At 39.4% G+C, this 72089-nt stretch overlaps 1 protein-coding gene across 1 annotated transcript; it reads right to left on the minus strand.

Annotated features, from left to right (window-relative positions):
- Positions 1–24865: 24865 nt before the first annotated feature.
- Positions 24866–54394, minus strand: MTPAP (mitochondrial poly(A) polymerase). Its single transcript, XM_060095507.1, has 9 exons — positions 54217–54394; positions 48541–48713; positions 47783–48016; positions 46260–46484; positions 40032–40243; positions 36342–36568; positions 27633–27725; positions 27479–27552; positions 24866–25780 (listed from the first exon to the last, which is right to left on the minus strand). Exons 1-9 carry the CDS (start codon positions 54371–54373, stop codon positions 25433–25435), a joined length of 1743 nt encoding a protein of 580 aa, XP_059951490.1. The 5' UTR covers positions 54374–54394; the 3' UTR covers positions 24866–25432.
- Between the last annotated feature and the right edge of the window lie 17695 nt (positions 54395–72089).

Consider the following 72089-nt stretch of genomic DNA (forward strand, 5'->3'; position numbering starts at 1 on the left):
GCGCTGCCTCCTGGACCTCTGCTTGGTGCTGGCCCATCTCCACCAGCTTCATCCTGGCCCTTTCTGAAAGCAAAGCGAATCTGACCCTGGGAGTACTTTCCTCACCAGAGTCAAGTAAACACATGTCCAGCAATTCAAGAGGATGCCACAGGCAGGGCTGTGAGTTCAGCAAGAGAAATGGGGTTGGTGACCCCAAAATGAGCTGCTGGTGGAGGGTCCACTCCCAGAAAACGAGAAGGTCTTTGCTAATCTGCCACCAGATCCAGAGGTTGTTTTCTTCCCAAGTGGATGTTAACTGCAGATACACTGGCTATCAGAAGAGGACACGCACTTTTGGAAAAACAAAAGGACGCCCACTTTGAAAGTTAAACACAAGACCGTTCAGGGCAGAAGCTGGCCCTTCGGTGTTAGATGGCCAGATCACATGCAGCTCCAAGTCACAAACTCGGGACTGGTCTGGGTTGAGGGTGAAGAAATGCAGTGGGGCCTGGGCCTGAGAACTACTCCCACCTTCATGAAAAGTGGGGGGAGGAGGTTCCTGAGGTCACAGGCTGCATGGGAGCCTGGCCCTTTCCAGGGTTCAGCTGGGAGACTCACATTATAGCCTACTTCGTAGTTTGTAAGCTTGGGTGGTAAATTTATCTTTTTTTTTTTTTTTTTTTTCAGTGGGGAGGAGAGGGGATGGGAAGAGAAGGGAGGCCAAGAACAAACCATCTGACAACCTTTGAATTAGGTGTCTTCCCTGTATTGGAAGAAAATATTTGGCTACTGGATTAAAACCTAAAACCCTGAGAATAACAATAAATAAATAAATCACAGTGGATGAGCACCCAGGGGAGGGCTGAGTACTTGATCCAGAACTGTAAATGCAAACTTGAACTCTCTTTGAAGTCTTAGGCTTGGTCTTTGAAATTCATCCACTTTTGCATTCTGCCCATTAATGTTTATTTTAATAGGAAATAATATTCTTTCTCCTCCAAAATCTTCAAACAAAGCCCAGTGCTCCAGGAAGGTGCGGCAGGGGAACGCACAGCCCAGTTTCATGTGTCCGGGGGTTTGAATAAGCATGTATCCAAAATCTCTGTGCATTTAGAACAACTGCTGGTCGACGATCTGGCTGCGGTGGGTGAGAGAGATAGGAGTGCAGACCCTGGGCGCTGGGTGACAAAGGGATGCAGAGGACCTCTTTCCAGGGGAGGATGGCCAGAGACACTGCTGAGCACCTTGCGTAAGTCACACTAGGAACAAGCATTCCATCTTGGGGCAGGCACACAGGGGTTGCACAGGCTGCCAACACCCTGGTGTCCTTGTTAGGGTCTGTGTTCGTTCAGTTTGGCAAGGCTGTAATAAAAGAACAGACACAAGCATGCAATGCTTCAGCACAAGGGAACGGGCACCATCCACGGAGGTCCAGGGAAGCACTCTGCTCCACGCAGACATACAAGAACCCAGGCTGAAGGTGGCGTGCCATCTTTAACGTGAGGCTTCCAGGGTCGCCTGGGGGTTGCCACCCCAATCACTGGGAGAAGGAAAAGGGCATATCGGAGAGTGGGTGTAAAGTTTTCGGGCCTGGGAGTGATGCACACGTTCTCCTGCTCACGTCCCACTCACTGTCAGTCATGTGATCACACCGAATTGCAAGGGAGTCTGGGAAAGGGACTCTATCTGTATGTTCAGGAGGAAAAGGGAAACAGATTACGTAGAATAGTACTTTTCGCCACAACACCTAAGGCCAGGAAATCCCACAAAGCTGTGCATATTAATTTCAGACAGATTAAATAATGAGATAGTTGCTACACGGGGCACAAACATATTCCTAGGTGATTCTAGGCCCTCTTCAATATTCCAGGTACGTTACAGAGGTTCAGCCCCAAATCAATGAGCTGTTGGAAAGTTTACCGGAGCTTTTTCTGAACATGCATTTTTCTAAAAGTTTGATCTGATTCAGTTAATTCCAGGCCCTCTGTGATGCAATTAATAAAAAAATACTTGTCACTCTAAGACCTACATTTTCTTCCTAAAACTCCCTCTTTATTCCTAAAACTGTCTTCCATTTCAACCTTTTAAATTTAAGTTCTAACAAGTGTTTCTCTGGAGCTCAGAGAGTTCCAGTGAGACTAATTCAAAAGAGCAAATGATCCAATGGTCCTTCCCATAGATTGTCTCCCGTAGTAAGTTCGCTTCCTGGCTTCATTGGTTGGGCTGGTGCAGACATGGTTTGTAGTTCTGTGAGTCAGAATGACCATTACCAGCGTGCCACCTGTGACTGTTCTTCCTCTGAACTGGAACCCTTTGTACTCAGATTCAGAGCCAGGGCTACTGTGAACTGCTTTTCTGGCAGCGAGAAGGTGATATCTGCATCTCTCAGCCAGTGTTCTCCACCATGCAGATTATGTGAGCTCCCCTGTCCGAGGCCAAGAGACACCTTGGATTTGTTCCGTTTCCTCACCGGACTCTTGTTTCCAGAAGGATGGAGCTCATTTCAAGGCACTGGGGCTCAGGCACGTCTCACTGCCCTTGCTTTCTCCTTCCTCTTGGGGATGTAGCTGCATCACATTGTCCCGTGTGCAGTATGCCCTGAGTTGTGCCTTCCACCTTCATCCCAGAGCGCGTTGCCCCACTCCAGAGCACACAGCTGTGCTCCCTGTGCCTCATGAAGGCCTCCCTCCATCGTAAGAATCAGGAAGACTGCATCTGAAGGGGGGCTTTCGTGTCTCCGGGGAGCCAGCACAGGTGGCTCCTCAAGTCCCCGTTAGAGCCTTCGGGAAAAATTACATCAGCTGCAATTGAACAAAGAGCGGGGACTTCCATTTTTAGAGATATGGTTTGGAAACCAAACCATTAAAAGTATTTGGTACTGCAAGATAAAATAGGACAAATATGACATTAAGTACAGCTTGAAGGAAAGTAAAGGAAACCCCAGAGTAAGGAATAAAGAGTAAGCTAAAGACCAAAGTAGTGAGCATGTGAGCTGATACGGTGATTGTCCCAGAGGTAGGGCTGTCAGCCTATGTAATCTTGAGGCTTGAACTTTAATACTCCTGACAAGACGGAAGGAAGAGTTTTGGTCCCATATGAGTAAAAGGGAGATCAAGACGCCCACAGCAAGTGGGGGCCCTTAAAGAACACACCCTCAATGAAAGGTTAGACTAGATAAATATCCACGTAAGATCACAGAGACATGACAAGAAAGCTTGTGTACTGCTTATCACACTGGGAGTCAGAAAAAAAAAATCCTTCCTGGGAATTGGTAACTACTCTTCATGCAGATTTTGGTTCAATTTCACACTAACAGCATGGTTCAGGAAAACCCAATTTAAGAAAAGAATATGAAATTTGTTCCAGCCAATGAAAATCCCCAGGGTGCTAAACTCAGGCTACACAATATTTTTACAGAGGATGAGCTCACAAACAAAACTCTTGTTTGTGAAATGCCTGAGGGAATAATCTGCTATGATTAAGAGCCCTCAGACATAAAAAAAGAGTATTAGAACCTGACAACTTCAGATAACTGGTTAATCTTATAGACTATAAAATGAAAATATGTGACATGATTAATGTCAAAAAGGAAGGAATTCCAAAAGTAAGAAAAGAATAAATCATTATCAAAAATGAAACCAGGCAAAAATGAAGAGTAACCAAATACAAGTTTTAGAAATAAAAATCTAGTAATTGAAGTTAAAAACTGAGCAGATAGGTTTTATCTGATTAGATACAGCTGATCAGAGACTCAGTGAACAGGAAAGAAAATATGAGGGAATTATACAACATGCAATACCCAGATCAAGAGGTAGAAAATATGAAAGAGAAGTTAAGAGATATTCAAATTGAATGAAAACATCCAAATATATCTAATTAAAGTTGCAGGAAGAAAGAATCAAGAGACTGAGGAGGGTCAGTATTCATAAAGAGAATGGCTGAATATTTTCTGGAGTTTATAAAAAATATGAATCTGTGGATCCAGGATGTGCAACACATTGTAAGCAAAATAAATAAAACACGACTATACCTGAACACATGTTGGTAAAACTGCAAATCAGAAGCAAAGAGAAAAAGCTTAAAAGCAACCAGCAGGAGCATTCTTTCTGTATCTGTACACATACTATAGCAGCAGCCATAAAAGCCAGAATACAGTGGAATAATATCTTCAAAGTGCTGGAAGAATATAACTCACAATTTAGATTTTTATATCCACTGATTCAAAAGTGAGGAAAAATTTTAAATATTTTCAGACAAACCAAGACTGAGAGCACTTAGCCCATTAACTCTCACTGAAGGAACTACTAAAGGATTTTCTTCAAGAAGAAGTAATCAAATTCAAAAGAAACAAATAAAATGTAAGCAGCAATGAAATAGGTAAGCATTCAGATAAATCTAAATAAGAATCAGTTGTACAAAAATCAGTGACAGTGTATATATGTCCACTCTACCAAATGTAAAATAGGTAGCTAGTGGGAAGCAGCGCATAGCACAGGGAGATCAGCTCGGTGCTCTGTGACCACCTAGAGGGGTGGGATAGGGTGGGTGGGAGGGAGACGCAAGAGGGAGGGGATATGGGAACATATGTATATGTATTCAGAGCACTGTGGAGCACATGTGAGTAAAACCCTCTGTGCACTGACCCCCACTCCCAGGGTGGAGATCCATGACATAGCAGAGCAGTAGGGAAAGGAAAAGCTAACTTGACTCTCTAATACTATATAGTCCATAAGTCACTCCCCTACATTAACCAATGGGCCAGATGTGCATTGGAGAAAAAGAAAACCACAGAGCTCCCTCTGCAGGCCAATGACAGTATTAACTGACCCCGTCTCCACCCTTGGCTTCCTTGGAAGAATCCAAGCCCCTGTCAACCAGGATGTGGTTATTTTAAAATGAAATGAAATGTGCTGACATCGAAAAAAAAAAAAAAAACCTTTCTCCTGTGCATTCTAGGGTGGCAGAGCAAAACCGTATTTTAAACACGTATAGAAAGTAGAAGCAGCCCTTATAACTGCAGTTCTGTGAAAAAATTCAGCAGGGGGTGATGAAAATAACATTACCCGCTTGAAAGCCAAAACCAAGGCTGCAAGGCAGTACTTCCAGCTGTAATGGACAAAGTCTGCCCTCATGTCCTCAAGCTGCTTCACGGAACAGGAATTGGTAAAACAAAGGTGACAGGACCAGATGGGATCTCTTTTTCCTTCTTTCCCCTGTAAATGCTGGACAGCTTCTTGATAGCCCTGTCCCATTCTCCCCATCAGTAAAATGAGAGTGGGCTGGGTCATGTCTCAATATTCCTTTAAGTTCCAAAAGAAAAGAAATAAATACACGATAGTAATGATACACATTTTTCACCAAGGTATATATTAAACAGTGGATGGTTTGTATCCACAAGTTGGTATCGGGGCAGAATCACATCTGAGGCCAAGTTCCATCTCGGCTGCCTGCCACTGGTGAGACTTTGGAAGGTCACTTCTCTTAGTGTCAGTTTTCTCACTGCTAAGAGTGGGAAGAGTAACAACAACAGTCAGTTGTAAGACGCAATGAAAGAAAAGTCCCCCTTTTCATAGTAGCAGTAATAAGGATAAACTAGCTAGGAATACACCCAACAAGAAATGGGCATGATTTATGTGAAGAAAACTTGAAGCACACTCCTGAGCGAAACGAAGGAAAAGCTACACAAATGAAAAAGTTACCCTGTTCTTGGGAGGGAGACTCAACATCATGTAGCTGTTAACTCTTCCTAAGTTAATCTACTAATTTAATACGATCCCAATTTTAAAAACCAACCAGATGTTTTTTGGAACTTGGCAAGCTGATTCTAAAGTTCATATAGAAAGGTAAATAGACAAAAAAGTAATGGGAGGGATATAAGCCCTTCAGATGCTGAAACAAATTATAAAGCTATAATTTAAACATTTTGGTTAAACAGTTTGTTAAAACCATTTGGAATGGACACATAAATAGACAAATCAATAGAAGAACACAGAAGGTCAGAAAGAGACCCCAGTACAAACTGGAATTTATTATATAATAAAAGTAGGATTTAAAATCCAGGAGAGAAACATGTATTATTTGATAAATAGTATTGGGACAATTAGGTAGCCATCTAAAAAATAATGGATACCTATTTCACATGTCATAGTAGGATAAATTCTAGCTACATCTAACATTGCAAGCACATTGTAATTGCAAAAACATTAGATGAAACCATGAGATAATTTTTTAAATACTCCTGAAATGGAAAAGGCTTTCTTAACTCTAAACGAAAAATGGATACACTTTTACCATGTAAAAATAAAACATTTCTACATGGCAAAAACCACAATAGTAAAGTCAAGAGACAAATGGCAAGCAAGAGAAAAATACAACCACTTCATGGTCAAGGAGCCAATTTCCCTAATATATAAAATGTTCTTACAAAACAATAAAAAAGACAATAAAATTTTTTATGCAGTAAATAGTTTGCAGAATAGCAAATTCAAAAAACTTACTCATAATAAAGAAAATGCGAAGTAAAAGCATGACACCATTTTTGAACTGATATTAGTAAAGATTAAAAAAACTGATACACTCTTGGTGAGGGTATAAATAGGCACTATCATACATTGGTGGGAAGGCAGTTTGGAGTACTCTCAAAATTACAAATTCATGAAACTCTTGACCCAAAAACACCACTTCTAGGAATTCATCCTACAGAGACATTAATACATAAAACAAATGATAATATAAAATGTTATTAGCAGCATTGTTTGTAATTGCAAAAAATTGGGAAAAAATGTCTGAAAATAGGAGACTGGTTAAACAAATTCTAATTTATCCATTCAATGGAAATTTATGCAGCATAAAAATGGATGAGGAAACACTTGCTATCTGATATAGAATAGTTACTAAGAACTAATGACAAATGGAAGGAGGGAGGTAAAAAAGTGGAAAAGAAAATACAGGCAAACGTTTTTGCTTAAGCATAAAACTGGGTGGCAGTGGCATGAAAACCTGGGTGGAGTGGGGCAAGGTAAGAGGAAGGCTTTTCACTATGTTTCATGGTATGTCCTTTTGTAAATTCTGAATTTTGAACAATGCAAAAGTTTTACCTCCAAAGAAATAAATTATAGTATAAGGGGTATGTCTTCAAGCTCGTTTCAGAGGGAGGGTTATAGGTGATAGATGATCTATATAAACTCCACAGCACATAGTAGGTACTCAACAAGTGGCTCCTGAAGAATGAGTGAGCACTGCCATCTAGGGTGGGAACTGTGTCTTGTCACAGTGGCTGGTCCCAACGCCACTGGTCCACTCTCTCCGTGGAAGAGTCCTTCAGGCATTCAAGGAAGCCTCTGACTGGCCTTCCCCACGATTCTTTCAGTATATTTGAATCCCACATGAAACATGACTGGCTCAAACTCTAAGTCCCAGCTATCACTTTTTTCTAGAGAGAGAAAATTGAAACCCTACTCTCATGGAGTTCATGCAAAGAAGATTGAGAAGGGAAACTGCCTTCGCAAGACTATCTTTAAGGTTTGGAGAACAAAAGCAAAAACAGAATAGATTAACCTAGACTCTGAGAGGCACTGCAGATGGTGCAGACAGAATTTGTGGTGCGCATGCAAGGATTTGTTTACTGGAACAAGTGATGACAGCACGGCTCCATTATTTTCAGGCGGAAGCAATGCTAAAGCCTAGCTGGGCATTCTTAGTATCAAATCGTCAGAAGCATACTATCTTGTGAGTCAGTGAAAAACGAGGCATTTCCCTTTACATTGACACGATTGGTGGGGAGACAACAGAGCCCCACCATAGTTTAGTCCAGGGTTCCTGCAGACTGGCCTCGGCCTGTGAACCGTGTACGATTGGTCCCGAGTGAGATAAGCACAGAAACTGAAAGAGAGCGCCTAGAATAGTATGTCTACTGAATCGGATATTTAAAAATTAAGTTTGCATTTTACTTTTCACTTTCTATTTCATTTTTATTTTTTTCCATTAATTTTTTTAAAATTTCATTTTACAAAAACGTCAGTCCAAAATAGATTGAACATTTAAAAAACACAAGCACCAGTCCTACACCAGAGCTAGTTTGAGATGCAATGTTCTGGTCTACATGTTCTTCCAGCAAGAATGACTTCGAAGTTCCTGTAGAAACTGTGGTGTCCTACATGGCAGCCACTGACCACACATAGCTATTGAGCACTTGAAATGTGGCTGGTCTAAATTGGGATATGCTGTACGGGTAAAACACACACTGGATTTCAAATTCTGGTGCAAAAAAAATGTATATTATGTCAATGTTCTAATAGAGGTTAAGTGTTGAAATGACTATTTTTGATATATTGTGCTAACCAAACTATATTATTAAGATTAATTTAATAGTTTTCTTTTTACATTTTAACATGGCTTCTAAAAATTTTAAATTACATGTGTGGCGTATATCTGTGGCTCATATTATACTTCTACTGCATAGTGCTGCTTTAGACTTTTCCTGCTACATCTGAAACAGTTTTGTGGTGCCCAGTCTTTTCACTACATATTCAGCCCAAATATCACCTCTTCAGTTAAATTTCATGAACCATGATTATAAATAAAGCTGCTTTTTATGTGACTCTTTAAACATTCATATAAAGATTTTTGTGTGAACATAGTTTATATTTCTCTTGGGTAACTACATAGGAATGGAATTGCTGGCAAGTATATGATTAACTTTATAAGAAACTACCAAATTGATTTTCAAAGTCGTTGTACCATTTTGCATTCCCACCAGCAATGTACGAGAGTTCCACTTCCTCCTACCTTGGCCAGCACTGGGTACTGTCTGATTTTTAAAAATAAGTCATTTAATCAATGAGTAGTGGTATCTCATTTATATTTTCTTTTGCATTTCCCTAAAGACTAACGATGTTGAGCATCTTATCTGGCAACTGTATATCTTCTTTCATGAAGTGCCCATTCAAATCTTTTGTCGATTTGGTTTTTATTGAGTTGTTTTCTTATGGTTGAGTTTTGAGAATTTTTCATATATTCTGGATACAATTCTTCCACCAGATATGTGATTTGCAAATATTTTCTCCTAGTCTGTGGCTTGTCTTTTTATCCTCTTAATACTGTCATTGCAGATCAAAAAGTTTTCAATTTTGATAAAATCTGATTTATCTATTTTTTTAATGGAGCATGTTTTTTGTGACATATCTAAGAATTCTTTGCCTAACTCAAGGTCATAAAGGTTTTCTAACATGCTTTCTTCTAGAACTCTTATACTTCTATGTTTTACATTTAGATCGATAATTCATCCTGAGTTAATTTTCATATGAGGTATGCATTATGGGTCAAGACGCATTTGTTTGTATATGAACCTTCAATTTTCTGAGAATCATTTGTTGAAAAGACTATACTTTATTTAACTGCCTTTGCACTTTTTCAAAGATGGATCTATATCTAGGCTCTCTATTCTGTTCCATTGATCCTGTTTTTCTATTCTTTCACCAATTCAACACTGTTTAAATGACAGTAGTTTTAAATGTCTTGAAATTAAGTAATGTGAATCCTCCAACTTTTCCTTCTATTTCAGAACTGTTTTGACTCCTCTAGCTCCTTTGTCTTTCTATATAAACTAAATGTCAGTTTGTCAATATCTATAAAAAAATTCCTGTTGGGATTTTGACTGGGATTGCCTTGGATTTACAGATCAATTTGAGGAGAATGGACAATGTAACTCTATTGATTCTTTCAATCCATGAACAAGGTATATGACTCCATTTACTTGTTTTCCTTGGTTTCTTTCATCAGTGATTGTAGTTTTCAGCACACATACCCTGCACATACTTTGTTGGATTTATACCTAAATGTGTGTGTGTGTGTGTGTGTGTGTGAGCACATGCACACTTTTTAAATTGTTGAATTCCCATTGCTAGGGTAGAGAAATCCAATTGATTTTTATATATTAACCTTGTATCCTGTGTTCTTGGTAAACTCACTTATTAGTTCTAGGAATTTTTTTTAAATAGATTTTTTGGTATTTTGCTTATAGACAGTCATGTTGTCTGTGAATAGAGAGTTGTATTACTTTCTTTTTAATCTGTATGCCTTTTATTTCCTTTTCTTGCCTTATTGTACTGGAGAGGACTTCCAGTTAATGGTGAAAGGGGATATCCTTGCCTCATTCCAGGTCTTATGAAGAAAGCATTCAGTCCTTGACAATCAAGTGTTATATTAGCTATAAGACTTTGTAGATGCCCTTCATCAGGTTAAGGAAATTCCATGCTATTTCTGATTTACTAGGAGTTTTTATTATAAATCAATGTTGAATTTTGGCAAATGCTTTTTCTGCATCTACTGAGATGATCATATGGTTTTCTTCTTTAGTCTGTTAATAACAATGAATAATACTGATCGATTTTTAAAAACATTGAACCAACCCTGGCATTCCAAGGACAAACCCCACCTTGGTCATACTGTGTTCTTTTTTGTTGAGTGATTTTACATCTCTGTTCATAAAAGATGTTGGTCTGTAACTTTCTTTACTTATAATGACTTTGATTTTGGTATCAGGGTAATGCTGGTTGTATAAAATGAATGTGAAGTGTTCTCTTTTCTGGAATAGGATGCATAGAAATGGTATTATTTCTTAAATGTTTGAAAGAATTCATCAGTTAAGCCATTTTGACCTGGAATTTTCTTTGTTGGGAGGTTTTAAACTATGAATTCAACTTCTTTGATAGGATATTCAGGTTATCTATTTCTTCTTCAGTAAGTTTTATTAGATCATGTCTTTCAAGGAATTGGTCCATTTCATCTAAATTGTCAAAATTGTGGGCATAAAGTTGTCAGTAGAATTCCCTTATTAGGATGCAAATGTCTCTTCTTTCATTCATGATATTGGTGATTTGTTTCTTCTTTCCTTCTTTCATGGTTTATATGTTTATCAATTTTAATGATCTTTTTAAGGAATCACATTTTTTAAAAGTGTTTTATGAGGTATATGACTTTGAGTTAGCAGGCTTTTTCTTCTTTCAGCACTTTAAAAATACCACTCAATTGTCTTCTAGCTTAGGTGATGATAAGTCCTGTGATTCATAGCCTTGGTTCTCTGTACTATTGCATTTTGTTTTCTCTAGCTGCCTTCAAGATTTTATCTTTGTCTCTGGTTTTCAACAGTTTGAATAGGAAATCAGTTGGGGGCTGTGTGTGTTTTGGTTTTATCCTGCTTGATGTTCTCTGAGCTTCTCGATCTGGTATTTGTGTCTATCATTAATTTTAGAAAATTCTCAACCAAGTATTTCTTCTGCCCTATTCTTTCTCTTCTCTTTCTTGGGTTCCAATTACACATATGTTACACTATTTGTTATTGTGCCACAGCTCTTGAATGCTTTATTTCCCACTCTTTTTGCTTTAGTTTGAATAATTTCTATTTTTTATTGAAGTATAGTTGATTTACAATATTATTAGTTTCAGGTGTATGGCATAGTGACTTAGAATTTTGCAGATTATACTCCATTATAGGTTATTACAAAATAATAGCTATAGTTTGGAAAATTTCTATCAACCTATCTTCAAGTTCACTAATTCCTTCCCTAGCTACGTTGTCTATTGATGAGCCCATTGAATAATGTTTTCTTCATCTCTGTTACTGTGGTTTTTTTACCTTTAGCATTTTCACTTGATTCTTTTTTTATTGTATCCATCTGCTGAAATTGTCCATCTGATCTTGCATGGTGCTAATCTTTTCCTATGAACCATTAACATATTAATTATGGTTATTTTAAATGATCTGTCTGCTGATGCCAACATCTGTGTCATATCTGAATCTGGTCTATTGCTTGCTTTTTTTTTTATTGACAGTGTGTTGTTTTTCTTGTTTTTTCATATGCCTTGTAGTTTTTTCTAGCATTAGTCAGTAGTGACTCAGGTAAATTGTTTTTATGCCTGGAGGTGGACATGCCTTTCCTTCTACTAGAATTTTAGTATGGGGCTTTGAGTCAATCAGTAGGGTTGAGCTGGGTTTAGGATTTGTTGTACACCCGTCTTCAAATTCTTCTATAAATACTTGTGTTTAGGGTGGGGCTCATTTACCAGAGGATTTTTCTCAGTTTCTGCTCCTCCTTCAACTTTAGGCTATCCTTTTGTGCTATACCTCTTGATTCACGTTCTTACAATTCTTGCAGCAATATTCCACTGTTACTTGTTACTTGACACAGTCACGTGGCAGAGGTCTAGGGGAAGCACCCACTGTCGTTCTGATTAAGCGTCAGTCTAAAGCAGGCCTTGTGTCCCTGCGTCTAGGGATGTGGTCCTCTTAGTGTTTCTGTTCCCACAGTTCTGGGCCCTCCATGTATTGCTATCCTTCCTCAGGGAAGAGGTTTTTTTTCCTTTTCCCTTTCTTCAGCTGCAGTGGTGTTTTATCAGTGCCCTAAGAGTGAGCATTTGTTACCCTTTCCTCTGCAGTTTAAGGTTTTTAAGGGGGAAAGGATCTGGGTAGGGTTTCATACCTTTCCCTCCAGGCTGGCACAATGAGAGACCATTTCTCAGAATTTTCATGTATCATTTCTGTGAACACCTGGTGAGGTTTGTGAAGAAAAGTATACACCTGGATGTAATTTTCCCTTGTATCTGCAGTCCCCACAGGCTCCAAATTCTGTCACCAATCCAACTTGGCTTTTACCTATTTTCTAAGAATCCTAGCTAAATTCTTCTTACTGATGTTTAGCTGCATCTTTCCCAGGTAAGCTTGCATCTTGTCTCTCCCTGCATGTGCTTGCCTCTCCTTAGATTTGGGGCTAGCTTGTAGCACTTCAACCTCCGCTCTCTCATGAGTTCAAGAAAGTTGTGAACTTGAGGTTTGCTCAAGTTTCTTCTTCTTGTGGTTGTAATGGTGAGAGTGATGATCATTCCAGCTCACTGCATCCTCAGTGGAAGCTGGTCCTAGATTAAGCATGTTTAGCCTTAGTAAATACTAACTAGATTCCCAAAATGGCTACAGTATATCATTTTACATCCAAACCAACAAAGTATGAGAATTTTAGTTGCTCTACCTCCTTGAAAACACATGGTAGTATCAATCATTTTTAGGCAGCATCTGATAACCTCTGATTTCTGTCTCTATAAATTTGCCTATTTTAGATACCTCATATACGTGGAATCATACAATATTTGATTTTTTGTGTCTGGTCTATATCACTTAGCATGTTTTTTAAGACTCATCCACATTGTAGCATGGATCAGAATTTCCTTCCTTTTTAAGGCTGAATAATACTTCATTTTATTTATAAACCATATTTGGCTTATTCATTTAGCTATTCACCTGGATCATTTCCACCTTTGTACTATTGTGAATAATGCTTCTATGAACATTGGTATACAAGTATCTGTTTGAGTCTCTGCTTTCAATTCTTTTGTGTATTTCCCAAAGAATGGAATTGCTGATCATATGGTGTGATCATTCTATGTTTACTTTTTGAGGGACCACTAAATGTTTTCCACAGTGCTGATCCTTTTTACATTCCCACCAACACTGTATCAGGGTTCCCATTTCTCCACATTTTTGCCAATGTGTGTTATTTTCCATTGTTTTAATATAATAGCCATCTTAATGAGGGTTTGATGTGGGTATCTTACTGTGGTTTTGATTTGCATTTCCCTAATGACTAATGATGTTGAGCATCTTTTTAGGTACCTATTGGCCATTTGTATAGCTTCTTTGGAGGAATGTCTATTCAAATCTTTTGCCTATTATATTAACTGGGTTGTCTTTTTGTTGTTGAGCTGTAGGAGTTCTTTACACATTCTACATATTAATTCTTTATGGGATATATGGTTGGCAAATATTTTCTCCCGTTTTGTGAGTTGCCTTTTTACTGATACTGTCCTATGATGCATAAAAGTTTTTTAAAATTTTTATGAAGTCCAATTTATCTATTGTTTCTGTTTTTTGTCTATTCTTTTGGTGTCTTCCCTGAGATCATTAGTAAATCTAGAGTTATGAAGTTTTCACCTATGTTTTCTTCTCAGAGATTTATAATTGTGGTCTTACATTTAGGTCTTTATTCACTTTGAGTTAATGTTTATTCTAAGGGTTCAACTTAATTCTTTTGCATGAAAAGACTGTCCTTTTATTGTTGACTAGTCTTGGCACTCTTGTCAAAAATAGACAATATTTATGTGAGGATTTATTTTCAGATTCTTTATTTTATTCCATTGCTGTATATGTCTGTCTTTATGCCACTGTTTTGAGTACTGTAGCTTTGTAATAAGTTTTTGAAATCAGAAGGTGTGAATTCCCCAGTTTTGTTCTTCTTTTTAAAGATGTTTTGTCTACTCAGGGTCACTTGAGATTTCCTATGATATTGAAGACCTCACCCTCAGGGTGACAATATTTGGAGATAGGGTCTTTAGGCAGGTAACTAAGGTTAAATGATGGCATAAGGGTGGGACCCTAATCTGAAAGGATTGTTTTGGTTTTTTGTTTGTTTGCTTGTTTTTTTGGCCATGCTGCACAGCTTGCAGAATCTTAGTTTCCTGACCAGAGATTGAACCTGGGCCCCCTGCAGTGGAAGTGCCGAGTCCTAACCATTGGACTGCCAGGGAATTCCCAGTACTGTTGTCCTTAAAAGAAGAGGAAGAAACACCAGCGATCTCTCTCTTCACAATGTGAGGACCCAGTGAGAAAGCAGCCTTCTACAAGCTAGGAAGTGAACTCTCACCAGAGACCAGCCCTGGTGGCAACTTGATCTTGGACTTCAGAACTGTGAGAAAATAGACTTCTGTTGTCTAAGCCACTTGGTATGTGGTATTTTCTTATGGCAGCCCTCGCACACCACTACCCAACTAGTGTGTGTAAATGGAGGGGGGAAAATCAATACTGGAAGTGAGAACAGTTAGGAGTGACAGCAGCTTGAGCTAGGGCGTTTAGAGTGGAGATGGTGGAAAGCAGACACAGCTGGGCTATGCTCTGGAGAGTAGCCCACAGGACATGCCAATGGACTGGAACCTGAGGATGTGGGAAACAAAGGTATCAAATTCCAGATATATAGGGAGGTAAATAAATCAGGCCAACTTTCCATTTTTAGTTTGGACTTTAAGAAGAACCATTTAACTAAAAATGAGAAATAAGCTTGAAGATGAATCAGAAGATATTTTCAGACAGAAAGAACAGTGAAGATGTATAGGTACTAATTATCATTTTATACTATGGTGCAATGTATGTTTTTTTCACATAACAGCCTCCTGCAATCTGAGTAAATGGAGGCAACAGCATCTGAAAGAGACATAAGCCACTTCCCCCAACTCATCTACATTTCTTCCACACAGTAACGAATGACTCCTTCCCTCAGTGGAGGAAGAATGTACATTATGACAAAGGTCTATATTGCTCCCAAATCATTTAGGCACATATGAGAATAAATATCTTTTTTTTTTTTTTTTTTTTGCGGTACGCGGGCCTCTCACTGTTGTGGCCTCTCCCGTTGCAGAGCACAGGCTCCGGACGCGCAGGCTCAACAGCCATGGCTCACGGGCCCAGCCGCTCCGCGGCATGTGGGATCTTCCCAGACCGGGGCACGAACCCGTGTCCCCTGCATCGGCAGGCGGACTCTCAACCACTGCGCCACCAGGGAAGCCCTCTTAGGGCTTTTAAGTACAGATAAGAAAATCAGACAATCATAACAAATGCCATTAAATTGATAAGCTAAAACTAGTATTTCAAAATTTTCTTAAATATGTGACCGGGTATGCTTTTGATGGTCTTGGATAACAAATACTCCGCATTTTCCAGTGCAATGAACTTTTTATTTTTAAAGCAAAACAGATTTCATTGCATGGAATTTAAAACATACTGTAGCTTATGTAACTAAATTTAATGGCCTAAAATATTTTCTCCTAAATCACGCTGCACATATTTTATTAATCTATGAATAAAATTTATTCCAGGATGGTACTGTACATATTTAATCATAGTCAAATCTTTCTTCATCTAGAAGATCAAATATAGCTAATATTGCTTAGAAAACGGAAACTACAGAGGGCTTTAGAATTAAGAAACATTTTAAACCACATTTAAATTCAAATACTACTTAACACAATTTTCACCCTGAAGCGTCGAGAAGGTTGAAGTACTGGCTTTGTTCAGAGCAACCAAGATAAAAACACCAAATAATTTCAGTTTTCAAAATGATTTTATTAAATATTTAGAGACTTGAATTAAGGTTTCTGGCAATATGGCAATGCTAGGATACATGTAGCAAATTATAAGTTGAAAATGAATTCAAAATTATGATAGCTATTTTTAATTGTTACCTCTCTGTTACCTAAACAAATATAGGCTGATAATATAGCCGAAAAACTACAAATATGAAATAGTTAAATATTAGAAAAATAACTTATAGAAAAAAAAACACGAGTTATTTCACCGACGTAAAAATGCACTAAAATCCTGCGTTCATAAATAAGATACTCTAACAACATATGCCTAAAATTCAAAAGGGAACTCTATTATAAATCATAAAATTTCCAAGGAGCTTTTTGGCCTAAAATGCTTTCATTCTTGGTCTCAGCCCAGATAAATATTTTGGAAAACTGGAAGAAAAATTGTATTTCACAGTTGTTTGAGGTGTCTGAACATGGTTGGAAAAAGAAGATATTTTTCCCATTCTTATTTGGGCGCTTTGCCACTCATTCACACATGGCATAAATTTAAACTTTCAATTGGCATGGACAAAATCCTCTATGAGGAAATCACAATCCAGAAATAAAAGCTAGAAACTTCTGATTTCTGAAGCCAAGCACAGAACACCACCTGCAGAACCTTGTTTCCTCAAGGGTGAACTAGGCTTTCACTCCAGCCAGGTGTCCGCACTGCTAGGTAAAGCCCAACTCAAGGCTTCTCGGCAACTGAGACATCATGTGAAAGCCCCTTAGAAGGAAGTAAACTAAATGAACAGTATACATCATTCCTATAAAATTAAAATATATATATATATATATACACACACACATATGGGATCAGAAGCTGGAATCAAAAAGAACTCAGTGGCTTCCAGTAATGGCAGTCTAGGCAGTACATACCAACTCTCTCTCTCTCTCTCTCTCTCTCTCTCTCTCAGCTGTCTTTGCAGCTGGGCAAGACAAAAAGCAGTTGCTTGAAAGCATCCAAACGCTATCAAGGCAGTGAAAACCTACAGGACTGCAGAGACGCAGACCTACACTAGGTGAGCCTAGCACGTGGGACTGCTTTCCCCACAGGGACGCCTGCGGATGAGGCAATCGGAGCTGAGCAGGGCTTTCAGAAGGATCGCAGGGAAAGGGAGCTCAGGACCTAACGAGGAGAAGGGGCCCTGCTGAGCCTTCCTGGCTTTGGGCGAGGCTAGAATCTGGAACTGAGTCCAATTTCAAAATCTCAAGCCCCTTCTGGACCACAGTGATCCAGGATCATAAGTGCTCCCACCCATCTTCCAGAAGCAAAAATAAATCCATTCTGAAGGGAAATCAACATCACCCTCCCTCAAGTAATCTATTTTCCACATACAATGTCAACACACAAACCACCACCAGTCAGGCATCCTAGAAGTGAAGTCAGCATCATGAAACACAGAAGCAGACCAGATAATCAATCAACTTATCAGACAGACTTTATAAGAAAATCAAAGATGAGACTCAGAATTCTGTCAGAAAATTAGAAAAAATAATTTCAAATACCAGATAGAAATCCTAGAACTGAAAAAAAAACCTTACCAAAATTGAGTGAATGGGTTTAAAAAATTAGACACCTCTAAAGAAAAAAATTGATAAGCTGTAATATAGATTAGAAATACCCACAATGAAGAGACAAAGAGAAAACACCAGGAAAGAACATGACTGAAAGTTTTCTAAAACTGATAAATATTTTTATGTCATTAATGTTGAACAACTCCACAGCACAGAATCATATGCACCAACAAAATCAGCACCATCCATGTTGTGGGAAACTCCCTAAGACAGATAACCCCATATCTTCAATAAATCGCAAAAGAAAAAAAGAGATGAAGTATAAACCTAAGAATTCAAGAGACTTCAGAAACAGGTCAACCAGTCACAACTTGGGGACTGTAACTGGATCATGATTCAAACAAACAGTCTTGGGAAAAAACAACTGTGACATCCATAAGACAATTGGAAACTTGAACTCTAAGTAGATATGAAGATACTAGAGAATTATTGTTTTGTTTGTTCTTCTTAGGTTTAATAATAATTTGTGATTATGTTAGAAAAAAGCTCTTATCTTTTGGCAGTAACTGACATATTTATAGATAAAATGATAGAATGACCGAAATATGCTTAAAATAATACAGATTGGGTAAGTAAATGGGTTATATATTAAAGCAAATTTGCCATGAGTTAATTATTGAAACAGGTGATGGATTTATGCAAGTTCATTATACATTTCAGTTTACTTTTGCCTGGGTTCAAAATTCTCCATAATAATAATGTTTTATATAATTATCTGTAAGCTTGACCATCTTTATTGTTTACTTGTCCATTTTAATTGCTTCTATAATATAGCTTTGTTCTGCCTATTACTTATACATTTGTGGAGCTCATTATTAGAAAAATTGGCCCTTTTTCCATTAGTATCAGAATTTTGTTTATGGCTGTTTTGTGGCATAGCTTTCCATTTTAAAGTAGTCAAATTTATCAATATATTCTTTTATAAATGCATGTCATACTTGAAAAGGCACCCTTCCCTATCCCAAGTTCATAATATTCATCCAGGGTTTCTTTAGTACTTTATGATTTCACTTTCTCCCCCTCCACATTTAAATTCCAACCCACCTGGAATTTATTTGGGTATTAGAGTGAGACTAGGATCAAACTATTTTTTTTCCAATAGCTACCAGTTGTCCCAACACTATTTACTGAATAATCCATCTTTCTATTGATTTGAAATGTTGCCCTTTATCATATCACTGTAAATTCCCTTATATATCTTGAGTATATTTCTGTTACTGTTCCATTGCTTTGTCTATCTCAAACCAGTAGTATTGTTTTAATTACCGTGCCTTATATTTTAATGTTATTTGTTGAATTTTTAAAAATTTTTCTCCTATTTTTGTATGTTTATTCTTCCTCATACACTTCCAATGACTTTCAAGTTTTCTTTAAAAAATTCTTATAGAATTTTAATTGACTGCATCATCATTAATTGATACGTAGGCAAAACTGTTACCCTTACACTAAGCCTTTCTATCCAAGAACAAAAATCATTTTTCTGGCAATTCAAACCTTCCGTCTCTTGGTATGTCTCAATTTAGAGGGTCTGGTACATAGCAATCATGGGTAAATGTTTACTGAATGAATGACTCTGTTGTACCAGTATTTGGGGGATTAAGTGTCATTAGTAGAGAAGTTTGAAAACTTTCAGAAGTCAGTGGAGTTTATAAACAGAAGACATTTTTATGTTACAGAAAAAATCAAGTGCTTTTTACTAATTAGAACCTTCAACTGGTATCTGTTTTGTACACCTGATATTTAGAATGACCTTAAAGCTCTATACAGTTCCAAGGTATCTTTAGAATTGCAATAAATAAACACATAGAATTTAATATTAATTTACCATAAAAGGTACTTTGACTCCTATTCCTTTGAAAATTGATGGTTTACATGGGTACACAGAAGAGGGAAAACAGTGGGTTGGGAAGCTAGCTAATACATCATTGTATTAAATCAGAAGAGAGGTAGTGACATAAACTAAGCCAATGGCAACAGAAATAGAAAGACTAATTAAACAAGGTGAAAAAAAAGGAGTCTAAAAGGATCCCAGAGTCTGAGCTATGGTGGCAGAGAATTATGATACCAAAAACAGAAATGAGCCAATTATGAGGTCAGCCAGTTCTGAGGAAGAAAATAATTTTAATTTACAACAGGTTGAGGGACTTTCCAGGTGGTCCAGTGGTTAAGAATCCGCCTTCCAATGCAGGGGACGTGGGTTCGATCCCTGGTTGGGGAACTAAGATCCCACATGCTGTGGAGCAACTAAGCCTGCGCACTCTGGAGCCTGCACATCTCAACTACTGAGCCCGTGCACCACAACTAGAGAGAATCCTGCAACGAACAGCCCGCGTGCTGCAGTGAAGACCCAGCGCAGCCTAAATAAATAAATAAATAAATAGATAGATAGATAAATAAATAAATAAATAAATAAATAAATAAATATTAAAAAAACAGGTTGAATTGGAAGTAAAGCACAAAGTCCAGTGCACAATGATGAAGTTCTAGCGGTGGGACTAAAATAATCATTTGACAGTCCTATGTCCAGAGATGAGGATGAGGCTCTGGAAATCAGTGTTATATGAAAAATGTGTTCATTTGAACACATCTTACCACTTAACAACAGATAAGTGAAGTGCCACTGCTCACTGTTATTCTAGTCATCACTTTTTTAAAAAAGAAAGAAATCAAAATATAAAAAAATATATATATATATATATATATATTTTTTTTTTTTTGCATTACGTGGGCTTCTCACTTCTGTGGCCTCTCCCGTTGCGGAGCACAGGCTCTGGACATGCAGGCCCAGCAGCCATGGCTCACGGGCCTAGCCGCTCCGCGGCATGTGGGATCTTCCCAGACCGGGGCACGAACCCGTGTCCCCTGCATCGGCAGGCGGACTCTCAACCACTGCGCCACCAGGGAAGCCCCCTATAAAAATATTTTGATCAAATAAAAAAATATATGAAAAATGCTGTAATCCTCTTTTCTAAAAACTCAATTATATAAAGCTGAAGAAGACCACTCAATCCTGGTAACTGAGCTTTACAACCAGTGATGCCATGAATCAAGCAGGGAAATGCCAAAGATACTTAATTTAGGTTTGATTAGAGAACTGGGGGAAAGGGGGACATTATCACATAAATCATAAACAAACAATCCTTCTAAAATCACCAAAATTAATTGCTAAAGAAGAAAAACAAGGTGAAGCGTGTGCTAGTTTTACACTGACAGGCATATCTATAGAATTATAATAAACGTCTCACATGAAGTAAAAAAAAAAAAAATCAGGCTTTGAGTTTCAAATTCCACTGCAAGACATCAGCCAGCTTCATAATCCACCTTTTACTCAGTTTTTGAGACAAAGATATGTTAATGTTATTTCAAACCACTCTCCGAGCCCATGTGAAGTTTAGCAAAGATTAATTAAAACTCTAATCATTAGGCTCCATTAATCTAAGCCAAGTACCAGTAACTCTGTAATAGGAAGCTTCAAAATGTATGACTTCCACTGTACCTGACACGTTAATGAATTTTGGTGACACAGAATATAACACAAACCTAATTTGTAATCTTTCATTAACTTACTCCATTTTATTTGACGGCATCCATTATAGTAAGTTTTCAATGTGTCATACTTCAAAATAAACCCAGAAAATCATTTATAATTTATATTTTTCATTAAGTTGGACTTGCTCTATTCCAAATTAGGTATTTTATCATACTATGTATTCTTCACAGTGTAACATTTACTGTTTCAAATCCCATCTTTCCAATACTCTCTTTAAAACATCTCAGCGCCCCATCCTAAAAGATCAGAAACTTTGCCGTGACAAAAAAAAAAAAAAGTTTAAATGTATTCATCTGCAAGTAGACAGAAAAAGTGAATAATGCCTTTAATCTAGTTTTGACTCCACTGAGCACTTAAAGCTGGGTGGATACACATATACACAGATAACATAAGGGATCACATTTGAAATATAAATAGTGTATTTTTAAAATAGTTTGTGGTGATTTATATATCCTGTATCATAGATATTTCTGATTAAAGATTCCATCTAAAATAGACATTTTCTGGGAGTTGCTCCATGGGAATTCCAGAGGAACATTGTAATGTTTATATTCGTTGGAGTATGTATCCACAAGAAATTGAACTCAGCATGGAAACTAAAATAAGCCTTTCAAGTATTTAAAATAAATTTTCCAACATCATCCCAAGGTGAAAAGTGACTTCTGATCATGTTTTCATTCCTTTCCAAGTATATACTGCAAAGAATTTCTCATTAGGAAGGCTTTATATAAAATTACATACCATGACCTGATGATATTTCCTGATGATGGCTTTAAGCCACTTTAACTTTGCCTTCTTGTTAAATACTCTTGTGAGGTATATGAGAGTCAGCTTCTGGACCTGTGTGGAAAATTTAACAGCCAAATTTTATCTAACTCAATGATGGAACCTAAGGTACTCAAATTTGCTAAGAAAAAAGGAGCAGCGCTTGGTAACTACTTGGTATCAACAGATCAATCATCTAAAGTACTGCTTTAATTTTTATTACTCTCGTACACAAAAACCTTCAATGCTTTACCGCTGAAAATATACTCAACCTCCTTAACTCACTGTCCTTCACCATCACGCTCAACCTCGACTCTCTGTTGAGTATCACAGCAAAAACCCCACCCTAGCCGGTCAGACGGCCCGCACTCCGAACACGCTTCATCTTCCTGACTCCCATTTACACTGCCTTCTGCTCCCAGAACGATAATCCCTATGGCCCCTCCTTTGGTCTACAGGGATTACAGTTCCTTCAAGGCCTACCCTATCCTATTTGATGAACATCAGCCTCTTCTGACTATCTCCGGTAGAAAAGGTTTCTTCCTTGCTACAGCGTTTTGAATGTTCCCCTCCCACAACGGTTCCTGAGGGGGCTGAACCGGGATACTAGGACAGCTACTCACCAACTGAATACCAAACTCTGGAGAGTGGACAAGAGAGCTGCTACCCGGACGTGCTGCGACTGCTTGGTGGCTCTTTCTGCTGGTTTTGCTGCAGATGCCCTCTGTGCAGGTTTACATTATACATGTAAATGTGGCGTTTGCCTACTATGGCAGCAGCAGGCTGTAAGGAATTGAATAGAGCTGTATGTCTAAGGCCAAGTGATTTCTAGGAACATGAAGTGACTTGAAACAGTCTAATTCTGGTCTCACCCTAGAGCAAAACAAAGAGCTAAGTAGTGAATGATAGCAGGAAGAAAGTCCAGCTGCAACTCTTTTTATCCTCTTCTTCTCTACGATGACTGAAGGTTTGTGAATGAGACAGATTATACGTTGTTTTCCTAGAATGTCTGGACAATTCTCTGATTTCCTAAAAACGGATAATAATTCCAGGAATTAGACTAGTGGGCTATAAAATCAGGAATGATGTATACTGAAATCAATCTGATCCAGGTAGGCTCACATCAAAATTACTTTCACACAGAGAATAAAACTCATTGTTCATGAGAGTTAGTGGATGAAAGCCTCATAATAGCTAGAAAAGAAAAACCTTGAAAAATTTTCCTTACCTTCACTGCTGCAATTAGTTTTAACTAAAAAATGGCAATGACAACTGCTGATTATCCCCTAAGATGTAATCAAAACTATCTTTTAAAATTTGCTAAGTGATACAATGAACTTATGAAAAAACATAATAAATGTGTTTGTAGTCATATGCAGTTTACTGGAATGAAAACTTCATGTTAAAAGATTAGTGTAGGGACTTCCCTGGTGGGGCAGTGGTTGAGAGTCCGCCTGCCAATGCAGGTGACATGGGTTCGTGCCCCGGTCCGGGAAGATCCCACATGCCGCGGAGTGGTTAGGCCCATGAGCCATGGCCACTGAGCCTGCACGTCCGGAGCCTGTGCTCCACAACGGGAGAGGCCACAACAGTGAGGGGCCCGCGTACCGCAAAAAAAAAAAAAAAAAAAAAAAAAAAGATTAGTGTAGGGACTTCCCTGGTGGCACAGTGGTTAAGAATCCGCCTGCCAATGCAGGTGACACAGGTTCAATCCCTGGTCCAGGAAGATCCCACGTGCCGCGGAGCAACTAAGCCCATGCCCTTCAACTACTGAGCCTGCGCTTTAGAGCCTGTGCTCCGCAACAAGAGAAGCCACAGCAATGAGAAGCCCACACACTGCAACGAAGAGTAGCCTCCGCCTGCCGCAAAAAGATCAGTGTAGATTAAAACTCATCCCATAATTAAATCTCATTCTGAAAAGTAAAACAGACCTGGAGTGTCAAAGTTATTCTATAAATTACAAAAAAGAAAAGAAGTGCTAACACATATACATACTTTATGTGCTTAAATGACCATTTTAGACTTAACACCAACCAAAAAATGAAAATGTCCAACCAAATATCTGTGAACAGAAAAAAAAATCATTTCATTTAGAAACTTAAATATTTATGCTTTTTAAACCTCTTTTTAACTCTCAATACAGATTTCCGGCCCAACAGAATTAACCTCATCAAAAAACAAATGAAAAACGGCTTTTAATTTAAGGACACCGCCTATATAGAAGAACACTGATGCCTGTTTGTTGGTTTCAGATGTGAAATCAAATAGCACGGCACATGGGCACAGAACTTACTTGTTTCATGACAATTCTATTAATGAGTTTCCCATAATGCCCCAAGCAGAGCTCATTATTGTTTCTGACCTAAAATTTAGATGGGAAACTATTTTGAAAACCAGTACAAATGCTACATCTGTATTCTGAGTAGCAACAATAATAATTATATACCACAAACATTACAAACATGTGCTAGGTGCCAGGCCCATGACCTTGCACTTTTCCTATGGGCCTCACCTAACCTTCACAGCCATCATCCCCATTTAACAGAAGAGAAAACTGGGGCCCAAAGCAGCTGAGTAATTCACCGTGAAGTCAGCTGGCTCAAGTGTGTATTTTCCAACACTATATTTGCTGCATAAACTAAAAGTTACTCTACAGAGAATGTAATGGAAATAATATTTCAATACATACCTATTCCCCACAGGGAGAAAGGAATTCTTAAAAGAGAAGTGAAGGAATATTGGCAATACCACATACTAGTAGAAAAAGGATTTTATTTTTGAAAACAGAAAAATTAACTAAGTAATATTTTTAAATACAGTGTACTAGTATTTTCATATATTTGGCTTAGAATACCTAGAATGTAGTAACTGAAGTGTCTGCATTCATCTGTTTTAAAAACATGAACATTTTTGGAAATCAGTACCAATCTGTTTTTATTTATATGTGAATAAGAATACTTTGAAGAATACAAAAATAAAGAGTACTATTAAATTCTGCAGCTTTATTGTATTCAGTGCCTTCGTATGTACATACCTAGAAGTCCTTCTAAATGATTTACACCCAGAGACTGATGCAGATTTCAACAATGGTTTGACTGTAAAACTGATTTTTCCCACTTGCTTTGTATATTTTATCTGAAGTATATTCCAATCTTCTTTCACCTGTTCCCATGGCTGGTATTTTAATACAGTGCCACTGGCTTTCAGACTGAAAACATCGCAGAATGTCAGACCAGTTTAAGGGGCCCAATGAGAAGATCATGAAAAGAGAGACATCGGATGAAAGTGTGATCTGCCAGAATTTCACACCATTCTTCCAGGTAGTCCAGTGATCACCTTATAGGATAAAACCAGTTCTGAAAGCAAAGGAGCAGCCATTATGCCTGAGTACTAACTGCTCTTTACCCCATTAGTGGCTGTGGAATTTTCTGTACTGCTACTTTTTATGGATTCCAACAAGTTTTTAATTCTTTCACTTGCAGGCTTCTTTTTCTTCTTGGCAAGAGACATACCATTTGCTACAGAAGGTAGCAGCAGGGCTGCCAGCCCCCAAGGCTGATTATTTGATGGCGAAAGGCGATCTTTATCTTCCTGATGTAAAATCCAGGCACTTTCTCTAGCCAGATCTATAAATTTTTGCAGCTGACTTTGACTTACATTTTTGCTAATGTTGAGAGAAGTTTCAAAAGGATTCTGAATGTGCAGTGGAGAAGATTCAGGTTTGTTTTGTTCCCTTCCCTACAGATAATTACAAGGAAGAAAAAGATGTATAAATATATGAAGGGCTCAGATATAAAAACTGTTTGGTTTAATAAAACGTCAAAAATGCATAAAATACCAGCATTAACTTTACAGAGTAAAGAATTTCTTCCCCAAGGGGAGTGGGTATATATGCATGTTATGAGTTAGTGTATATGTGTGTGTGTACTTCTGACTGATTTTTTCCACTGTAGTTTTATGAGTATTCTTTAGAGAAAAATAAATTAGGTTTATGAGCTATGGATGATGATGTCACTGCTCCGATGAGAGGTATCTGGGCTGAGTCAACCAATAAAAGTATTTTTAAAATAACATAGCATTTACCTAACAGAATAGAGCTGGGAAAGAAAAAAAATATGAAAAAGAAAAATGGCAGAAAATAAGATACAGTTATGTTTGAAACTTGCTAAAAACATACTTATTACAGTGGGAATAGAAGCACACAAAATCAGAAGCCTTAAATTAAATATAGTAATTAATGTTGCACAAGTATGAAATGAGAAAGGAAGAGAAGGAACAAAGGATTATTCATTTAAAAAAAAACACTAGACGTTTCCCATCTACAATCCTAAAGATCCAACTTAAATAAGGCTCTGCCAGGTAAGATACAGAAATAAAAAGAAAAGCTAGAGCTACGAGTCACACAAACATCAGTGATCCACTAGCCTGTATAATCTTTTCCTCTTCCAAGTGATACCACATGTATGACTCAGACACTGCAATCCCAGCAGTCAGGTCTCCAATGCGAGCAGCCCCTGTTAATCCCCTAACTCCTCTCAAGCCACTGCCCAGCAGGGTCCTGCCTGACCATCGCCTCTGAACCTTAAGGGGTAAGGGTACAGAGGGGTGAAGAACTGCCTATGCTCCGTGCCCTTTTCCTTCTAGACTGCAGTCCAGAGCTCTGTGCCTCTACCCTCTCCCAACCCCACACTTCCTTTCTTTTTTATTTGTTAAAAACAAGATCTCCATGAGCAGGATAAGGGTTAGGGAAGAGTGAAAAAAGGAGAGGTGAAGAAACAAAAACAGAATATCTGAGCATGTGTTTTACGAAGCCAGTCTTCTAAGGGCTGTAACCAGATACCCACATGCTGGGCAGAACAGACCCGGAGCGCCATCTCAAGTATTTCCCAGGCGCAAACAAGTTTTGCTCAGGGTTTACTCTGATAGATTCTCTTTAGGGAAAATGTCTGTCATTCCAGCTTCTCAGATGAACCCAAATCATAATTCACTTGCCTAAGTAATTTAAACCCTAAGGGCTCAAATGGAGGGAATCATTCAAATCTATCTTTGGGACTAGGTATTCTGTTTCTTTCATAAAAACCCAAATCCAGTTTAAAGAGAACTATATGTAAAATCATGCTTTCTAAAAAACGTTCAGAATATAGTCCACATTCTGAAGGACACACACACTATTAGTAGTAAGTGACACAACGTTACTTGGCAAAGTGACAGAGGCAGATGTTGAAAAGAGCTGGTCTCTGCTCCTCCAGACACTAGACGACTGATCTTAGCCAAGTCATGTAGCTCCACCAGGGCACCAGTTTTCTTATTACTGTCTGTCACCACAGAGGTGACGTGCAATGACGTTTGTGACAGTGCTCTGAACACTAAACTCGTTAAGTATTAGTGCAGCAGAAGACCACGCGCCTAACAACCAAACACCGAGACAGTATTTACCTGTCGAATATTAATGGAAGCTTTATTGAATGCGAAATTTCCAAAATATTCAAAAAATTCTTTCAGTAGTAATTCTGTAAGAAAATAAAACAAGGAAAATAATAAGAAAGTCTGTTTCAGTCCAAAAAGGAACAAAGAAAAAGAAAACACCTACCTAGTGTTTCTGCGTTTCCTGAAGGTTTAATTCTATTGAAGTTGCGAACAAATGTACAGTTGTGGCCTTCTATTATACACTTATCTTCTGCATCTTAAATAAACAGAAATGAAAAATATTTAAATTCTATTTCAAAGATATTCCCTACTTCAGAAATCTATAATCACATAAATCAAAGTTATAGATAAATGTGTCCTATTACTAATCAGTGTTTTTTATATATAGTATAGACGGTTAGTAGGATTAAAACTCGATTAAGGAAGATTTGAGAGCAATTTTACTTCGGTAAAATTAACTTCACATGTACTTTAGCAAACTAGAATTGTCTATCAACACTCGATGATTCCTAATCTATCTTTTGAGGTCATCAGTTTTCTAGCTGAAAATGTAGACAGTTCCCATATTTCACCAACTTAAATCCTGGCACTATCTTTGATCAATAATATTTAATTTAGATTTCCAATTTCATTCTTATCACCCTTTTGTGCGTTTACTTTCAACAATTCATCCACGATACATACAAATTGAATGTCTAAGAATTTTGAAAACCTTCCAGTAATTTCTAAGATGCAGGCCTCCAGAGTGACTGGGATTCAGTACCACACATTTAACAACACTGTGGACTTAAACATTCACCTTTCCTAACAGTATTTACATCTTCAGAGGTAATCATTTCCCTAGTTATCAATAAATGTATAGCTACCACGAAATCCTGCAACCATTTTAACCTACCTTCTACTGTACAACATGCAGACAAACTCTCATTCTGAAAAGTCTAATCAATGGACACCTAAAAACGGCTTTCGCCTTCCCTAACTCCAAGCTGGCGCTCCAGCCTTTCTGTTCCGTGCTCCATCGGCACTTGCCTGACTGCGCTATGACTGCATGCATGCTGTCTGCTCCCTTACCCCAGTCTGGGGCTACAGAGGCCACTGTCCAATCAAGGCAGTGATGACCTTCCCTCCCCCCTCCCATCCAGTCCACAACATCAGAGTCCAGCGTACAGCGGGTACATAACCAAGAATCTGAATGATCGCTGATATTTGACTTTGAGTGCTTATCTATAACAGCCAGAAAGAAATTTAGAGAGAGATAAACAAGATTCCTTCAAACTTCTGTCTCCCCTTTTTTTTTTTTTTTTTTTTTTTGCGGTATGTGGGCCTCTCACTGTTGTGGCCTCCCCCGTTGCGGAGCACAGGCTCCGGACGCGCAGGCTCCGGACGCGCAGGCTCAGCGGCCATGGCTCACGGGCCCAGCCGCTCCGCGGCATATGGGATCCTCCCAGACCGGGGCACGAACCCGTACCCCTGCATCGGCAGGCGGACTCTCAACCACTTGCGCCACCAGGGAGGCCCTCCCCTTTTTTATGATTTTGGTTATTTTTTGGTTAAGACCTGAGTTACTGACTTAAGTATTCAAACAGCATTCCAGATTCTACCATTAATTCTAGATTCTAAAATTAATTGCTATTAATTTTAGTAGCAAATTTTATGTACTCTACTATACAACTGAAGAACTTATATACAGTTCCACTTAGATCTACTTTTTATGGGACCTGGGCATATGTTTTATTATTTCAAATTATCAACAGTTTATATTTTGTGTGACACAGGCCAGTCACATATATTGATGCTCTTTTAGCTGCTATGTCCTTTTTTTTCCCCCAGAAATATAATTCTAATAGAAAAATGAGATCCACATTAAAGTATTTCTACATTAAAGTATTTCTAGGAATGTGCAGTGATGAAAAACAGACTGTGTCTATGACTGCTGGTCTTCACTAGAAGAGTTTTTAACAAAGTAGTAAAACTTAAAGGACAAAAATTATCCTCTGATTTAAGATAGGGCCATTTTTGTTTTTTTTCAAAATCCCCAAGGCATTCAAACCTAAGAAACAACTCAGCTGTTAAAGTCTTCCCCTTTTTTCTCTCGCCCCTGTTTTTCTGCTATTAAACTATCACCTAAACAACAGCTACACAGTCCAATATAACAGCCACTAGACACATGCGGCCATTGAAATAAAAAATTCAGTTCCTCAGTCACACTAACCATATTTCAAGTGCCTGATGGCCACAGATAACGAGTGGCTGCCCTAATGTACAACACGATCACAGAAAGTTCTACCGGACAGTGCTGCCATACAGAAATGATTCTCAGCCTACTCATACATAAGATACCCTATTACTCTTCACTAATTCCCGTGGCAATGACTTTCTTCTGAAATGTACTGTATGAAAAACCGGCAAAAATTCTTAACTAAATACAAACTTTCTCAGCTGTGGAAAAAACAGCCATGTAAGCACCTTAATTAACTCATAATAGAGTCCTTCCCCTTAAGTGAACTTAAAAACTATATGAGGGCCTCCCTGGTGGCGCAGTGATTGAGAGTCCGCCTGCCGATGCAGGGGACGCGGGTTCGTGCCCCGATCCCGGAGGATCCCACATGCCGCTGAGCGGCTGGGCCCGCGAGCCATGGCCGCGGAGCCTGTGTGTCCGGAGCCTGTGCTCCGCAACGGGAGAGGCCACAGCAGTGAGAGGCCCGCGTACAGCAAAAAAAAAAAAAAAAAAAAAAAAAAAAAAAAAAACTATATGAAAAAAATTAAGATTATGTATTTACTAAACTTGATTTTCTTGCTTCCTTTGGAAATCTTTGGATTCTCAATGATTGGTACAGCAATTACTGTTTTTCAACGTGATACATATGACAAATGAAATTCACTGAATAACATTCTCACAGACATATCCAGATTGATAAATGTACCCACATTTTTCAGGGAACTAACACTGAACTACCATAACTCATAATCTGCCAGAGAGATCACAAATGGCAAGAGTTGGTATACATTGATAGATTACTAGGGGCTGCAGTAGAGATCATCATATCTATGGGGTTATATAATTATTTAGGTTAATCTTTCTGTTCGAAAGAGCCAAAATCAACAGTGCACCAGACACATGCATTTCTAACAAACAACCTGAAGTGGACAGGCATCTAAATAAGGGACATAACAACAGACATCAAGTTTATATGCAAGCTGATTAATTTTTCTTTGGTAACAAATCCTTTATAATGTCCTACTTTTATAAGAAGAGTTTACTGGAATTAAACTTGAATAGCTACAATTATATAACTAACTACATTCAGCTTCTATTATAACTATTAACAGTGCCAAGCCTTCCGGGACGCCACACGTCAGCAGTAATTGAGTGAGAGAAGCCAACAGGTGACAGGTGCCTCTGCCCCACTCACTTGTGAGGCTAACTCTTTAATATTTGGGGGGTGGGGCGGGGGTAACTCTTTAATATTTGAGGGTGGGGCGGGGGTAACTCTTTAATATTTGGGGGTGGGACAGGGCTAACTCTAATATTTGGGGGTGGGGCGGGGCTAACTCTAATATTTGGGGGTGGGGGGGGTAACACACTCCGGCAGTTGCCGTTTTGCTTCCTTCTAGTCCACCCAGCCAGAGTGATTTTTGAAAATGCACATCCAAGGGATCGCCTCTCAAGTACTTGGATCCAACTGTGTGAAGACTCTGATGTCATGGTTGTATCCCCCCTTGAGAGCAGCTTTAACACCTCGTAGCTCACCCGACTCCAGAATAATTCATACTTAGACGCTGTTCCTCACACATGTGCATCTGTAACTCTGATAGAACTGAACTTTAAAAGCCACAGTCCTTTTCATCAGACACTATCAAGGGAGTGAAGGGAACCAGTGTGCACGTATTTGAGATACACAGATAAGCATATACATACAGAACACGTGACCAAGGACTCACATGCAGAATATGTAAAGAATTCCAGTGAGTGAATTAGAAAATGACAGATAATCCAACAGAAAAATAAGCGAAAGACTTACAGAAACTTCACAAGAGATACCCAAATGGCTAATACATATATGAAAAGGTGCTCAATGTTATGAGTCACCAGGGAAAAGAAAATCAAAACGAACCGTGATGCCACGACACATGCAATTAGAAGAACTACTGTAAAAAAAAGATAATCCCAGGTGTTGGCAAAGACCAACAGCATTTACAACTTGTATATTGGGCCTGCGGGAGTTCACACTTTGGAACACTGTTTGGCAGTGTCTCTACCAAAGCTCAATATACCCGAAGCCTGAGACTCAGAAACTATTCCTCAGATACACTGGACAGAAATGAGTACCTGTGTTCAGTTCTCACCAAAAGAAATGTGCCAGAACAGTCACACTAGCACTACAGTTCCAGACTACAAATTACCCAAATGTCCACCAAAAATAGAATTTAAAAAACTTTTGGAATATTCATATAACAGAATACTACATAGCAATGGAAATGAATGGCCCACAAATGCACTAATAAGATGAATGAATCTCCTAAACACAATGTTGAGGGGAAAAGCCAGACACAGAAGAATACGTACTCTGTGATCGCTTTTACATAAGAGACACTAACAGGTAAGATTCATCTACGCCGTCAGAAGAGACTGGGCTGGGGGAAGGTGTACAGTGACCAGAAAGGAGCGCAGCAGGTCCTTCTAGGTGCTTTATCCAATCTGGGTGGCAGTTACAGAGGTGTGCTCAGTTTGCGAAAATCTACACACACACACACACACACACTTTGATGTGTATAATATTTCAGTTGAAAAACAAAAGTATAAGCTCTGAAAAGTGCTTGCATTTGAATTCTGGCTCTAGCATGTTCTAACTATGTGAACTTAGGAAATTGAGATGATGCATAAAATTTTTTAGCCAAGTGCCTGGCACTCAGTAAATTGTTACTGGGTCACAGAAAGCTAGCAAATAAAGCTCTCTTCTGGGGCTTCCCTGGTGGCCTAGTGGTTGAGAGTCCGCCTGCCGATGCGGGGGACACGGGTTCATACCCTGGTCCGAGAAGATCCCACATGCCGCGGAGCGGCTGGGCCCGTGAGCCACGGCTGCTGAGCCTGCGCGTCCAGAGCCTGTGCTCCGCAACGGGAGAGGCCACAACAGTGAGAGGCCTGCGTACCGTAAGTAAAGTAAGTAAGTAGTAAGTAAGTAAGTAAGTAAATAAATAAATAAATAAATAAATAAGTAAATCAATCAATCAACCAACCAATCAATCAATCTCTCTTCTGTGCTGGGGTCTCCGCATCAAATTTGCTGAAAACACTACCCAGTCGTTTCTTCCTCAAACCTTTAATTCGTCATAGGAAAGAAAAGCAGGAATCCTAAACAAATGAACTCTAATCAAACAACTGATTATAAGAGTAAGATGCTAGGGCCTCCCTGGTGGCGCAAGTGGTTGAGAGTCCGCCTGCCGATGCAGGGGATACGGGTTCGTGCCCCGGTCTGGGAGGATCCCATATGTCGCGGAGCGGCTGGGCCCGTGAGCCATGGCCGCTGGGCCTGCGCGTCCGGAGCCTGTGCTCCGCAACGGGAGAGGCCACGAAACTGAGAGGCCCGCATACCGCAAAAAGAAAAAAAGAAAAAAAAAAAGAAAAAAAAAAAAAAGAGTAAGATGCTATATTGAAAGCATTAAACACAGAAGTAAATATAACAAAGGTAGCAAAGGCAAAAAAAAGGGCAGAAAATGCAAGAAAATAAGACACATGGGGGAAAGTAGTAGCGACTAAGAAAAGATAAAGAAACAAAAATTCAAGAATAACCAAAATACGCAAGTTGCCATCATGCTCAGTACAAAACAACCTTTAACTTTAAAATGTTCATCCAACCATTTCAATCTATTTACTGAACTTCTCTAAGCCAGTAGCAGAAAATGCAGAGACGAATCAGACAGCCTGCCCTAGAAAAGCTTGGCCAAGGCAGGCAGGTAAAAGAACGACAACAATCTACCCGCTGTTACCATCCAGGTGCGCTCCAGGTGCTTGGGAGCCGACAAGGCACTGCCTCCTGGGAGGAAGGGGGGAGAGAGAAGCCAGGAAAAAGCTAACAAGCAAATCTTTGGACCGGGCATGTCCTCTCTGCCTTGATGATGAGGAGGTCCTCCAGGCAAGAAGAGAAGGCAGGAGGAAAAGGCCGCCTCAGGTGAAGGCACAGAGATGTGCAGAAGTGCAGAAGGGCTGCAGCTCCCGATCTACACACAAGAGGGAAGGTACAAGAAGAGGAGGAAAACGAAGACCACGAAGGACCCGAAACATAAGGATAAGAAGTTTGGACTTCAACTTCTGGATTTCAAACAGCGGTTGACAAAGTCCTAGAAGTGCTAACAGGCGTTCCAGAAATTGACGCTGCCTTCTACTAACAAACAAACAAGCAGGCAGGCAAGCAGGCAGGCAATCGAGTAAACGGGGTCTTACTGTCTTCTTTGTGAAACAACACAAATGACAGGCTCTACCTGAATATCAAATGAGAGGTGCAGTTTAGAAGAAAAGGACTGTAACAGGACACAAGTCCCTCAGCTGCATAATTATGGAGTGCCCAAGATGGCTTTGATTATTTCACGATTTAACATTGTTTTTATTCTTAGCCATATACTGTTGAATGTACATCAGTATGGGATCACTGGTTAAAATCAGAAAGTATAAAAAACATGGATTCTGAAAAATACTTAAATGAGTAGGAAAAAAGTATTTTGACAAATTCTCCTCAAAATCATCTTCACCACATCCTTCATATGCATTCATCCACACAAAATTCTTTTACAAGTTCAAGATTTCACTAGAACTTTAAAAACCAAAGATAAAAAAGTAGCAACAATTATATGAAATTCGCTTTACATTTATTGGCAATTCACACCTGTAATGTGCTATGTGGAAAGAAGCCACTGAAATGGCCCCCAAATTTCTCTGACCATGTTTAAAAACTAACATGAAGAATTTTCAACAACTAATTTGGTATTTTTAAGTAGAAAATGAAGGAATTCCCAAGCTAGTTTTGTCCGTTTTGATGCCATAAGATGTGCATACATTTAAATTTGGTTTAAAATAGATTTGGAAGAAAAACTCAACACGTCATTTTTAATTCGTTCACAAATCATATTCTTTTCCTGAAACAATTAGTGGAAATTAAAAAAAAGATACTAGGAAATTACTGAAGGATTTCAAGAGAGAGAATACTACAAGTCGACATGAATTTCCGAAAGTCACGGTTAGGAATGGAGCAGTGGGCAGGAGAGAAGCAGTAGAAACCTCCCGGGGCAGGGGTGCGAGGGGCCTGAGCGCGGCAGGGCGGCAGTACCTGTCAGACTGGAAGAGAACCAGCACGATGTTAGCGGCAGCCAGCCCCCAACATAAACCTGCCGCATCCCTCCTTTTCTTCAGCTTCTGAACTCCAAAATTCCATGGTATTTCCCCAAAATGGTTTCTAGGGGAGCACTCATAAGCATCAGGGCACACAGCACGGACTGAACAGGAAGTGCGATTTCCCGGTCGCTTAGTGGTGAGATCTACCCATGTTTTCTATTTGTTTCTTCCCTCTTTACTAGATGGAGTTACCTGAGAACATCGTCTGTGCCAAAAATCTCACCTGACACATAGTAAGTGACCAACAGATCTTTAGTGAATGAATGACACCAAACGATGAGATGAGCGCCGGCACGGACGGTGCCCTTTATTCCAACCTCAGAGGTGAGACACAGGCTCACCACTCCACCTCCCTGAAAACTTGCTACTTTCCATTAACCTGCCACATGGAGCTTTTTTTAAAGCTTACTGTCAAGCTGTACCATCACTTACAGTGTTCACAGGAAAGAAGAGATTACTTCTAATTTGAATAATAAGGAAAAGTGGCATGGAAGAGAACTTAAAAGAATTTAGAGAAGAAAAGGCACATTCTAGGAAGAAAAACACACAGCATAAATGCAAGAGCTAAGAGGAAATGTTATGAAATGTTATGTTATGTTCCCTTCGTGGAAGGGAACACATGAAGAGAAATGGTGGGGGAAGAGGTTGGAAAAATTGGATGTGGCTACAGGTGAAAATCTTAAACACCAAGCTAAGTCAACTGCTTGAGGTTTATTCTATAGGGAATAAAATTCCTTTAAGGTGATTTTAAACAGGGACGATGCAGGGATGTACTTTAAAAGAATTATTTGGCAGCAATATATAGGAGGGGCAGAAGATGGGAGTGCATATACACTTTGTGTAAATCCCTGAATTATCTTCCTTTTAGAATTTAGGACTGTAATACTTTAGAATCTTATCCAGCAGTCTATCAAAATTTCAATTTATTTAAAATATAAATTAAATAGTATACTAATTTTAAAACCATTTACCTACGATTCCTTATAAGCTTTAACCAAAAAAAAAAAAGTTAGGATCTCTCTAAAGCAATTATGATCCAATAAAGATGCTAAAACCAAAAAACCAAAACAACATCATGAAACAGTTTTTAGCATCTCTAAGAGAAATCTGGAAATAGCTTCAGACTTGGAAAGCCATCTCTGAAGCTGGGATCCTATCAGAAGCTGCATCTGGGATATATTTTTTTCCAAGGTCATTCCAAGCTTGGTAAACCAAGGGAGAGGTTCCAACTGGCTCAGGAGATGGTAAACAACATTGCCAACTGACACAAGACAAAACTCTCAAAAAATTCTAAAGGCCTCGGCTTCACAAATCATCTGCTCTCATGACCCCTGGTGGACATTGAGAAAATTAAAAGCTCTTAAATTTTAGATTCATAAGGCTTTGAAAATACATGACCACCAAACACACACACATGGTTTTGATAACACATGGTAATTCTATCCATTCAAACGTCAGAGAGAAAATAGATGCTTCTAGTCTCACCTGCAAGGGTTTTTAGGTAGTCTAGTGTTGGAAGAATAGGGGGTGATCTCCTCTGGAGAAAAAAGATGACCATCACAGTAAGGGAGAAATTTGTAATCCAAGCACCAGGAATACTACTCGTTAACGAATGTGCTCGAGCCCAGCATCGGATACTGAACACCAAAGCTCTCACTCGGGAGTCCAGGGCGCCATATATATAAAGGAGTTCAGAACTCTTCAAGGCAATCCTTCAAAAGAGAAAAATAACAGGAATTTTCAACCCCCCAAATTATGATCCTAGAGTAGAATAAAACACATACCTGGGGACATATCTAAATATCTTACTCTATCTGAACATATTCAGAATAACAAGAGCAGATCATCAAAAGCATTATGTATTTGCAATATAAAATTTAACATGAATGGCTATACTTTCATTACCCTTAAAACATTCTTTTAACTGCTGACAACCATGATGCAGTTCTAAAAGCTTTAAATTTTTAAATCAAAGTTCCTAAACATGACCTAATAAGTGAAATACTACCTAAGCACCCTTTATTAACTATCAGTAAAGACACCAGCACATCTGTAAATAAGACACTTCACACTTCAGTTGCACACCTGGATTATCTAGTCCTTTTTTTTTTTTTTTTTTGAGCTATCAGTTCATGTGTTTATTTGTTGCACCCATTGCTTTTCCAGTGTTTTTAGGGGGCATTTAAGTACCCCTATAGTAAATTGTCCAGGTATGAGTCTAGAAATTTAGATCAGAGAAGATATAGACAGAATGAACAAAGTCAGCACCAGAACGTATTCGGGCTGTAGGCATTTCAGCCCGATGGTTCTGCAGATTAATTAAAATTTGAGCTGCAAGTTTATTTCTGATCTTCCTATCAGAAGTAGCTAGAAACGAAATGCGGTCATTTGTAGGATTTACACTGGCCACAAGGAGAAACATGATAATTCTTCCAGGGTAAAGATTTCCTGATAACTGAATTTCAAAAACAATTTGATCTCATTGTAGATTATAGGTGAAATAACCTTATACTTTTATCATCTAAATCAGGACACTTTAGAATGGGAAATGGGGGTTATCTAGTCCTTTGACAGACAAGGAAAACATTCTACTTATTTTATCAAGAAAGTATAAATGTCTTAAAATTCAGCCAAAATTACTTAAGTTTAATATTTATAAAAACCACAATCCATGAAGATAAAACGTCTATTAAGAAATCAATCTTCAGGGCCTCCCTGGTGGCGCAGTGGTTAAGAGTCCGCCTGCCGATGCAGGGGATACGGGTTCGTGCCCCGGTCTGGGAGGATCCCATATGCCGCGGAGCGGCTGGGCCCGTGAGCCATGGCCGCTGGGCCTGCGCATCCGGAGCCTGTGCTCCGCAACGGGAGAGGCCACAACAGTGAGAGGCCCACATACCGCAAAAAAAAGAAAAAAAAAAAAAAAAAAAAAAAAAAAAAAAAGAAATCAATCTTCAGAGCCTGTTTTCAATAAGTTTTCTAGTCATAATGTTACAGTGCAAAGAATTATAAGAATTATTTTAAAATTAATCTCCTACTGATCAAGACATGTTTTTTAATTACTCAAAGAGCTGAGACAGGGCACAGCATCATTTCACAGTATCAGCTCCAAACTGTCTACTAAGTACCACCATGGATGGCATTTACTTCCTGAGTTTAAGGAAAAGAGCAGAAATGTCAAATTAGAAACTCATGGTGATTAAATGTTTTATCCATGTAAATGAATGTAAATTAAGCTGAAAATAAATATCAAATAGTGCAAGGTATCTGATATAATAAAACAATGAGAGTATAAAAACCTGAAGCATATTAAAACAAAATTTTTAAAACTATACCAACAAGACCATGAAAATAACACTATTACAAAGATAAATGTCCTTTTAGAGACACAGATGTAGAGAACAAACATATGGACACCAAGCGGGGAAAACCGCGGGGGGGTGGGGATGGTGGTGGGATGAATTGTGCAACTGGGATTGACATGTATACACTGATGTGTATAAAATTGATGACTAATAAGAACCTGCTGTATAAACAAACAAACAAACAAAAAACAACTAATGCTAAACTTTCTATGGGTTATTTGTATGGAAATATGTTAATATAAATGTTTCAGACATTACATGAAATTTCTAACAATCTTATATGTTCTGGTATAATGTTATGTCATAATTCTAGTTATTACTTTAAAATGTATATCTCAGAAATAACTAAATTTCCTTGTCAACTGCATTATTATGAACTTTCATCAAATCTTTAACCGTGGTCATTTTTAAGTCTTTTGTCATTTACAGACAGTTCTGGGTGTACTCTGATGCTTTTGCAAATATGTTCCTATAAAAGGGTTTCATCTTCAAGGAATTCATGGAAAAGACTCTGACAAGTACAGGTTTCTGGTAACTGACTAGACTGCTGAACTGAATGAATAAGCATTTTCAGAACTCTAATGGAAAACTGATGAATTCATAAAAGTGCTAACAAAAGATCAAGATGAAAAAAAAATTAATTACATGGGACTGAGTGAACTGATGAGGATGATTATAATTTTTGTGACTTTCTGTTTGAATTAAAAAAAACAATCCCACAAGGACTCAAAGGCAAAAAATAAATCAATTTTCACTGCAAAGTAAAGGAGCTGTTACAATGGAGGATTCCTGGACTGCATGTCAATATTATGACATGGTATGAGTGTGTTTCGTGTTTGGTAATTGCAATCATTGTTGCTTTTGATGTGGTCATCCATTTACAATGCTTGGTGTCAGTCTATGTATCTCTTGTAAAAATAAAATACAGTGTGTATGTGTGAAAAAAAAATTCAATAGTTTAAAAACTATTCTGATTGTGTGGATTTATATAAAGGTGTTTCTCGCTAAAAAAAAATTAATGATGTAATCTTTCACCTCTAAAAAAAGTCATTTTATTCTATTTATATACTATAAAGAAAATATAATGATAGAAATACAGTGTATATTTTTATTATTCAAAAGTACTTAGCACTGACTTGTTAGTGAACACTTGAGTTTAATCAAAACTGCTCTAGATTGGATTTTCTGAATCTATTTGTAGTTCTGATTATGTATCTAGCAGATAGTACAGTGAAACCAAACGCATGCAATGAGCATACTAGAGTATAAGGAAACAAACTCCTCAGCTGAGACGTCTTCCCTACTGAGAACCAAAGAAAAGTCGTCAGAGTATAAAAGAACTTGTCATTCTCATCCCATGTGTTTTAAAGCAAACAGGTTGATAATAAAATGAAAACATGCTGAAGAAAAACTACGCAGTCTCATTAGGCTGCTCAGACCACCATCTGACTTAAGCAAATGTTACCTTTGTTTGGACACACAGTCGACTGCATCTGGAAGCAGCTGAGAGCACAAACCCAAGGTACTGCTTTATTTTCCAAGTGCGCTAGAAGGCTATATACTTCGGAATTTCTGAGTTGTTATCAGGCTACGTAAGTACGAACAATGAAACACAAGTCTTCTCAGAAGATGTTAGTTAGGCATGTTAACATTTTAATAATTGAAAACCCTACTTTTCAATTCAAGTGTTCAAAATTAAAAAAAATTATTATTAAAGCATATAAAAGAGTCGAAAGCCATTGTTTCTGTACAAGAAAAACTATGCTAATACCTTATAACATTCACATTTAAGGTAATAAATAAGAGACCATACCTATTGTTAGTAGTCAAATCACACTGAAATCCAGAGGCCTGGTGTGAGAACCTGACAAGGGGACACCGAGCATTTAGTATTTTCTGTACTCCCACACAGCCCGGGCCAAAGTGGTCAAGGCATTCTCCTATCACAGACAGGATCTTCTGTGTTGCAATTCTTTCTGAAGGGACATTTTTCACTTGAAATTCCATCAGAAAATTTCCTGAGGCCTGAATAATAAAAACATTTGTAAATAGGAGCTTTTCATAAAAAAGGAATTTCTTAAAAAAACTTTTCTAAAAGGATGCTCTAAGTCATTTCTGGCCAAAACACACACACACACACACACACACACACACACCCAACAAAAGCCAAAACAAACAAACAAAATCAATAACCACACAAACACATACACAAAAAATTCTTCATGCAATCACAGCCAAAAGCAGACCAAAAATCTTCAGCTGTCAAAATAGACAATCCACAGACTAGGAGAAAATATTTGCAAACAATGTGACCGACAAGGGCTTAATTTCCAATATATACAAACAGCTCATACAACTCAATAAAAAAGCAAACAACCCAATCAAAAAATGGGCAGAAGACCTAAATAGACATTTCTCCAAAGACATACAGATGGCCAAGAAGCACATGAAAAGATGATCAACATCCTTAATCATTAGAGAAATGCAAATCAAAACTACAATGAGGTATCACCTCACACCCATCAGAATGGCCATCATTAAAAAGTCGACAAATAATAAATGCTGGAGAGGGTGTATAGAAAAGGGAACCTTCCTACTCTGTTGGTGGGAATGGAAATTGACACAGCCACTATGGAGAACAGTATGGAGGTTCCTTAAAAAACTAAAAATAGAACTACTATACAACCCAGCAATCCCACTACTGGGCATATACCCTGAGAAAACCATAATTCAAGAAGCCTCTAGGGCTTCCCTGGTGGCGCAGTGGTTGAGAGTCCGCCTGCTGATGCAGGGGACACGGGTTCGTGCCCCGGTCTGGGAAGATCCCACATGCTGCGGAGCGGCTGGGCCAGTGAGCCATGGCCGCTGAGCCTGCGCGTCCGGAGCCTGTGCTCTGCAACGGGAGAGGCCACAACAGTGAGAGGCCCGCATAACACACACACACACACACACAAAAGAGTCATTTACCACAATGTTCACTGCAGCACTATTTACAATAGCCAGGACATGGAAGCAACCTAAGTGTCCATCAACAGATGAATGGATAAAGACAATGTGACACACCCACACAAACACACAATGGAATACTACTCAGCCATTAAAAAGAACGAAATAATGCTATCTGCAGCAACACGGATGGACCCAGAGATTATCATACTAAGTGAGGTCAGAAAGAGAAAGACAAATATGTGAAACCTCTTGTGTGTGGAATCTAAAATATGATACAAATGAACTTATTTATAAAACAGAAACAGACTCAGAAGACATAGAAGACCAACTTATGGTTACCCAAGGGGCTGGGGGAGGGATAAATTAGGAGTTTAGGATTAGCAGATACAAACTATTGATACTATATATAAAATAAACAACCAAGTCCTAGTGTATAGCACAGGGAACTGTATTAAATATCCTGTGATAAACCATAATGGAAAAGAATATGAAAAAGAATATACGTATGTATAACTGAATCACTTTGCTGGACACCAGAAATCAACACAACATTGTAAACCAACTATACTTCAATGAAAATACTTTCAAAAAATCTTCAGTTTTCTTTTGCTTCTCTAGAGTATAAAATACTAACCTGAAAAATCATTGGCTTTTTATAATTAACTTCCATACCACAGTATATATCATAAAGTAATACTATAGTAGAACCATAGATTCTATAAATTCTGTGAACATACATGTGCCCTTTCCAAGTTAGCCTTTCCATTTTAATAAGATCTGTAAACCCACAGTAGTTATAACAGGAAATATATGCACGAGGACAGTAGATCAATAGAAGGAAACAGTACAAGCAGACCTAACTACAGAAATTTAATAGTTAATAAAATGAACTCTGCAAATTACTGTGGGAAAATTGCTATTGAAACAATGAGCCAAGTGGCCATTAAAACAATAAACTAGACTCGAGTCCAAAACCAAAGTGAATTCAACACAGACCAAAGACTTAAACATAAAAGGTTTTCATCTATAAAGTACCAGAACACAATGGGTGAAAGTTTCTACAGTCTTAGAGTGAAGGATTCTCTAAGCATGACACGAAATTCCAGAACACACAAAAGGATACGGATGAATAAAAATTAAAACCATCTTCAGGCCAAGCATATATTCATTACTAGATAAAAGACAAATGAAGACAATAATACATGTCATATAAAGGGCTAACTTCCCTAATTAATGAAGGGTTTGTACAAATGGAAGGGAGGAAAGCCCACCCAATTCTAAAAATGGCCAAAAACACTTGAATAAGAAACTAACACAAGAAATAAAAATGAGTAAGAAACATAGAAAGAGATGTTCTTGTTGTACAGAAACTAAGAGGCAATTAAAATAGCAATGAGATTTTTCATTTATCAGTCTGGCAAAGACAAAAAGGGTGACAGGACCAGTGCTGGTGGGTGAGGGGAAACACATACATCCCACATACTCAGTGCGAGTGTACACCGGGACATACTTTTGGGACAACTTTAGTATTGAAATAGTAAAATTTTAAATACATATCAATAAGATTTTGATTAGCTATTAAAATCCTAGGAAATCACCCCAAAGGAAAGCTCATACAGATGAGCTGACTTGCAAAGCTGTTCCCTCACTGCAGCGTTATTTGTGTGGCAGATACTTTTTAAGAGCTCTGTCTAGCTTAATAAAGCCTCCTAGCCCTCTTTGAGAACTCAGTCCCCCTGAAAGAATCAAGGCCCTGACAACACATGTGGACCTGGCAGGGCGGCTGATGTGAGCACTGTAGGGGCACACCCTCATCCAGCCAGCCGTCTCCACCAGGAACTGAGGCCGAGGCTCTGAGGTAACCACGTGGTTGAAATATAACTCAGATGCTTTGGGGCAGGCACACTCTACACCATGAGGATGAGAATGTAAAGAAAATCGAAGCAGGTGGGGCGAGGGCAGTGAAGGGAAGGAAGATATTAAGTAAAGCAAATACGTGGAGAAGAAACAGAACCCTCATGGACTCTTGATTGGTTATACTTCCTAGTGCTGTCCTTTCCTAAGACTCACCCACATTGCCAACCCTGGGTTCTAGGATGCTTCCTCTACTTCTGTTTGCTTGTTTAAGCTGCTTTGGGTTGGTTTCTGTTATGCACAACCTAAGAATATTACCTAATATAGTTGGCAATAAAGTGGGGACAAAAAGACACCATCCCCTAACTGTCTAACAAATAAAGCACTGGTTAAGTAAATTATGGTACATTCGTTCAACAGAACATTCTGCATCCATTGAAAAGGATGCAGTAGACTGAACTGCTGAGACACTATTAAGTGGGGGAAAAAATCACGTTAAAATCTGTATAGATTATATTATAATCGCTTCCTAACGGCCCTCAACTCAGGCTGAAGAATAAAACAAGCCCAGAGAACCACAAACCAAGGGGGAGTGCTGGGACACACGGAGCACAAAGAGGTAAGAGGGAGAGGCTCACAACTGCAGACAGTGGTCAGGAAGCTGCTTTATGGAGGGTGAGTTTAAAAGTGCTCCTGGTTTTTTAAAATCTATTCTTATTTATTTAAAATTAAAAAATAAATAAAAGTGCTCCTGTTTTTCATGTTTCATTTTTAAAATGTTTCTATTAGCAAAGTTATTATAATCTTAAAAAAGCATATATTTCGGAGTATATGTTTATAACAACACTGCATAAGTTAAACCTACATACGAAATAATGTTAAATTGTTTAGTGATACTGGAGCACTGTCTTTTAAAATATCTTTTCCTAACAGCTCTCTATTTCAGAAATCTAAGATCCAACTAAGTTTCCAACTCCTTCCTCTGCTTCCAACAGAAAAAAAATGTATTTCTTACTGTCTAGCAATCCTCTCAAACACTCCATGAGCTGGCATTATAGCACTATCCCAATTTTATGGCTAGGAAAATCGAGGCACAGAGAAGGTAAATAACTTTCCCAGGGTCACACAGCTGGTAAGTAAAAGAACTACTACTCTGCACTCCCGAGCCCAAGCTTTCACCATTACAACACATTATAATGCACTTTAATTATTCGGCAAGGTCTTTTATTTAATATAAAAATAGCCTAACATAATTTAAGTGTTCCTGCCAGGAATTTAATACAATTTCAAGTACATGTTAGTCTTAATCAGACTGACCCGTTTCACTTTCATGTGTTTCGTATTTCTTGGCCAGTTTCAACTACGTAATTACATGCTGAGCAGATAAAGTATGGCGGGCACTGTGTGGGATGACAAAATGAACAGACACGGATCCTGCCCTGGCCACGCTTAGGATACAGTGAGAGACACAGATCAACCACGAACTAAACGTAACACAGAAGGAATCTGGAGACAGAAATACCAGCTACGCTACAAAAAAGGAGTGATTAATTTTGACTGGAGCAGAGGGAAAAATCAAGTATGGTTTAAGAAGGTGGAGTCAGAATGAGGCCTTGAAACCCGTGTAGGGATGGTAGTCAGGAGTGGAAGGGAAGCGCATTCCTCAGGGAAGACACAGAACTACGGTTCAGTCGCCATTCATATCCTAAAAGTGCCCCACAACTGGTAATAAAATGATGTGATTGGAAAACTGGGTGTGTGAAGATAGAGAAAGACAAACGCTTACTAAAATGAATTATGGGACAGATCATTTCAATTCTGTGTTAAAACGAAGAACTGTTCTAAGCTTGTGGATGATCCAATCTGTGTTTTAAGATAACTCCAGCAGAGGCTGAGGGCTGGAATACCAAGGCATGACACGAGAAGCACGTGGAAAGCAGGATGTTGCTACAATCATCTAAGTGAGAATTTATAAGGGACCGTGTCACTATAGCTTTGAGTATGTAAATGAAGAGGTAGACCTGAAAGATTAGCTTAGATATCTTCGCTCAGACGACAGCAAATGTCAGGAAAGCTAAAATGCCACTGATTACTATGTGACACATAACTAAGAACTTTTATAAAAACTTATAAAGAATATTTACAAGGAGATGAAGATAAAGTTTTGTTTTCAAAATGTTAAGTTTGAAGTTTCAACCGGACATCTACACAGAGATGATTACTAGTTTGAAATACATAAGAAAGAACAGTCCTAAAAACCTAAGATTTTACAAAAACACAGAAGCCTTTTCAAATCAAAGTTGTAATGAAATTATAGCACCTCATATTGTTTGGGATGATGATAGACACACTGATTAAGTTTACTCTGTCAGACATGCATGATAATAAGAACATAAATGGGATATACAATTTCTAAACTGTAACAGGAAAGACAGGAAGGGAGGAAAGGGCAGAATAAAGAAAGAATCCAACAGGAGGAGGAAAGGAAAGGAATGAAAAGCAAAGAAAAAGCATAGAAAATAGGAAATAAAAAATAAGACAGTAGAAATAAATCCAAAAATTACCAGTAATAATAAATAAAAGGACTCACAGGTTGGAGTAAAAGCATAAAATTCAGTGATCTGCTATTTATACTCAAAATGTAACAATATATGTGAAGGCTGGAAATACTGATGTAGGAAGAGAAGGTATGTGAGACAAGTAACAAGCAGCCATCTTAACAAACAAAAAAAGAATTTAAAGAAAAGGCATTTAGAAATGATGGACAAAATTTAATGATAAATGAACAACCCAATAAAAAGGTATAATAATCATATACCTGTATGTAGCTAACATAGTCTTTGAATAAAACAAAAATCAAAAGAATTCTGAGAAATGAAGAGAAACAAAAATAATGAGATGTAAAAAGCATTTCACTAACTAGATCATGCAGATGAAAAAATTAGTTAATACACACATAATCTGAATAACACAGTAAATAACCTTGGCCTACCCCAAAAAATTCTCAACCCTCAAAAAGAACAACCATTTTATTACATGTTTAAGATATTCACAAGAATAATAACATATTAGACCAATATAAAGAAAGACTTTACAATTCCAAAGAATCAGTATCAAATAGACCCTATTCTTTAACCATATTGTTTCTTAAGCTTAGAAATCAAGTTGTAATTTTATTAAATCCAAAGATTTCCTTTATTTTTTCTGACAACTTTGTGATTTAAAGAAATGTAATTACCTTGTGAGTACTAAATTTTTCAATTTCATCTAGATCCAAAAACATGTCCAAATCGCATCCTAATTTTCCAAAACTGTTCACTGAAGAGCCAAAGGGTCTAACAGTGCAGTCCGGAAAATACGCAGCTGCTACATCTTCAATAAGAGAGCAGGTGAGATATCGGAGCTTGGTGTTCTCCTCTGTTAGCTGGAATTCCCTCAAGAGAGTGTTCAGCTGATCATCTACCTAGCTGGCCAAAACAAAAACAAGAGAATATAGAAAATGTTAAGGTCATGTAAAATAACTGTCATTTTACTTCTAGAAATTTGATAGCTTAGGAGACCTACCTTAAAAATATGCAATCTTTTTACATGTAGCCTTAAAAGTGGATTTTACAAATGCCCTTTAAAAAGCACTAAGGAGGGCCTCCCTGGTGGCGCAGTGGTTGAGAGTCCGCCTGCCGATGCAGGGGATACGGGTTCGTGCCCCGGTCTGGGAGGATCCCATATGCCGCGGAGCGGCTGGGCCCGTGAGCCATGGCCGCTGGGCCTGCGCGTCCGGAGCCTGTGCTCCGCAACGGGAGAGGCCGCAGCAGTGAGAGGCCCGCGTAACGCAAAAAGAAAAAAAAAAAAAAAAAAAAGCACTAAGGAATGAGGACACCAGCAAAAAAAAAAAAAAAAAAAAAGCTGGCTGGAATTAAAACTAATATTTTTCTTAGGCCCTGAGTATAAAGTATTGTTTTAGAAAATGAAAACAGTAAAATGCCCCAGTAGAGGAGGTCAAAGCAACCACAAACCTGGACATTTAAATGAAGTTGGGGGGAGAGAAGAACCAATGTTAAAGGCAAGTAACATCAGAAATAAGCAAGCCTTCGAGAAATGAAGGCCCAAGGTCCCCCAGTTCCTCAGAATACCAGTCCTGTATGTTCCCTAGAAGGCTGGTGATAAAACGATCACACTGTGAAGGGGCACGCTGGAGCTGGATATTTAAAATAAAAACCACAGCCTTAAATGCCCATTTGAAAATAATATTGAAAACAACCGAACCAAACACTTAACTCAAGAAAAATAAATAACAGAAAGTAGAGGCAATACAAAAGGTTAGAAGTAAAGTTTTAAAAATTAGAAAATCAACCCCCAAAATAGTATTGTGATAACTAAAACCATGAACATATTCTTGGAAAGGACTAGCTAAACCTTTGACAAATCTGAGTAAGAAAAACCGAAACTACTATAAACATTACTAGAGCAGAAAAAAAGAGATAAAACCAGAAATAAGATATTTTAAAATTTATAAAAGAATGCCATGTACAATTATATGTCATGCTGACAAGAGAAAGAAAGCCAGAATAATCCGAAGGCCCAAAACTTTGGAAGAATGTGGTTCCTTCTGAGGATTACAAATGGGATATGGTGGCAGGGAGTAGGGAAGGATTACTTTTACTTTTCACTCAGTATGAATATTTAATAATAAAAACTTACAATATACAAAACAAGTCAAACACACACACATATCAAGTCGGGGAAGTATACCTATAAACTTACACTTTCTGCACAACAAAGTAATTCAAAAAGCTTCTTGCTTGAAGGAGAAGACTGATTCCTACATTGAACACTTGACTGTTCAGAAGTCTGGTTTAATGGAGTTTTCAACTTTAAATTGAAGTAACGTGATCTGAATGGAATTGCAGCCTCTTTGCCCAGGCTTGGAGTACGAGTTACATTCTGCAGTGAAGCTACACTTTCCTTCTGACTAAATTCTACAACAGCATAAAGACCCTATACCAAAAACATAAGAACAGAACACATTTCAAAACACTATTTTTAACATAGTATTTTAGTTCATATTTCGAAGCAATTATCGTAACAGGCAAAATACTAATTTTTAAAATTTACAATGATACACTTCTAACACGAGCAATGGTTTTAACCATTATAAGCAGATTAAGAAAAGGAACATTATAAAGTGGTATTAGTTAAGAGAAGCTGAAAATAATGCTGAAATAGAAAATTAAAAGGCAAAACAAAGATCTCCCACTGGCTTCTACACCTAAGATAATGGAACGATTTGAAGTATTCAAATTATGAAATGATTCAGGTATAATTATGCTTATAATTCTGTGATACTCCTATAAGGATTTCTATTTTCATATCAAAAAAAAACTCATTGAAGAAATTTAGACAAAGATAGATGCAGGATATCAAAAAAGAATCTAACTTTACCATATTGCAGAGGCAACAGAGCAAAAAATAACTTAAAAAAAAGTATGAATGTTAAGTTAGATTGTTTTTCAAATACTTACAAAGCTCTCATAGAAAAAGTGGTTGTTAACAGATCCATGTTGGGATAAGTACTTGAGAAACTTCTTCTCACTGATTTTATTTGGGCAGTGGATTAACACAGTCCGCTGGGCCTGTTCTCGTCTCTCTTTTTGCACCTCAGAGAATGTCTTTTTTGGAGTCCTGTCTTCAGAGCCTATGAATGAGACAAAGACATTCCCAACACACACACGTAAAATTCAAAGCATCTCTCAGTATGGTATATAAAGATTTTACACCTGACCACAACCAACTTTATCCTCAGTTCGTCTGCTTTCCTCTCCTTTATAAGGGTGAAGCTATACTATTTCCAGTCTTCCTATTACCATTCTCTTGTGATTACCATTAAATTGTCCACTCTGTTTTGACTGACTATACTCAATGCATAGTGCTAAAAAGGGAGAACTCCACAAAATTTTTAAGTAAAGCCACTTCCACAAATACACACATACAAAGTGTGTATAAGCTATAACATTCCAAAGCCTAAAAAACATGATTACAAGCCTGAGCGCAATGAGACAATGAGTTTAGAAGTTTAATGTATTAAAGTAAGTTATTAGTTTTTGGGACTCCCCTGGTGGTCCAGTGGGTAAGACTCTGCGCTCGCGATGCAGGGGGTCCGGGTTTGATTCCTCACTGGGGAACTAGATCCCACATGCCGCAGCTAAGAAGTCTGCATGCTGCAACTAAAAGATTCCACACACCGCAATGAAGATCCACACACTGTAACTAAGACCCGGCACAGCCAAAATTAATTAATTAATTAATATTTAAAAAATAAAGTAAGTTATTAGTTTTTCTCTGTAAAGGGTCTTGATCTGGCTCAAACAATTAAAAATGAGTTACCAACTATCACTGGTACACATTCCCTGTGTGCTCTGCATCACAGGGAAATCTGAGAGCCCAAGCCCTAGTTGCTGCCCATAAAGAGCTCATGATACTTTTTACTAAAGAAACAGACGGTTTTTTCTTCTCCATTAAAAACCACCCAGGGGTTAGGGAGTTTACAATCACAGGAAATGAAGGCAAGAGCTGTGATAGGCAAGAAGTAAATAATCTAGTGATCACAAAGATCAACAAGTGAACTAAACACAAGGAAAAAGAAAATCATTCAAGTTCTAATTCCAAAGAGATTAAATGTAACCGATGCACAGAAATCAGCAAAAGCTTTCAGCCTCATCTTCTTTCAAAAGGTCACAAAACTGATGGATAAAGGAAATACTGCACACACACTGAACCTTCATTTCAGCAAACCCCAAGACATCCTCACGGACAAGACAGAGGAAGGCAGGCAGTAAGGGCCGGTGGGACCCTCCAGCCTGCGGGGCAGCCCCCACTAGAGGCAGGTCTCACTCAGCAGCACGCTTGGCCCTGCCCTACTGCACGTTTCTAACAACGGATCAAAGGTACTGCGCGTCCTCCCTACACTCACTGTAGAGATGCTAAACACGCATCTCTTAAATACGCGTCCTCTTCTCTACTCCGGATGCCAATTCTTCAACATCATCTCTCATTTCAGCCTGGAACACAGCAGCCTGATGGCTAAACTGGTCTCATTCGCTCCAGTCTTGTCCTTCTCAAGCCACTCTCCACACTGCTGCCAAAGGCATCTTTCTAAGGTAATCGTCTTTAGAAAGTCTTCTTCTCTGACTTCCCTGCCGCATCCGTGAGGAGGTCTGAGCCCCACAGCCCGGCTATAAAGCTGCCGGCACCTCGGCCCCCTCCTCAGCCGTGTCAACCTCAGCCCCACCTGCTCCACGCTGCTCGCGCACGGCACCGCCACACACACTCTGAACTCTTCACGTCTTCTCCTCTCTGGCTGGAACGCCCACCTTCTCATTTTCTGCCCTGCAAACTCCCATTCATCCTCCAAACCGTGCTCAGCTCTGGGAAGAGCGGACTCTCCTCGGCACAGCTGCTTCCACCCCGGCACTACCTCACTTCAACACCTGTGGAAGAAGGTCAGTCACGGTGCTGTGCTTCCTTAACAGCGTGGAAGGATATCTGTCTTCCATGCTGAGGGCAGGGACTACTCTTACTCACTTTGACCTCAGTCTACTGACAGCCCTTCCAACTGGTCCTTCTTTCTTTATGGTCCAGGCTTTTCTCACCCACTTTTCCAGCTGTAATCACCACCTCTATCTTCTTGTCTCTGATGTTTACTGAGTCTACATTGATGTCTAACTGCTTACTGTAAAAGTAAAGTCAAGCTGTAAAATTTCATAGAGTAAAAGTATAAATCCTCCCCTAGTTCTCTCCAATACCCACTTATCAGGTTTGATATTTACCTTTCCAGACATTTTCAAGGCATATATAAACATATACATTTGTATCTCTCCGGAGACAAACATTTTTCACACAATTACTGAAAATGTACTATACATTCTCTTCTGCAATAGGCTTTAAAATTTTTAATACATTGTTGATATCTTTTTGTGTCAGTAGATATATATTTACCTCATTTTTAAAATAACTGCATAAACATTCTTAGGTGTTTACGGTAATTTAATCAGTCTTCTGATAAATGCTGAGATGGTTTACACCTTTTTTGCTATCACAAGCAATACTGCAGTATCACTGGTATACAACGTTTTGCACTATTATGCAGGTACCCCTGCAGCTGGATCACTGGGGAGGAGCAGGGACGGGTGCGAGAGGGAGACAGAGAAGTCAGATGACAGATGGGGCTTGGACAGGACTGAGGGCGCTAACCCTGAACAGCAGGAGGCACGACGGGGTAGACGGGACAAAGGCACGAAGGGGACAGAAAGTTCAGGTAGCGTAAGTACATGACCTTGCAAAAGGCTTGTCAAACCTACAAACAACACAAGGTTGGGAGGAAAAACTAGTAAGTGTTAGTATTTTAAGACAGACTCAAATTTGCAACTGTCTTGATAACATAATTTGATAAGCGTAAGCACAAAACATATTGTCCTGCCTTTAGAATTAAAAACAACATAAAGACACAAGCACATAATGGGTGGGTGGGGGGATTCAGCCAGCAGTAGATGGACAAAAGAAGACCAAAAGTCTGATTTGATGAAAGCTCAAAATGAGCCAAGGGAATGTCTTAACTTCTGGGGCGAGGAAAGGGAGAAGACAGATATAGATATAAAATCCGAATCCAAGGGGGTAAGAGCACTTCTTTCCTATTTACTGGTCAGGCCACACACGGAGCACATGCTCCGTTCCAGACGTAACGGACATGAAGGGTACTGAGGAACCAGAGAGCGCCTGGAGAGGAGAATGAAGGTCTAGAAACCGACAGAGAATTACTGTAGGTAAAGCGGGGATGTACAACCTGGAAACAAACTCCTGAGAAATGACAGCTGTCCTTCTACCGCTGCAGCACTTGCCAGTGTTCACAGAAACACTCTCTTCTGAGTCTCACAATAACCTTTCGAGATAAACAGGGCAGGCAGCGTTACTGGTGAAAAAGCTTCACAAAGGCAAACATCTAACAAGCTGCGTAGCCTTCCGTAGAGTTTAGCTGCTGTTTGGTGGCCCGGCATCTGTCCTCCCTGTTCTGCTAACAGCACAAGCCTGCTTGTGTGGGTGGCGGACAGGGGCGGTGTCAGCAGTTATCCAGTATCACCACACCCCACTAGGCGGGCCAGGGCCGTCAGAGGATTTTAAACAGCTCCTCTTGGTCCAGGAGGTGCGGCTGTGATGATCAACAGCTCTTTCTTAAAATCTTTCAAATCTTTCAAATTTAGGCAAAAGACCATTGTATTCTTCTCTTTGGAGAAAGCTGCAAGCTGCTAGTGGCCATCGCCATCAAGAACCCACTGGAGAAGAAGAACCCGAGACAGGAGGCCACCAAACAATAGGTGAGGAAACAATGCTTCCCTCTGACCGCATCCATCCAGGTGACTTTATTAAAGCAGCCACGTCTCTTTCTGGAGTCTGGTTACATGGTTGGTATGTCCTCCCTTTTCTACTTAAGCAAGTTTGAGTTCGTTTCTGTCCCATGCACCCAAAGAGTCCTGCACAACACACTGCATATTCTTGTTCTTAAATCAGGGTTCTTCCCACTACTCACGTGAAAGCTACGTCAAAACTAAGACCAACAGGGAAATGGGAAGTTAGCAGATTTCGCTCATTATTAATATTTCTCAGCCATTACAGCCCGATCAAAATGGAACTGACTGATGTATGAAACAGCGTGTTCCTTGCTACTATAAAATGTAACTAGCAAACTTTTGGCAATGAGTTCTCACACTGAGTGAAAAACTGAACTGGAGATTTCTCAATTTCCTTCTAATTATAAAAGTATATGCTTCTAAGTGAGTTATATAATCACCTTCTTCTCTTTAAAAATGGAAAAGAAATTCAAATGAGGATTTTGTTACTTGTTATGCCTCACAAGAGTCCCTGGATATTTAGCCAGTCATATTATCCTAATGATACAAAATGAAACACATTTCCTGAGAAAAACAACAAAGTTCTACTAAGTGAAGCCTTGGAATCAGAAGGGTTTATTCTCACCTTTGCTACTGAATAGCTAAGCATGATCCATTTACCAGACACCTGTACCAGCCTGTTTCCACATGTATAAAATGGAGTAATAATACTTCCTTCCAAACCTAGTTCACAGAGTTTTATATCTCAAAGGGCATATGAAAATACTCTAAAATTTAAACCACTATACACATGTTAAATCACAATAGCTCCTTTGGCAAAAGCCTTACTCACATTTTCAGTCACTTAAGAGTTTTTAACAGAAACAGCTTCTACTAAATACAGTCCAATCAGCATTTCAATGAACTGTCATAGTAAGTGATATTTCCAACTCTCTGTCAATATGAGTCTCTCATACAGTCTGATGAGGACAGCAACCCTATCATTTATTTTAGGGGAAAATACCGTACTTGATTAGCCTTCTTTAGAACTGTTCCCACAAATAATTTCGTACTTTAAAACTACAGCTCCAAGAAATGGTAGAAATCAACACCCTTTATTTACCAGCGGGGCTCGAGCTCTAAATTAACTCAGCGGCAAGTCCCTTAGCTCTCTGCGCCTCTGGCTCCATCTCTAAAATGGAGACCGTGGTACAACCCTGCCAGCCTGTTTTAAGAATTGTAAATAACATAAACACAGCTCTTAGATCACAAGAGGGGGGACTGGACTTCTCAACACACCAGTCTATAAACTTGGAACGCCTGCCTGTTCCATCCCAGGCCAATTTGTTACCAAGCTGATTCTGCTCAAAACGGCCAGAAGAACAAAGCAAACGTCAGTAATTGCTGAGGTAGAGCCTCCACTGGAGGACCAGGGGTCCTGGTTATTCATCAAGGCTTCACGCCGCTCGGCCTCCATCGACAACTTGCGAGCATCAACCTCAGTTACATCTGTGAACGAAGAAGCGACTGGCTCAACTGTGGCATCACTACCGTAACTGGCAACAACGTTTCGCCCAACTGTCAGACACCAGCCAACTCTGCTCCTGGCCTGCACTGCGGAGCTCCGAACGACTTCATCACTGGGCACGCAGTCCCCGAAGGAAGGAACGTCCCACACCGCGCCGCCGCCGTCGCCACCACCACGAGCCACGGCGGCAGCCCTAGGTCCCCCGAGCGAGGCCGGGACACTGCCGTGCGGTCCCCGCGCCGCTCCCACCGGCCCTGCGCCCGCCCGCGGCCCCAGCCCCGGCGCCACACCTGTCTCCGCGCTCCCCGAGGACTGCTCTTCCCTCCCGAGGGCTGCGGCCACCGTTCCTGGGCAACTGAGAAGCCTGCGGAGAGGACGCTGGATTTGACTTCTCTGAGCACGGAGGGGCAAACGGGTCAACAGCCCCAAACCACGAGCCGCCATCATCAAACCTGCAGGAGCGCGGACGAAAGGGCGCCGGGCTTCCGCGCATGCGCGCGGAGGAGATGGGGAAAGGATGGGAAGCCTAGAGGGTCAAACTAGGCGAAAGACGTTCGCTTATACAAGAAAGCGAGTTGCGGCTTGAATGAGGCTTTCGCACATGTCTGATTTCCCCTCTCCCACGGTTCTCTAAAAGAAGGCTCCCAGGAGAACGAGCACCCCACCTACTCTTTTCAAATTGAGTCACGAAAATAGAACCAGAGAGCAAGGGCATGAGGAAGGAGCACTGACTTGCGAATCTAAGAAGATGATAAACGATAACACTTTTTCTTTACCAAACACTGTTCTAAGTGCTCTACGTGGGTTGACTTTTTTAATCCTTACAACAGGCCTGTGACGTAGGAACTCTTATCTCCATTTATTTATGGGGAGGTTAAGGCATAGAGACGTTGAGTAACATTCCTAAAGTTCTACAGCCAGGCAGGGGCAGAAATGGAAGTTAAACCTAGGTTTCCTTATACAGGGTTTTTTTCTTTCCCTCCTTTCCTCTCCCCTTTCTTCCTTCCTCCCTCTCCCCCTCGCTCCCTCTTTCACTCTTTCTGTAACAGTTTGACTGAGATTTAAGTCATATACTACACAATTCACCCCTTTAGGTGTACCATTCAATGGTTTTTAGTATATTCACAGAGATGGGCAGTAATCACAATCATGCTTATAACGCTTCATCACCTCCAAAAGAAACCTTGTGCCGGCTAGCTACCACCCCTAATCACCACACTCCCCCCAGCCCTAAATAACCACATACCTACTGTGTGTCTCCTCGGAACTGCCTTTCTGGACACTTCATGCAAGTGGAATCATACAATGTGTGTTTTTTTGTGACTGGCTTCTTTCACTTGGTATATGGTTTTACGGTTCGTCCATGTTGTAGCATCTATCAGTACCTTATTCCTTTCTATGGCTGAATAATACTCCATTGTATGGATATGCCACAGGTGGTTACCCTGTCATCACTTAAGGGGCATTTGGGCTGTTTGTTTTGGGTTGTTTCCACCTTTTTGTGCTGCTCTGAACTTTCATGTACAAGTTTTTGTGTGAACATATGTTTTCACTTCTCTTGGGTGTATACCTAGGAGTAGAATTGCTGGGTCATATGTTTTAACTTTTTGAGGAACTGCAGGCTATTTTCCAAAGCAGCTGCATCATTTTCGTTCTCATCACTAGTGTATGAGTGTTCCAATTTCTGCACATTCTTGTCCAATACTTCTCAAATTTCTGCACATTCTTGTCCAATACTTCTCATTTTCCATTGTGTTTTCTTATTCCATTCTATTTTTGCTCAGTAGAATTCTAATTATAAAAAGTTTTTATAATAAGCATGTGTCAACATATTAATTTAGCCATTAAAAATTAAATATAGGGTTCTTGAAGGATAATGGTAGTGTTTTATTCTTTAAACTGTGTGGTGGGGCTACCATGGCTCACTGTATTCGAATTCTTCTTACCGCACACATGTTTATGAATGTTATTTTGTATCTACTCAATGTTTAATAAAAAGTTACACTCATCTGATTCTTTTCTTGTTAATGACTGCTCTTTTGGAAAGGCCAGTGCAAATATATTCTGGTCAATAAGTTGGAGGTTCTGGTTAGCTGAGGTCAGTTCATTCAGGTTTCTCTACGTCCATCAGTAATTATCAGCATATTGCCAAGGAGGAGGGTGGATGGGGGAGAGATGGAATGGGAGGTTGGGACTGACAGATGCAAACTATTATGTATAGAATGGATAAGCAACAAGGTCCTACTGTATAGCACAGGGAACTATATTCAATATCCTGTGATAAACTATAGTGGAAAAGAATATGAAAAAGAACATATATATATATATATATATATATATAAACTGAATCACTTTGCTGCGTGGCAAAAATTAACACAACATTGTAAATCAACTCTACTTCAATAAAAAAAAATTACCCCCATAGATTCTCTCAAACATGGGGAAAAATCCAAACTTCGAGGTATTACTGAATATTTGTTACAAATGGCAGCCTTAATTTATTGACTTATGATTTTACCTTCTATTATGGATTGAATTGTGCCCCCACCAAAAAAAGATATGTTGAAGTCCTAACCCCCAGGACCTCAGAATGTGACCTTATTTTGAAATAGGGTTATTACAGATGTAATCAGTTAAGATGATGTCTACTGGAGTAGGGGAGGTGTAACTGGTGTCCTTTTAAGAAGACAGCCATGTAAAGTCAGACACACAGGGAGAATACCAGGCAATAACAAGGCGGAGATTGGAGGGATGTAGCCAAAAAACAAAGAGCACCAAAGATGGCCAGCAAACCACAGAATCTGGGAACAGACAAGAAAGAATTCTTCTGTAGGTTTCAGAGGGAACATAACCCTGCTAACACCTTCATTTTGTATTTCTATCTTTCAGAACGGTGAGACAATAAATGGGAAAGTAGGGGCTGAGGGGCATAGAAATGAGAGACTTTTAGCATCTTGGTATTTTTTTAAAAAACAAACAGGTATTATTTTTATCATTAAAAAGAAAAAGGAATCCTATGCAAGCCAATAGAAAAAGAATTAGCAAATTCTTAAATTGTGTCTACATTTCATACGCCACTAAAATACTTTTTACATGGTAAGCTAGTCTTTGATAAAATGTGAACGTGTGTGATATAAGGCTCCAGAAACCATATATTCAGGTTGTGCCCATGTAATTATTAACTCCACACTCTTTCACTCTCAAAAGTGTTCCCATTCGGATGATAAATTGTCCGGCTACCTTACTAATGCCCTTTCAGATCCTGGTTTCCTGTTCAAGTCACCAAGAAGGATTTTCACATTCAAAGCTGAATATATCGACTGAGAACAACTCAGCAAGCAGAGGTGTCAGGGAAAGCTTTACTAGCAAAGAAAACCAAACTTATAGTCACTGGGATTTTTGAAAGGAATGAGCTATCACAATCTTGCAATTTCTGTGAAATTATGTTTTTTATCTATAAAATCATGAAAATTTTGCATTCTCTACAATATTTATATTTTTGCTGCAATAGAAAAATAACACTTTTCCTCACTATAGAATTAAATTAGTCAGCCCTCTCTATCCACCGTTTCCACATCTGCAGGTTCAACCAATCACAGATGGAAAACATTTGAAAAATAAAATTCCAGAAAGTTCTAAAAAGCCAAACTTGAATTCTCCCCATGAAGGCAACTATTTACATAGCATTTACAGTGTATTAGGTATTATAAGTCATCTAGAGATGATTTAAAGTACAGTTGGCTCTCGAACAACATGGCTTTGAACTGCATGAGTCTACTTAACATGTGAATTTTTTTCAATAAATATATCGGAAAGTTTTCTGGACATTTGTGACAATTTGAAAAAACTTACAGGTGAAACTCATAGCCTAGAAATATCAAGAAAAATAAGAAAAAGTTTGCGTTATGAATTCATAAACTATATGTAGATACTAGTATATCCTTACATAGGCATAAGGTGAGTGATATTTAATATGAAATTAATAATGAGTTAGTTTCCTTACTCTTTTATAGCTTCGCTTTCAAAGAATTATATTACCGTACAGTATGCCTCCGTCTCGTAGTTGGAGAAGTGTATCAGCCTATCATCCTAGGTAAGTGTTTTTTAAAAAAATGTAACAATGTTTCCAGTACTGTATTATGACTATGACTGTATACTGTATGCCATAAAGTTTTATGATTCATTCATTAGTGCATGTGAACTGTGAAGCAATCTTATCCATGACACTAGGCGACCATAAAGTAATCATATTGCTGCTTCCTCGTTATCAATGCAGAATTTTTCTACCTGTAAATAAATACAAATTTCCTTTTCACATTTTCTTTTCATATTTGATGGCTAGCGTTAGAATATGTATGACACCTACAGTGTTTTTTATCATATAAAACAATATTGATGTAGGAACCGACAGACAATTCATCTTATAAACAGATGACATAAACTTAAAATATCGATAAATCCGATACCGTAAATGTATTTTCTCTTCCTTATGACTTCCTTAATAACATTTTCTTTTCTCTAGCTTACTTTATTGTAAGAATACAGTATATAATATATAAAACATACAAAATATGTGTTAACTGACTGTTTATGTTATTGGTAAGGCTTCCAGTCAATAATAGGCTGTTAGTAGTTAAGTTTTGGAGGAGTTCAAAGCTATATGTGGGGACTTCCCTGGTGGCCCAGTGGTTAAAGAATCCGCCTGCCAATGCAGGGGACACGGGTTTGAGCCCTGGTCCGGGAAGATCCCACACACCGTGGAGCAACTAAGCCCGTGCGCCACAACTACTGAGCCCGGGTGCCACAACTACTGAAACCCACGTGCCTAGAGCTCATGCTCTGCAACTAGAGAAGCCACCGCAATGAGAAGCCCCCCTCTCGACTCAACTAGAGAAAGCCCATGCGCAGCAACAGAGACCCAACGCAACCAAAAATAAATAAATTTTAAAAAATAAAACTAAAATTAAAAAAAAAGGCTATCTGTGGATTTTGCACTTCCCAGGGGTCAGCACCCCAACCTCCTTATTGTTCAAGGGCGGACTGCATACAGGAGGATGCGTGTAGGTTGTACGCAAATACTATGCCACTTTATATAAGGGACTTGAGCATCCGTGGAGTTTGGAATCTGCAGGGATCCTGGAACGAATCCCCTGAGGATACTGAAGGATGCCGGACTTTACTTTTCCCTTCAAATCATCTTGGAGTAAAATCCACGGTTCTCATGCACAAATGTCTGAGATTCCTGCCCTCCCATTGCTGTCGAAACTCGCCCTCTGTTCACCGGTGCCGAATAGAAACACAGAGACAGTTTTGTGTGAAGTGGAAATAGTAGTTTTTATTGTTTTGCCAGGCAAAGGGGGCCACAGTGGGCTCATGCCCTCAAGACTGTGTGACCCACCCTCGAGGGGGTAGGGAGGAGTCTTAGAGCGTTCAAGGAACAGGGCGTGCTCAACTTGTGGACACTCTTCTGATTGGCTGGTGGTGAGGTAATTGCGAGTCAACATCATCAGCCTTCTGGTTCCAACCGGTCTGGGGTCTGCGTGCTTGTGGGCAGCATACAGTTATCTTCTTCCACCTGGAGGGGGTTTCAGCAGCTGCAAAACAGCCCAAAGGACATGGCTCAGAAGAGTATCTATAGTCTTTGAGGAGGAACTAAATGTCCTTGACTTTGTTTAATGGCTAAAGTATTATTATTTTGTTTGCTTGACTGTTTTCCTTTCTTTCTGCATTTTCTCACTTCTCTGATTAAATTTATTTTTCGACTGAAGTTCTTCTACAGACAAAAGGCAGACAGAAGACACGGGTGATGGTCTATTCTGGGAAGGCATCATAGGGTCCTGCTTGGTTACACCATGTGCAACCACTGAGCTGATGCTAGAGACTTAATCTCCTTTATCAAATGCCTGAGTGTTCAGTCAAAGGTGGAACTGCAGGCTTCTGCTGCCTTCTCTGCATCACATCCTCTAATCAGGAAATGGCCCTAGGGCACAAGATGGACTACCTGGCCCAGGTTTTCATCTCTCAGCAGGAAGGAAAGCTCACAAACCCCTTTCACTAGCTTTTGACCAACACATGCAGAAAAACTTGCTTATATGTTGATAAACAGAAATATATATTTATCTTAATCCCACCCATCCATTCATGCATTGCTTAAGCCCAGAGAACCAGTCTCATAGCTGTTCTTCAAAGCTCAGCCTAGCACCTTGGATGAGGGCAACCCCGGCAACCCCGAAGATCAGGCAAAAGCCTCGGGAAGTGGGAACGAGAGCACTGGCCTGGGAGTCAGGAGGCTGCATTCTGGGCCTGCCTCGACCCGAATCTGCTATGTGTGTCCTTAGGAAGGAAACTCAAATTCTTGCTTTTGTCATTTTCGTCTGGTAAACTGCAGCAAGATCTTCTCTTTCCTCACAGCACCAAGACTTAGAATTCAATTAAAACATACTCCCTGAACATTCTGTGCCAGTACTATAAGGTGTTGTAAGGTTTATATCAAGAGAAAACCATGTTGACTGTCATACAGCGTGGAGTAAGTCAGAAAGAGAAAAACAAATATCGTATATTAACGCATATATGTGGAACCTAGAAAAATGGTACAGGTGATCTTATCTGCAAAGCAGAAATAGAGACTCAGACGTAGAGAACAAACATAGGGATACCAAGGGGGGAAGGGGGGAGGGATGAACTGGGAGATTGGGATTGACACATATACACTACTGATACTATGTATAAAACAGATCACTAATGAGAACCTACCGTGTAGCACAGGGAACTCGACTCAACACTCTGAGGTGACTTAAATGGGAAGGAAATCCAGAAAAGACAGGATATATGTATACATAGAGCTGATTCACTTTGCTGTACAGCAGAAACTAACACAACATTGTAAAGCGCCTCCACTCCAATAAAAATTAATTATTAAAAAAGTGAAAAAAGAAGAGTAAACCGCGTTTCTGCCCTCAGGGAGTCCACCTTCTGCTGAGGCGAATAGCCTGATCCATGGGTAAGTTGTGTCTAGTGGTAAATGCTAGATGGGGAGGGAAGCCTGAAGCAGACGTTCCCAAAAAGCTTTGGTGTGTTGTGAGGGAGGGGTGGGCCGCTGGAACAGACAAGAGCGGTTCTCTCTCTCTCTCTGTCTCTCTCTCTCTGTGTCTGTCTGTCTGTCTCTCTCAAGGTTGTGAGCAGGTTGATGTTATAGGGTTTGTGACTCACTCATCCCTGATCCTCTGGCAGTAAGAACATAATAGGTTCACAATTCATTGAATTATGAACTAAATTTTAAAATACTTGTGCTGATGCAGGGCATCTATTCATAAGCTGACCCATTAGTTTTCATTTCCACTTGGTTTGATAGCCCTTTTCTTCCATTTGCTCCCTGTATAGTAAACAGACTTTTTATTATAATTTTACGTGTTTGAAGACAAAGAATTTATTAATCTTCTACCAGTTTGGAATTAAGATAATTTGGACAGAGAAGAGACTAAAGTTACCTTTCTATTGTTTATGAAACCGGGCTTTGGAATGAAAATTAAAATGTCAACTATGTGTGACTTTCTTTGAACCAGTCGAACCTTTTCGAAATTTCCTTCCGAAAACTTGGCAATACTTTTCAGAATTACAAATGCATATAACCTTTGCGATTCTATTTCTAGAAATTTATTGTAGAGACATACTTGCTCTTAGAGGGAGAGATAATAAATAACCTAAATGAAAGAGGAGGCTCTTTATCTGCTGAACTGGGACGATCTTCAAGATACATTGTTAATTCAATATCTTGTAATAAACCAGAATGGAAAAGAATATGAAAAAGAATACATATGTGTATAACTGAATCACTTTGCTGTACAGCAGAAACTAACACAATATTGTAAATCAACTATACTTCAATTAAAACAATTTTTTATTTAAAAAAGATATATTGGGGCTTCCCTGGTGGCGCAGTGGTTGAGAATCTGCCTGCTAATGCAGGGGACACGGGTTCGAGCCCTGGTCTGGGAGGATTCCACATGCCGCGGAGCAACTAGGCCCGTGAGCCACAACTACTGAGCCTGCGCGTCTGGAGCCTGTGTTCCGCAACAAGAGAGGCCGCGATAGTGAGAGGCCTGCGCACTGCGATGAAGAGTGGTCCCTGCTTGCCACAACTAGAGAAAGCCCTCGCACAGAAACGGAGACCCAACACAGCAAAAATAAATAAATTAATTAATAAACCCCTACCCCCAACATCTTCTTAAAAAAAAAAAAAAGATATATTGTTAAAATTGCTAAGTAAAGCAAACAGGGGGTAGGACACTAAACACACACACACAAACATTTGCTTGTTTGTGTACAGACTATCTCTGGAAGGACACACAAAAAATCTGGAAGCCTTTGTTGACTTTGGAGATGGGATTGAAAGGCTGGAAGAAAAGTGTGGGAGGGGATTGTTTATACCTTGTGCAGCTTTTGAACTTTTAAATATTTTGAAACATTATAACTCTAAATTTGATTTTAAAGATTTAAAATACTCCTTCATTAAAAAATGTAAAATGTCTCAAATCTACAGCTTGCCTCCAAGGAGATGAATTGAGGCTCTAATGACCAGGGGCAGGCAGGGAGACTTACTTTCTTTGTCTGCATTTCACACCTTTAAACTTTATTTATCATGTATATATGGGCAGAAAAGGAAGTATGTACCTTGAAGCATCTTAGATTTTCCAAATAACTTGGTTTTTGAAGTTATTATATACATTCTTCAATGCTATGTGGTCAAACTACATTGAAAAATCATGTAAAGTTTTATGATTATGCATTCTAAATTTATTATAATTCAAACTGACCATTCACATCCATATCTTTGGGTTTTATGGTTTATAGCCATTTCTCAGCTGTTACTTGCAGTTCTGTAGTTCTAGAAGCTATCTACTTAAGAAACTAAAATCTTCTTTTAAAATCATATTCTCTTTTAGTTAATCTTTATGAGTAGGTTGTAGAAACCAGGGAATTAAGGTTGGCATGATGTTCTGTGACATACAATCGATGAAAATACGAAAATTGATCATCTGACAAGCCAGTTGTTAAATATATTCAATGTGCTTATTATATAAGCTCCTGGTTGCTCCAGAAGTTCAAGCCAGGAGGCCTTTGGTGAATTATAGCCTGGGTATCAGCTGCCCATCCCAAACACTCACTAAAATTCAGTCTTAGAATTCATTGGGATTTATAATGGACAAATACGACTGCCAAAGTGATGTCTCATGGTTATATTATGCAGGGAGGTCAACTGTTCCTATGCAGTTTCCACAGAAATGATGATAAACTGTTTCCCCAGTTCATTGCTATCTAGGAGGTCATCCCCTGTCAACATTTAAAGCAATAGCTCAGGCCGTTCTGTTCAGATCGACGGAGCCCCTTATCCCTTCCCTGAGTGTGTCTATCTCAGGTTGTTCAAGAATCCCAGGCACAGGCTTCTGCCAGCGGACCGTCTGGTCAACCAACACCGGGAGAAAGAACTGAGGGAATCTCATCAATTCTGACGACACAGGCCTCTTTTCCGCGGATGCTGTTTCTATTATGGCCACACGGGGTCACTGTTGGAAACTGGTGATTTCAAGAAGTACAGCGCAGACCCCTCGAAAGCTGGCGTGAAGCCCTGCTTACTGTTGGGGTCTCAACGTCCCAGCAAAATAGCTTACACTCATTTTTAACTTACTCTGGGCCAGAATTGTATGCTGTCTAATTGCATCATTTTATTTAAACCTCACAATATGCCTGTGTTAAAAAAACAAAATTCCACCGAGTATATTTGAAGCTCAGATTAGTTTCATTCAAGGGTTCCTGAACAGGGCAGCACCCAACCTTGCACCCCAGGGGGCTATACAAAATGGAGGGTTATTATAGAGAGACGGGTGGGACAAGGGAGCTATTAGCAAAAGAAAGGAAAGGATTATTTTCAGGCCAGGACACTTTTTTGGGGGGATGGGGTGGGAAGGGAATAGCAAGGATTTTACCAAACAACTGGCCTCTTCCTCTGGGGGGCCGCGGGAGGAATGGACAGGGCCCACGTGATAGAGGATGTCACTGGTGCTGACCAGAAAATTCCAGACTGGTTGATTAAGATTACATTTCCAGGGGAGGTTGAAACTGCAAATAGGTGAGGTATTAAGTCGAGGCTTGATATCTTGGGCTTGAGCCCAAATGATGCCATTCTGGGCCTGTAGTTTTTCTCTGTAACACCCGTGGATTTTATTATTATCCCCATTTGATACATGCAAAAATTGAGATGTAGAAAGATTACTTAAAATGACTAAGATCCTTTGGTGATCCTAACCCAGGTTTGACTGACTTTAAGTCCGTCCTTTCAATATGTCCTTGCTTTCTGACCTGGTAATTCCATTTCTAGGAATCTGTCCTAATTAGAGGTGCACTTAAAGGTTTACGTACAAAGATATTTGATGCAGAATATAATGGTAGGAATAGTGGAGACAATCTAAAGGGCCACCAAGGAGGGACTAGTTAATTTATAATCCATCCATGGGTGAGAATATTAAGATTATATTTATCAAGTGATTAATTACTAGCGAGTCACAGTTCTAAGCATTTTGTTTTTTGACTCAGTTAACCCTCACAAAGCCTTAGGATATCCATATTATTATCATATTTCATCTAACCTAAGACATCCTCATTATAAGACACTCCATTATTTTATGCACCTCTAAGAAAAATCTGCCAATTAATCTAGGACACAATGCTTTTTAAAAAATTGTCAATGGAGTGGTACACTCTGATTTCAGCAATATCAAAATATGGGAGAAATGTTCATCTTAGAATTGATAAAATTAACTATTATCATCCTCATTTTATGGGTGAGGAAACTGAAGCATAGATTAAATAATTTGCCCAAGGTAAAAAAAAAAAAAAAAAAAAAAAAGGCTGTGAGTAAAGGTAGAATAGTAATTAGGGTAACCAAAAGTCCCAGCTTGGTCAATATCTTTCTTTCTCAAGAAAAAGTATGATATTTTAACAGTATGTTTTAAAAACAACAACAGAAGACCCTTAAAGAAAGAGTAGTTCAGGCACCTCCAGACACATAGAGGGCTTTTGTACAAACCTCAAATCATGGGAAGTATTTCTATTAGGACCACAAGAATCTCTCCTATTAAGTGAACTAAACAGAGCTCTGAGCTACAAAGTTGCCTTAATTGAAAGTGTTTTGTATCTTCATTCCCCCTGAGATGCTTTATATAAAGTAGTGGCACTGACAGTTTTTCTCTTTCTCCTGTGACTTTTTTTTAAAGTGGTTGCTGCTGTTTGGGGAACATGAAGGTGAAACATTAGATTGAGAGTCCTGTACAAATGCTTGTAATCAAATGTTTTAAAATGTGAACATAGGCTTTGGAAATGTGATACCAATGTTCCTGCAGTTTTACTTCGTATATTTCACACTAAGTGTTCTTTCTCTTTGGGGATGCTAGGATTTCTGAAGTTGGTCCAGGGACCTGATTCTTGCATCAGAAGCATTTGGTGAGCTTGCTAAAATAGAGAGTTCTGGGTTGTACCCCCAGACTTACTTAATCAGACTATCTAGGGGTGGGATTCAGGAATCCGCATTTTTTTACGAGCTGTTAGTATTAGGTATGCTCAAGCTTGAGAATCACTGCTCTGTGTGTGCCTCTGTGTGTGTGTGTGTAGAATCCCATGGAATTCTACACTTTTCTGAAGAAGTTGTTTATCCCATGAAAAAACACCTCATCTAATCTCGTCATTGCTAGAGTTATTATGCACTTTTCTCCATGGAGATGCTTTTTTGCCATATTTGTAATGCCGGGGAGGAAAACTCTTCCTCTTTCCTTCTAAGTTCTTTGGCTGATCTAATCATTAAATTGACACAAGACACATTGAACAGAAGAAAAACAAATTGAATTTTTGTATGGAAGGGAGTCCATAAAAATATGAGACTCAAAGAAGTGACTAAAGCAAGCAGCTTTTACACCTTTTAGACAGAGAAACAGTAAATTTGTGAAGAATCCACAACATGAAGAAGTGTGGGCTTGGGGCAGTAAATTAGTGAGCAAATAACAAGGTTTGTTTACACAGGCTTCTAAACCTTGAATTCCCTCTCTCTGGTGATAAGGATGTCTTTCTACCCTCCTGGTATAGGGAGGATCACTTCACATGGGACACTTATTTCCTGCTTTTGGGGGGAAAAATGAGGGTCAGTGTGTCTTGTACCAGCTGTTTTTCAAGTGAACTTAATTCAGAATAATCAATATACTAACTGGTATATTTTGAGGTGGCATATTTTACTTCCTCGTAATAGTAATAATAATAATAGCTATATTTGCCTATACTTTTTTTTTTTTTTCTGTGTTGGGTCTTCATTGCTGCGCACGAGCTTTCTCTAGTTGCAGCGAGCAGGGGCTACTCTTCGTTGCGGTGCGCGGGCTTCTCACTGCAGTGGCTTCTCTTATTGTGGAGCACGGGCTCTAGGCATGCAGGCACACAGGCTCAGTAGTTGTGGCTCATGGGATTAGTTGCTCTGCGGCATGTGGGATCTTCCCGGACCAGGGATGGAACCCGTGTCCCCTGTATTGGCAGGCAGATTCTTAACCACTGCACCACCAGGGAAGTCCATGCTTATGCTATTTTCTTTACTCAGATTACAAAGAGTTCTACTGATTCACTTATAGGTGAGTTTTCATTGTGATCCTGTCTTTAATGATGAGGTCCATGACCTTAGATGCCAACAAGCCCATGAATTCAGACACATAGTCACCAGCACAGAAATATTCATTTTTATTCTTGCCACATTTAATGCTAACTCATATCTTATTTTCTTAAAAAAAAAAAAAAAAAGGAAAGGAAAGAAAGAAGAAAGAAATTTTCTTTGAAGAGGCAAGAGGGAAGCGAGATTGCGGTACCAGGTTTCTTTCCTCTGCAGGCTGGTGTCCCTTCTCTGGGCCATCTGTCACTGGCTGCATTGCCCACACATCTGGAAATGTTCCTGCCAACAAGCCACAGTGAGAATGCCTTTTTCTGGGCAGAAATGCCTGCCAGGGGCTGCAAAGCAGAGGAAAGCAGCCTTGAGTTGGAGGGGACTGGAATTTGGGAAGAGTGTGATTCCCATCCTTGGGATGGAGCCACATCTTCTCCCTGGATCAGACCACTACTACTTGGTCTGTGGGATATCCCCAGCTGGGATGGGAAAAGAGCAGCCTGCTTGAGGAGCCTCAGAGCTAAAGGCTCAAACACATTAAAATTAGGCTTCTTCCTGTCTGTTTCAGTGTTCTAAAAAAATGAGCATTCCATGGAGATCTCTGAGACCTAAACATAGACCTTTAAATTGACCTTTCTAAAGAGACTCTAAGATCTTCCTAACACCTCTGCCAACTCTGTAGAACAGTCAATGATTTCTTAGTTGGGTATTTCCTTCAAAATGTCCTGGCTGTGATCAATTTCAGATAGTTTTCCAAGAACCCCGGGGAGATTTCCTGGATAATCCAGTTCACTGGTAAAAATGATACCACTACCACACAGTTGATGATGCAATAAATAAAGCAAGTGTTAGAAAACAGGCACCAAAGAAAACCGGAAGATTTGGTTACTTAAAGAGAAAAACCACAGCGATACAGCTTCGAACTGCTGGATTGGTTACCAGGTTTCTCCACACACTGACCCAGGGTTTCTGTTACTAACCTGAGCCCTACTCAGTTGCAAGAAAAACCCAACCACTGGCAAAGCTTGACTCTATTTCCCCTGTGTAGAAGATGTTAACTTTTATCATTCTATGTATGCTATATTTTCCCCTTATAACCTCTCACTATTTTCTCCATTTACACATTGGAATAAAAACCACATTTATGATGCATCCTGGTTTCATAAGTAAGGACACTAAAGCTCAGAAGTTTAAGTAGCTTTTCTAAATCACACAGCTAGGGAATGACAAGGAAGAAAAAAAAGAAAAGAAAGAAAAAGAGAGAGAAAGAAAGGAAGGAAGAAGGAAAGAAAGAAAGAAAGAGAGAGAGAGAGAGAGAGAAAGAAAGAAAGAAAGGAAGAAAAGAAAGAAAAAGAAAAGGCATCCGGATGTTATGTAACTGACACTAAAACACTTGTTCTTTCTTTCACCCCAGACTTTGCATCAGGAAAAAAAAAAGATACCAGATACTATGTAATTGATTATATTTGATTACAGTGTATTTATGGGAACAATATAGAGCAACATGCTTCTCTAAAAGGAGATGCATGTTATAGTAATAACAGATGGGATATGTGGGTCACAAAAGTTAGCCTCTAGACATAGTTCTGCCCTTTGCTAGTAACATGATTTTGGCTAAGTCACCGCCCTGACATCATCTTCATCATTTATAAAATGAAGGTGTTAAATTAAATCACCTCTAAGATCTTTGCTTACTTTGAGACTTGATCAACATCAGCTCATAACAAACTTGAAGCATGGATTTAAGTGATTAACAGCTACACCTACATGGTGACTTCTGACCTATATCAGGCTGCTCTCATCTACATCATTATCTTTATGTGAGGGGCACATTCTCAGAAAGGTCCTCTCTGAGCTTCGCAAGATCCAGTTCATAAGCATCTTTCACTTCCCTTTACTTCCTCCACCTTGTTCATTTCCGTCGTGGCACTTGTCAGAAGTTGACCTCTTCTATGTATTTGTTTCTTCAGTGTTCTGCTGTCCCCAGGCTATAAGTTCCCTGAAGGCCATTGAGTTTGTCCCCTGCTGTTTCCCAGCACCTGGAACTGCGCCTGCCATATAATACTCACTCAAGTGTTCCGTGAATAAACACATGAGTGAGCAAATTGCCTTCTAAATAGTGTGGGGGTTACTCTTTGCTTCTCACTTGCAAAGCTAATTTTAGAAGCAGTCACCAGGGGTAAAGGCAACAAAATCTTAATTTCTGTGCATCACACACACACAAAAAAAATCAGAATGATGTTCCCTACAATGTTGACAGTAGTTATGGCTGACCTGAGTATTGGGGCAGGGGGTACATTTCATTATCTCTATTTACCAGAATGTCTTTACTGAACATAACTTGTTTTGCCATCAGATTTAAATTTTTACAAAGTACAGATTCGTGGTGTGATCTCTAATTTGGAGTTCTTTGGGGGGCAGTTAAAACTACAACCTGAGCACTGGGAACAGGGGCGCATACATGTGGTGTGTCTGGAGCCTCTCCAACTTTAATTATCTACGGCTAAGAAGAGGCATCTTACTTTTCCAGCCCCTCTCGGAGGTCCCTGCCCTGGAATATGCTCATGAATCTTGGATCTGGTGGGTGAAGCCCAGGTTGTTGACTCTCTAGCAGTTCAGTTAGCTAGAACCACCCATAGTGGCAGGTTTCAAGAAACCAAGATGGGGTTTGGGGGAGGCTGGTGTGGCCTCTGAGAGCGGGGCTGCAGGAGGAAGTAGGGAGGACAGGCCAGCGGCTTCATGGACAATAGACAGCAGCAGATGGAGGGTGAGGGCTGTCCCTGGAGTCTATTGATCCCCATAAGTGGCTCTTGAATGAATGACTTAGCACCAACTATGTCAAAGAATATCATAAATCTAATGGCTGCATAGGTTTTTGTTTTTTTAATTTATTTATTTACTTATGTAGTTTTTAAATTTATTTTTAAATTTTTATTTTATATTGGAGTATAGTTGATGCAGAGTTTTGAAAGTAGCAAGTGTAGGTTAGAATTTTGGCTCTGGGTGTTATCTAAGTAATATGTTACTTACTGTAAATTTCAGACTCCTCAAATGTCAAACAGGCCTAATGACAGTCACTTTCAAGGTTATTGTATGAATGATAAGAACTGACAAATATATGAAAGTATTGTGTTTTTCATAAGTATTTTAGTATAGTATAAAGACACATAATAATGGATTTCACTTTTCTCCTGGTGTCAAAGCTGTGAGTTGTTGATAGCACTTGACGTTATTTAAAAAAAAAGGAAAGGAAAGTGTAAAAAGCAAAATGAAAACAAAGTAACTTTTATTGTTTCCCTTTCTATAAATAAAGAAACTAAAGCTCCATGAATTTATTGATTTGCCTACAGTCACATGGACAGAAAGTGGTAAAGCACAGGTGTCAATGCAAGACATGTTCTTTTTGCTTGCCCCATACTTCCATTCTCTTGGACCTTTCTGAAATTCATATCGCAGGGGCCCAAGCCCCTTTATACCGAACAAGAATTCCCCAGGGGATTGCTAAGAGGCAGTGGGCAACACTGATTGGAAACCCAGCTGGCATCAGCTTGGGAGGAGTTTAGATTATGAAGGAAAGTGTCTGCTGCCACTGCTCCGGAGGGGTCAGCCCAGGCTGCAGCCTTGTTCTCAGGACAGACTCTCGATGCACTTCTCCCCTTCCCATGGCTTTACTGTTAGAACAGAGATGAAGCTCCAGGAATGACAGAGAGATGGGGGCCCACGATCACCCTTCATTGTTGGAGATTTTGCTACTTGGGTAGAAATAAAAGTTATTCTGATGTATTATTGAGTGTTAGAAAAGGGAGGGTAGAGTACAAAAACAAATAACCTAAAGTGTGTCAGAAGTCCCTAAAAAGGGTGTCACAAGTTCCTGAATGCAGTTCTGTGCTGGTAAATATTTAACAACCAGCTTTGTGAAAGCCCTGCCCTGGTTTGTAGCATTTGCTGGTTTCTGTGGTGTAAATACTCCCACGATGGCCTATTTTCAGCTGCTAACTGGAGGCCACCAAGTGCAGAGTTGGAAAGAGACATACAGGAACCCCTCACGGTGTAGTATTTCCACCATGTGGATGTAATAGACATGAGTGAGAGCCTGGAAAGCAATAAAATGCAACAAAATAATCGGGAAGTGGTAAGTTTTTCATATTTATTACATTGTCTTTAATATATATATTTCATTTACTTGTAATTTTATATAATTTTATTTTTAGTCATGACTGTATTTAACAGTCAGCTGTCACAGATCCCGAGGAGTTTATCACCGGCTCTGTGAGCTGATAGAAATAGGCTCCATCCATCCTCTGTAGGGCTTTGGGTGAGGACCCTTGTTTTGGAGAGAGCCTTGGCCTTGGGGGACTGTGCTCTGTGCCAGAGCTGGGTGGGTGAGTGGGAAAAACTGCCCGTCCATCCGCCCTCAGCATCCATGAGAACATCTCAGGATGCTCTTAAGCCCCAGCAGTGCCTCTAAGCACCCATCATCCCACCCAGAACCAGGCTGAGAGGGGGCAGGAAGTCTCTCTGGGCTCCCACAGACCCCAAGAGGCATTAAAGCTGGTTTCCCTTAAGCATAAGCAAAACTAGCGTTCCATTTCTGAGGTTTCCTGGGCTCAGCCCTCTTCCACATCTCTACCCACTGGGAGACAGCTGAAATGCTTTCAGAACCTCTCCTCCCATGGTTAGAGATAAAAGATTATCCAGCTGAAGACCCAGTAGAGGTATGTCTGAAATTTATTCACATCTGGCAGAAGGGAGCCAGAGGCTAGAGCCTGAAAAGGAAAACCAACCTCCTGCAAAGGAGAGGCCAGGATGGGAAAGCAGTGGGAGGCCTTTCACAACTGGCTGATGTTCAGTCCTGTTCTCCTCCGAGCGGCACCAGCAGACCCAGCCACGCACCCAGGCGCTTTTGCGCCCATCTAACCCCGTGCTGGTAGATGCAAGACATTGCTTCTTTGGACTTGGGATCAGACATGGATTAGCATCTGGTTTCCTTGGACACATTAGTTAGCCTCTTTAAAGTCATGTAAATCCCACTGGCAAAAAAGAGAGACTAGTGCCCGTCTCAGAATGGCAATGAGCAGAGTGCTCGGACATAGTTAGTGCTTAAAATATGACAGCTATTATCATCATTTTTAATATGGTCGGAATGTATCAGGATGCTTCATTATTATGAAATCCATCCATCGAAGCATCTTGATACTTAGAAAAATGTTCTCATGAACATTAATCCCGGGCTTTGATTAAGAAAGGGGAGAAGTCTCCCCAATACACACTGAGACGAATCTGTTGGCAATTGTTTTTAGTGCTGTAACTGCAACGGCAAACCCCAAAATGTGTTTAACTCATTTGGTTTAAACTAATCACGTGAGAATAAGCACGCAACACCTTTTCTTAAAGGCTGTTGAAATACTAATCCGGCCAATTTCCTAACATGTAATGTGTGAAGAACACCATTTCAAAGGAGGTTAGTAATGATTG

This window comes from Mesoplodon densirostris, chromosome 4, assembly GCF_025265405.1.
Source record: "Mesoplodon densirostris isolate mMesDen1 chromosome 4, mMesDen1 primary haplotype, whole genome shotgun sequence".
In the NCBI taxonomy this organism is placed as follows: domain Eukaryota; kingdom Metazoa; phylum Chordata; class Mammalia; order Artiodactyla; family Ziphiidae; genus Mesoplodon; species Mesoplodon densirostris.

Coding starts and splice junctions, on each gene's coding strand:
- MTPAP (XM_060095507.1), bottom strand. CDS start 54,373: ATGATGGCGGCTCGTGGTTTGGGGCTGTTGACCCGTTTGCCCCTCCGT. Junction 46,485..47,782: donor TACTTTGTTGTGCAGAAAGT/GTAAGTTTATAG, acceptor TTGGCCAGCTAG/GTAGATGATCAGCTGAACAC. Junction 27,726..36,341: donor CTACCTAAAAACCCTTGCAG/GTGAGACTAGAA, acceptor TGTTTATTTAAG/ATGCAGAAGATAAGTGTATA.